Below are 53,813 nucleotides of genomic sequence, written 5' to 3'. Positions count from 1 at the left end.
ATCAACAGGACAGTCTCTTCAACATAGCACCACTGCAGAATAATATTCTGAAATGCTTTGGACTGACCACCCGAAATCAGCGGGCATTTTTGCAAATGCTAGCCATGGCTTTTTCGATCCCCCACTCCACGTGCGGAAACCACAAAGTACTAGGGAACAATAGCACCCCGGGATTACTGCTGACAGGGCGGAGGCCCTCAGCAAGGGGTCCAGACAAAGAGGTAGGTTGGGGAGAAGGGTGGATGAAAGAATTAAGTGAGGGCTGGAGACGAGGCATGATTATATTGTGCAATGTGGTGCTGCGTTGCCAGGGGGGCTGGCTCTGGAGCGAGAGGCACCAAGAGCAATGCTGTGTCCAGGATAAATAGGGAGGCCCTGCAGTGGTACAGTACTCCTGGGAAGAGGGTGTGGAACAAACGCGCTGGGAGCCATGGGCTTACAAGAGTGTTGCAGGGATATTGTTGATGTTTTTAAAGAGTTTGGGTGGTTAGCACTACAGGAAAAAAAACACAAGGAGATGAATGCATCTGTATGCAGTGCCGAGTTTGGATGCTGTACAGTAAATAGTGCTTGGAGGCATGTAACGGACAATAAGAATTACTGAGTAAAAACCCAAGGAAAGCGCGCACACCATCCAGCCTGCTCACTGAAAGGTCCTGCCAAGGAAGTATTTTGTGATGATATGTAAAGGCTGTTATCGGAGTGCAAGGGCTTGCCCATACTCATGCAAAGTCTCTCCTGCTTAAACGCGCAGGCAGATGTGTCTGTACGACGCAGCCTAGGTTTTGCTTATACGACCAGCCTTAGTTCCTACGTCTAAAACGGTTAGTAAGGGCAGCATTTGGTCACTTGTAGCTTCTCCCTGGCCCTTCCTTCCCAGCTCCGGCTGGCCGTGCCCCCAAAGAAGTCAGTGGCAGTGGCTACATGTGGTTTAGACCCTTCAGTGACCTCCCAGGTAACAAAACCAGAAGGGTCCCCGCTGCCACCTTCCCCGAAGTCCTCCTTTGACGGCAACTTTTCCAAAATGGCCACGCAGGCCCTCGGCGGGGCTGTGCTTCGCCAGCGAGGGGAGGCAGCCGCTGCCAGCCCCGTTTTCCTAGCACACGGGGGAGGATATCTCACACCTTTAACACCTGGGTGAACCGGAGCTCCCCACCGCTCCCCGCCACCCTAAGGCCTTTCTAGCCGCGGGGGGGGGCCGATGTGGCGCCGTTCGAGGGCGGGGACCACGCCCGCCGCCTCTCCGCAGCCCCTGTCGCTGTCGTGACCGCGCTTTACGGGGGACCGGGGGGGGGGGGGGAAGGGAACAGACTGACACGACACCGGGACCCCCGCACGCGGTACCCCCCGCCAGCCCCCGACGCGGCGCGGCCCCGCCGCACGGCGCGGGCGGGGCGGCCTCCGCGCGCCGGGCTCTCCCTTTGTGCCGTCGCCTGGTAACCGGGCGGGGGATGGGAGGCGGCGGGGGCGGGGGCGCCGGGAGGGGGGGAGAACGCGCGCGGCCCTGGCGCGCGCCCGCCCCGCACTGCATGCTGATGAGCGCCAGGCAGGCAGCCGCCGCCCCCGCCCCCCGGGGGGCCTCGCCGCAGGCCCCGTCCCCGCTCCCCGCCTCCCCCGCTGGCCGTAGGGCCTGCTGCCGGCCTCCCCGCCCGCCGGCCGAGTCACCTCCCGCAGCCGCGGGGAGCCCGGCCCGCGGTCCCGGGCGTCGTGGTGTTCCCCCGTCCCCGTTCCCCCCCGGCCCGTCCTGCCAAAAAGGCTTCTCCGGGCTTCCCTCCCCCCCCCCTCCCCTCCCCCGGGCCTTTGTGCCGGAGCGGGGAGGCGAAAGCCGGAGGAGCGGGGCCCGGTGGCGCGGCGTGGGGCGCGGCCGGGGCGGGGGCCGGGCTCGGGCTGGCTGTTCGTCCCGCGCCCGGGTCTCCTCCTGCGTCCCACGCTCCCCGCGGGCCTGCTCCCGCCCCTCGCGGGTGGGTTGTGGGGAGTGTGTGTGTGGGGCTGTTTCGCGGGGCCCCCGCGGGGAAGGGAGGCTGGGAGGGGCGGCGGCGGCGAGCGCGGCTGGGGGGGTGACAGAGCGGAGAGGCGGGGGAGGGGGGCTTGTTCTGGGCTCTTCGGAAATGGGAGGTGGCTAAGGCGGGCAGCGGTCGGAGCGATGGGAGGGCGGCGGGGCAGAGGCGGCGGCGGCTGAGCGCGGGGTGCGCGGCGGGAGAGGGGGCGAGAGAGCCGCGGGGCGGGGGGGGGGCAGCTCCCCGCCGCACCCCCCGAGCCGCTGCCCCCGGCACCAACCGGTTATTCCGGAGACGCGAGAGGAAACGAGGGAGCGCGGAAAAGGAGGAGGGAGGAAAGGGAAAAAAAAAAGGGGGGGGGGAAACAGCGTTTAAATCCCTTCCCCCCGCTCCTCGCCGCCTCCATTCCTCCCTTCATTCGACCTCCCCTCCGGAGCCGCCGGTGAGTCCCTCGCCCGCTCACAGCCGCTCCCGCCCCGCTTGTCATTTTCGCCCACTCGCTGCATTCTTCCGCGGGTGTTTTGGTTTTTTTTTTCCCCCCCCTCCGGTCCGTCTGTCGGGAGGGGGGCGAAGCGGCGGGGGGGGTGGGGGGATGGACACACACACGGGATGGCGGTTAACCCCCGCGGCGCTGGGGAAGGGCTGCCGGCGGTGCCTGCCCCGGCGTGGATGCGGCGAGGGGGCGGGAGGGTGCCGGGGCGCAGCGGGTCACGGAGGCTCGGTTCGGATCGGCGGGGCGGGGGCCCCATCGGTCCCATCCCGCTCCCCGCGGAGTCGGGTCCCAGCCGCGACTGGGAGCGCTCGTAAATCACCGGGGGGCGCTGCCCGCCTGCCCGCCCGCCCGGGGCTTGTTTGCCTTGGACGACGGCGGAGCGCCTTCCCTCCGGAAAGGGGTGTGTGTGTGTGGAGGGGGGCGGGCAGGGGGCTCCGCGGGGGTCCCGGGGCGGGGACACCCCCCGCCGCGCGACCGGCGTGACGTCACCGCCCGCGGAGCCCCCCTTCCCTGCAGCAGAAAGTTCGGCGGGGGCAGGGGGGTGAGCAGCGGGGGGCCGAGGCGAGGCGGGAGTTCCGAGTTTGAGGCCCGGTGGGGAGGGGCGCACAACAATGCCGCGGGGGGGCGGAACGGACGGACACGCAACCGGCCCATACGCTGCCTGCCGGGCTAGCTCCCGCCCTGCCGGGCCCCGAGGCTGCCTCCGGCCGGTCCCCTCCTACCGGGGTGCCGTGTATTGTCCGCGCTTTCCCAGGTGCGGCTGCGGAGCGAGCAGGAATATTTGGAGATGTTTCAGCCGGGCTCTGGCCGCTGAGAAGTGTGCTTGCTCGCCCCCACTCCATTTCTGTGGCGGGCACGGGTGGAATTCAGTCCCTCCCGGTGCCACCCTCAACCTGGGATCTGCTGCCCCCTCCCCTGAAACGCCAGGTTGCTACTGGGGGACTAGGGAGCGGGCGAGACCTGTACGGTTGGGCGGCATCAGGATGGTGTTGGTGCTCCCTTTGAAGCATCTGAGATGCCTCCGTGTGTTGGGCTGGTTGTCCATTTGCTCTTTAGGTTTTTTTGAGAAGTGGCATCTGTATTTCCCACGCTGTCCTTCTGGCTGTGCCGTCCAACCAGTGGCAGTCCTGCCCCACTGCCTTCTGCAGGCTGCTGGCCTGTGTCTGCCTCGGCTGTTGTTGCCCAGCGAACTGCCAGTTGTATTTTGCAGAGTGGCCGCTGTGCTGTTGAAGTGGCAGCCATTTGGTCACCGTGGCATTACTTTACACACTGCCTTTGCTTGCCGTTGAGTTCTGCCTTGATAGCTATTGTATGTTCCTGAAGTTGCTTACAAGATGGGCAGTGTCTTTCTTTGCATTTGGCTCAGAGCTGTGGCTGCCTTGACTTCTGCAGCCAGTTACTTAGTTGCCAGGATGGCTACTATAAGAATTTCTACGGCTTTTGTCTGCAGGGTCTATTCTGCAGTGCTGTGGATCTTGGGGAGCAGCATGTCCTTACCAAGCTCACCACTCAAATCTGTTTTCTTTAGCCCTCATTGTATTGGGTGGATTGCATGGGAGCCACTATGCTTTCCAGCATTGAAAAAGCGAGGAGAAAGTAGTGGGTCGTTATCCTAAGGTGTGCGGCAGGAGAGCAGAGGAGAAGGAGTTGCAAATGCCATTCATTTTGTGTCCAGCTGAATGGTGGAGCATGGTTACACACTCTGCAGGTATGCTTATGCCTAAAGCTTCAGAGTTCAGCCCTGACTTCCCACCAGAATCAAAGTGGTGGTGTCAGTGCATCAGCCAAATCCATGCCTGGTTACCTCAGTTTTGTAACCCAAATCCGACAGTTGTTTGAGTTGAAAGCTAGACCTGCCCTTCTTCTAGGCCTGAGGGTATTGTGCATCATTGTGCTGCACTGCACATGCATCCCTGAGGGGCTGGAGCTCCAAGATCATCACTCATGGATGGGACACTTGTAAATGTGAATGGTCAAATTGTTTGTTGGAATGAACTTCATGCTTTTTCCCTTTGTTTCTTGGCCAAGTTGTTATTATGTTATTGGTGACTATGCAACCAATCATTGTGAGTATTTCTCCACCTTCTTGGACATGATCTGGTCTTTCAAACCAAACTTTTCCAACTGGGATTCATGACGGAGCTTTTCAAGTATGGCCATTAAGAAGTGAACATAAAGCACCACGGTTCATGCTGGAAACAATAAAAAACTCTCTAAACAACTGAAAATTAAATGTGCAGTGAATCCTAATGAAGAAGATTAACAGGTTTAACCTGCTACGATGGCCTGCATTTACCTCCTCCCCCAGATTTTGTACCCCTTGGATACCTCTGAAAGGTTCTGGTGTTCTCACCTTTAGGTTTGTCTGCACAAAGAATTACAGTCAGGTTTCTTGTGGGCATACTTGTATTCCAAAATAATACTGGGCATGCAGTGAGCTATGATTCTATAGCATAGTGGGATCACTGCACTGAAAGCAACCTGATCTGTATTTTTCTTCAAGAGGGGGAGCCTTTGTTTGTAACTGGGAAGAGCAAAACCTGCCTGATTCATTCCAAGTTCAGCCTCTGTCACCCCTTATATACCTTCCTGATTCCTCCTGGAGCTCCCCCATGTTCATCAGTGTTTTTCTGGGGGGTGGAGGTGGAGTTGAGGGGAGCAGTTGCTGCAGAATACAGAGCTGTGTTGGGAAGGACACTCATTTGCCGCATCTGGGGTGTAATACCTTTGCAAATGCAGTCTCTGGAACTGGTCTGAGCATTTCTTCAGCTGTGTCCCTCCTCAAATATCTACATGAATGTTTACCCAATCTTATATTTTCCCTTGGGGTGCCTGCCTTTTCTTCTGAGAACCTGGCTTTCTCCTCTGTCAGGCTGTATCTTCCACAGTTCTGTTTTTTCTTTCTCTCATTCTCTTTTGGACAAAAAAAAAAAAAATATTCTTGCCTCTAGTGGATTTTTCTGATCTCTTTCTTCCTCCATTAGAGATGCTATGGAAGTATGAAGTATATTTCCTGCATTTATCACTTCCTCTTTTCCATCTGTACTTCTTGAGGACTGTTCCTAGTGAAGTACAAAATAGTAATGCTTTACGAATTTCTTAAAGGCCAAAGGAGAAGGCAACACAAGTTCTGAGTGTGTTTAAAAGTGGAGGCGTTTCTGAAAAAGTCGTGCTCTTAACCAAGTGAGCTACACTTAGGGTATGTGTTCTCTGCAGAACTAATTCATGTGATCACTGCCCAAGTCTGGTCACAGCGGATGGTTTAACATGAACATGAGATGCTGCATCTCAGTGCCTTGCCTGAGTTACCAAAGCTGCAGTGATGCCCAAGACCTGTGTTACCACGTTGGCCAGGTACCTGTCCCATTGCTCTTTGTGTCATGCTGAGCTGAACACCAGAGAATCTTTCTGTCCTTCCAGTCATGTGGTGGGCAATTGTGGGCCTGCAACCCATGCCCTCAGTGAGAGATGTGTATAGAGAATGATGAGACAGAAGGGGATCTTTCCTGTTCAGGTGATTTTAGCTTTAACTCTCTACCTTAGTCTGACTCGCCAATTTGGGCTTTGAGCATTTGGGGGTGAGGATTTGGCATGTGTTAAAAGTTTTAACACAAGTCAACTTTGTGAGGAAGTGATCCCTTCAGAATCATTGCCTTGCTTCCAGTTCTGATAATGCTCCTGCAGAAAACTCAGGCAGTCTGTTTTCTGTTTGTTGTGGCAGCAAACACTGTTTTGTTATTGTCTTCTATTAAAATATCAATAGTTGATTGATTGTTGTGGCAACATTTTCACCTGCAAACCAAAGGGTAACTGCAGTATCTTCTCCAAGCAATTTTAGCCAATGATGGTCTGTCTGAGCTTTGCTGAAGAACGGTAGCTGGTTGCTTTCAATCTTCCTTCATGTTTCCTGCCCTAGTGATGTTGTTCATCATAGATCAGTTTAGCTGGAAAATTTTAGTCTTGTACCTCCCAGCCTTACAAGGCACTTGGTGATACCCTGTTTCTTCCACAAGGTCTCTCTGTGTTATAGATCACTTAAGTGAAGGTTGCATTTGAGCAACCTTCATCTCTTTGGATGGTAGATTGGATATACTGTGTGCATATATATATTTATGTGTGTATATATATATCACAATATATATAATAGTCTGTATAACATATCTTACATAATACATAATGTTACATCTTATATTAAATTTTATATTGATACAGCTTAGTGTATTGGATATAAATTATCTCTATAGCATAGTATTTTGGATATACTACTGCTTTTCTTTCAGGCAGTGCAATAGGTGAAGTGATTTTCCTCAGAGTTTGCCAGACACGTGAAGAGGGTCCACCCTCTATGAAGAGTGGTTTATCCCATCATGATTATCCATTAAGCTTTCCTCATACATTGCTAGACCATTGCTTTCAAAGTATATTTTCATGCAGAGCTAGACTCAATCACCTGTTGGCCAACCTGTCTGATGACTTTAGTATTGAAAAACCTGTTCTGATCAACTGGCAGGTCCTCTCTCCTGCACAGTACATGGCAAAGAATTTCACCTGATGGTCTTTGCAGAAAATATTAGAGTATTTATTTTAGAATAGAAATAAAGAAACATCTGAAAGATTTCCAGTGATGTGCTAGATCCCTGTGCAAGTTTTTCAAGTGACTGATTTTTCCCACTTCTCAGATTTTGCACTATTTCTATGTGGAATTTGTCGAGCTTCAGCTAGATCCATTGGAGGTTAAAGAGCCCCCTGCTGTCAGAAATCTCCCTTTGTAGTACTCATAGGCCATGGTCAAGTTGCCTTTTAACCTTTTCTCTGGTTAACTGAATATATTGAGCTTCTTAAGGCTCTTACTGTAGGGGAAAGGAGTTACCAGACTTCATTCTTGTTCTTTTTATTTTTAAGTTTTCAATTTGTCAGCATCCTTTTTGGAGTACGCAGGTAAAAACTGCACATATTCCTCCCATAATGGTCCCACCAATCCTGTAAATGGTCAGGTAAAAATCATCTCTCTATTCCTATTTCCAAAGAGTATTCCTCTCTTTGTGCACTGGTAGTTTTCATTCATTCAGGAATAGCCCCCTTAAAAGTCTCATGCTGGGAACTTGTGTTCAGTTTGCTCTCAGCCATTAATTACAAGGCCTTTTCAGAGCTTCTGTTTATCCTTGGATCTTCATTCTTGGAAGCTTACTACATTCTTCTGTTCTTGATGTAAAAATCTTCCATAATTAAAATGCTTGGTTTTCTGTGCACCCCTGTTGCAGCAGTAATGCCCACTGGTCTGTGCCAGGTTTCCATTTAATCACTTACTGTCTCACCTGCCTCAGCACCACCTACAAACTTTACCCATGTTTCTGAAAACTTTGTTCAGTGGGTGCCTTTGCCAGCTACCAACAAATTCTGTGATGGGCCACTGTGGCCTCTCAACAGCGAGCTTTGGGGGACTTGCATTTTGACAGCGGATCCATGCATGAGGTCTTTTTGCTGTGACAGGTCACACTTGTGCCATAGCTGTGCACTGGGCTTCAGCCCACAGGCTCTCATGTGCTGCTTTACAGAGGTTACCCAAGGCATTAAAAATACCTCAGGCAGTGGTTTCACTTGCCATCATGCTTTTTCTCTTGGCAGTCCAGTCTCTGCCTAATTTGGGATCAGTCTCTGGGCTCAGGTGCCTGCTTGAGAGGTTGAGGGCTGTGTCTGTGGTCTATGAGGTAGATATGTACCTGTAGGTGGTAGCACTTTGGCATGAATTGCTTGCTTTGAATTCTCTTGGGATTGGGTAGAATTTTAGATGCTTGTGATTTCTATTCCTTTATTGTATTGTGACCAGGAAGATAATGATTTAGCCATAAACATGATGTTTTCTGGTATCATAAAATCATAACAACTAGAATCACATTTCACTGTGAACTTGGTGAAGTATGTAAGACACAACCTCTCCTTCCTCCCAAGGGTGGTTCAGAACTGGCACAAGTTCCCAGAGAGGCTGGGGAAACTGTTCTCTGAGGCGTTCGTGACAACTTAGTCTAGATTTGCAGTTTACTAGGAACCCCCCTCCAGCGACCTCTTCCCGTGTAAATTATCCTGTGATACACCATTGAGTTTCCCTTCCCTCAACCCTGCAGGTGAGGGCAAGATCATCCCACTGGCCAGTTCTGTAGAGCAAGGAAAAGCTGTGGGATCCCAAGCAAGAGAGTGACTCAAAGCTTATCAGTGTCTCAGGCCTGCTGTATGGATTGTTCCTGTGCCCAATTCCCTGCCTCCAAATCACTCCTTTCCTTCTTGATCTGGCTGTCAATCTTCCTGTTCAGATGCTTGCCCTTTGCACAAATGGCTCTTGCATTGGCTTCGCTGTCAGTCATGAATCCCTAGAAACAGAATCAAAAGGGTGTCCTTGGGTCCCTTTGGGCACCATGCCAGCTACTTTATTTTGCAGAGTTAATGAATTCTATCTTAATGATTTTTTTTTTCACCCTTGTTATGCTCTGTGTCTCTCAGCATTCTGGAAATTGCTTTCTGCACCTTCTCCAATCCACTTTCATCTTCCTTGATATTGGGTGACTGAAGCATTACATGGTCTACCAGAGGATGTCTGACAGGTGCAATGTCCAGTGGCATTAATACTTTTTCTCATTGCTTGATAATACTTTGCCTGATGCCTTCAAAATAACAATAGCTGTCCTGTGATTAATAAATCCCTCCCTTTCCTCAGTGCTCCCTGCTGATGAGCAGAGGTTCTTAGGGCAGGTGTGCCTGTCACTTCAGTATATCACTCCACACTTTGTACTATTAAACCTGTTAAAAGCATAGCAATGACCCTACTAGGTCCATCTAGTCCAGAGTCTGCCGCTCCAGCAGCGGTTGCTATGAGATCTAGGAAGGAGTGTGAATTAAGGCAAGCTTACATGAGGTTTTCCTCTGATATTCCTACAGCTTCCAGCTGTTTTCAGTGGAGGGACTGCCATAGCTGGATGTGGTTTCTTGCTAGTCAATAAGCACCAGATATTCTCTCTTGTGTGAAGCTCTCTAGTCTCCCCTCAAGTCCATGCAAACTTCTAGCCCTCATAGTGTCCTTTGATTGGAAATTCTGCAGCCACCCATTTCAAGAAGAACCATCTCTTTTTGTTTGTTTTTAACTTGTTTCTTTGTGGCATTATTTGATGGGCCTCAGTTCTTGTACTGGAAAAGACAGTAAAAAATTACTTCCAATGCAACCTCTACATTTCATATATGGTTTTACAGTCCTTGATCACATCCTCACTTAGTAACCCTTTTCTCTGGACAAAGATGTCTAACCCACTCACTCATGCCTCTTCATTGCTCTTTCTAGTTCCTGTGGAAGAAGCAGAACTGCACACGCATTTTAAGGTGTGGGAAAACCATGGGTTTGTGCAAGGGCATAATGACATTCTCTGTTTTGTTTTATGTTTCTTTCTCAGGAATTTCTAGCATGTGGCTTGCTGTCTTGATGGCTGCTGAATGCCAAGGTGATATTTTCATGGATCTGCCTCTCATAACACAAGCGTATCACTCTTGAGTGGCACTGGTCAGGTTAGAGTCCATGATTTTATATGTGGAGATGGATTTTTTTTTTTAGTCTGTGTGCATTGCTCAATGTTTATCTAGACTGAAGTTCATGTGCCATTTAATTGCCTAATCCCTTCGCTTGGAAAGTCCTTTTACAGTTCTCCTCAGTTAGTTCTCATCCTCATTATTACCCTCATTAATTTACTGTCATCAGCTGTATAGGCTTCTCTTCTTCTATATCCATCCTGGTGTTCCTTCTTCCGTGTTTTGTTCTCTTTAGTTCTCTCTTAAATCAGGATAATCTGGGATACTGACAGTCTCTCCTAACTTAATGCTTTTGGGAGGTAGGACATGGATCCTTGTGAGGATCCAGCAGGCTTTCTTCCACCTCGCACTTTCGGCGCTTCGTTAATTCATTCAAGTGCATTTGCACAGCTTGATCCTTCTAGATTCTTCTCTACACTCTGACTAGTTTGCATGGGACTGAGGGCTCTGAGCAGACTCCTATCCTTGCCTGGACCTCCCTCTGCCAGCTTCAGAATGATACAGGCCTTGGCAGAAGCGGTGAGCATGCTTTTCACTGGTCTGTTATTGAAGGGAGGGATGGATGCTGTGGCTGCCCTGACTTTGGATTCAGCTTCTGGTTTCCTGTATTCTTACATATGTCCTGCAGCTGCAAAGTTACCAGCAATTCTCCCCAGTAAAGACTTGCAGCAGAAGTCTGGAACTGCGATGGTTTGGCAGGTGGATAACTTCCATATATCAACAGTGAGGAGCTATGGTACATGGAGTCATGGTCACAAGTTGCAACAAGGAAATTATGACTGGTAATGGGTGTTTCAGCACTGGAATGGGTGTCCGAGGTCAGCTGGGGAAGCTTCGCTCCTGGAGATGTTCAGGACTTGCCCAGATGAGGCCCTTGAATGCCCGTCTACATTTGGGGTCAGCCCAGCTGTGAGCAGGAGTCTGGAGCAGAGACCTGCAGAGGTCCCTTTCCTTAAAATAGCAAGTATGGAGAGTGTGATGTGTCCTTCCTCTGCATCACGCATCCATAGGCCTCCATCCCACTCGCAGAGGGAAGAGCCCAGTGTGTTGTGTTTTGTGATCCTCCACTGGGCTCTGCCAGCCTGTGTCTCCATGAGAACCAGAGGCCTTCCTCTGGGGAGACTGAATTATTCTTCTGAGATTTTTAAGTAAATCTGTTACATACCTACAGTCATTTTAGTGTGCCCTCAGGAATCATTTTACGATTAATATAACCTTCTTTAGTACATCTAACCTTCATTTAGTGAATCAAACTTTATTTTCAGTTGCTCCTGCAAAAATGAATATCTTCTTCTATGCTGTAAATTAAGCTATTGTTAAATGCATGAATGTTTCTATTATTTATTACCTTGCTTTAGCTCTAATTGTTTTTATTTCACTCTGCTCATCAGAAAATCTTTCTTTTTATCAGATAGTTTTTTTCATTGAATGGAGGTTCCAGAATTACAGCTTTCATACTTAAAATAACATTCTTACTCCTCATGGTTGTGCAGAATTAAGAAAATGAAACATTAATATAGACTTAATAAAATGTAAACTGGATTTATCTCCTGAGAGTGCCAGTACTCTGCAAGTTTATTTTTAGTACTCTTATTTGGCATCCTTTCCTGAAATGTGAGCATTTTAATTTTTATTTATCATAAAGGAGAAGGGGAGGAGGAGTGCTTGGGTAGCATAAGTGAATTTGTGAACAAGTACTGTTGACAAAGAAGTCAACAGGTACATATAAGAAAAGGATTAAAGCTGTTCGCTCAGACTGAGTCTGGGAGGTATTATTTTAGGCATAGAATGGTTGGAGCTGGAAGGGAAATGGATAGGGGACGTGTCCATGGGCAGGGACAGCTTTCACTAGATCAGGTTGCTCAAAGCCCCATCCAACCTGACCATGAGCACTTAGAGGGATGGGACATCCCTAACTTCTCTGGGCAACCTGCTCCAGTGTCTCACCACCCTCATAGTAAAAAAATTTATTCCATATGTCCCATCTAAACCCACCCTCTTTCAGTTTAAAACCATTGCCCTTTGTCCTGTCACTACAGGCTATGGTAAAAAAGTCTGTCTGTGTCTTTCTTATAAACCCCCTTTATATATTGAAAGGCCGCAATAAGATCTCCCTGGAGCCTTCTTTTTTCCAGGCTGAACAACCCCAACTGTCTTAGTCTTTCTTTACAGGAGAGGTGTTCCAGCCCTCTGATCATTTTTGTGACCCTCCTCTGGACCTGCTCTAAGAGGTCCACTTCTGTCTTGTGCTGGGGACCACAGAGCTGGATGCAGTACTCCAGGTGGGGTCTCACCTCCCTCGACCTGTTGGCCACGCTTCTTTTGATGCAGTCCAGGATACGGTTGGCCTTCTGGGCTGCAAGCACGTGTTACCAGCTCATGTCCAGTTTTTCTTCCAGTATCCCCAAGTCCTTCTTCACAGGACTGCTCTCAATCCTTTCATCCCCCAGCCTGTACTAATCCTGGTGATTGCCCTGATGACTCAGGTGCAGGACCTTGCACTTGGCCTTGTTGAACTTCATGAGGTGAGGTTCTTATTGGCCCACTTCTCAAACCTCTTAAGGTCCCTCTGGATGGCATCCCTCCCTCAAGCATGTCAGTTGCACCACTCAACTTGGTGTCATCTGCAAGCTTGCTAAGTGCTCTCGGTCCCACTATCTATGTCATTGATGAAGGTATTAAACAGTATCGGTCCCAATATTGACCCACTTCTGGTTTCCATTTGGACATTGAGCTTGTTGACTGTAACTCATTGGATGTGGCCATCGAGCCAATTCCTTATCCATCAAACCCGTATTTCTCCAATTTAGTGGCAAGAATGTTGTGGGGGACCATGTCAAAGGCCTTACAGAAGTCCAGGTAGATGATATCTGTAGCCCTTCCCTTGTCCATTGATGTAGTCACTCCATCGTAGAAGGCCACTGGATTAGTCAGGCACGATTTGCCCTTGGTGAAGCTATGTTGGCTGTCTCTAATCATTTCCCTGTCTTCCATATGCTTCTACTTAACTTCCAGGAAGATCAGGCACTGAGGTGAGGCTGAGTGGTTGGTGGTTCCCAGGGTCCTCCTTTCTACCCTTTTTAAAAATTGGTGCAATTTTTCTTCAGTCTTTTCTTCAGTCACTTCAGACTTCATCTGACTGCCATGACATTTCAAATATGATGGAGAGTGGTTTGACAATTACATCAGCCTATCCCTCCAGACCCTGGGGGTGCATCTTGTTGAGTCCCCTGACTTGTGTATGTTCAGGTTCCTCAGGTGGTCTCAAACCTCATCTTCTCTTACATACATGGGTAGATGCAAATCAAGAGGGTTCATTCAGCTTGTCTATTAAAGTGTGTGTAATTTGCCCTTCAATACAGAATGAAGTTTCTGAAAGCATACATAAACATCTCATAGTGACTAATTTTACACAGTATTTTGAAGATAGAAGAATCCAATGAAATTCCAGTACATTGCCAACATAAAATCAATTTACTCATAGAAAATTACAAAAGTTGACAACTGTCACTGGTTTTATACCGAACTCCTATATTTTGCTTTCTGAGCAGTAACATAAGTTTTCGCTTCAGTTGCAGACGGTTGTTTTGTGTTATTTCTGTCTAAGTTTGCCATGTAACACTGTGCTGCCAAGCCTCCCTAGCAGGGCAGGTCTCAGCCCTGCCCGGCTGTGGCTGATGGCTGCTGGTGGTCAGATGTTCCTGTTGGGTGCACAGTGCTGCAGGGCGGCAGAGGACAGGGAGGTGTGCGCTCTGATTGCGGGCTGTATGGGTGCAGGAGTGGCCCACGGGAGCAGGGCGAGGAGGTGGAGAAAGCTTTAGCTAACGCTCACTGCCTTCAGCCTGGGCTCATGAGTGTTTCAGGATCCCCTGGGACCCTCTAGCTTCACATTATATTGGGGGAGGGATGTAGTTAAACTTTATCCACTGGGTAGGCAAGAGCTTTATCTGGAGTATGATTATTTGTCCAAGTCTACAGTCTTATTCCTTGATTAATCCACCTTCCAGCCTGAGTTCACAACCCCTGCATCCACCCAGTGTTGTAATTATTTTGTAGGAGACAGAAAACTGAGTTTCAAAACTATCTTTCATTTGGTGTCGCATAAATGAATTTCTTCTTGAGAGAATTTACTGAGTAAAAAAAATTTGGAAGTTATGGGAATAGTTGCACCCAAGGTAATATTAGCCGCAAGTGTTTGCCCACTGCCATCTTGGTATTCAACCATTTTGGCATCCTAATCCCTTTGCTCACTTCAATCATTTTCCCTTTTAACAGTAATGTCACACTCAATCAAAAGACTGACAATAAGACTATGACATGCAGCCTGAGCCCTGATACATTAATTTATCTAACACTAAACACAGCACCCTTCCCCTTCCTTCTCTCCCTGTCTCCAGTGGGCCCTATAGAAAGACACCAGGGTTCAGACATGAAGTCAGGTACTTAGCCACTGGGAGATCTTGCACTTCAGGTTGTCTGCTTGCAGTGTTTTGGATGAAACTTAGTGTTTTCAAGATACTACACAGTTGTTTACCCTGATTAAATTTCTGGGAATTTTCCTTTCATTTTATAAATGAGGGAAATGAAGACAGGAATTAAAAATTTATTGCCTGGGACCATTGTTCACTAGGCAGTATATATAAATACGCCAACTTCTGGCTTCCCACCCATGGTGCATGTCCCCTGGCTATACTGCTCCAGTGGGCACTCACATCTGAGTGATCTTCACCTGTCAAGAGGGATCCACTGGTTATCATCCCATCTTACTTTCAGGACACTTTCCAGCATCTGCAATGTGTTAGAAAGCAGCTGTGTTTGTTTTGCCACCCTGGTTCCTCCCTCTAGTGCTAACCTGTCCCTTTGCAGAAGGGGGAAGAGAAAAACCAGGATGGGAACACAGAGCTAATGAACTACAGAGAAACAGATTCAGTTTAATTCTCACATCTTCTGACTTCTAAATCCCTGCCTTTGCAATCCAAATGCCTTTGATTTCACGTAGGATTTTGGATGTAGTTCCTACATTTCAAAAAATGACTTAAGGAATAGTCACTGTGTACTTTCAACAGTTCTCAACTGCAGAAAACAAGAGGTTTGAACTTCAGAACATCTGTACTTAGACTAAAGGACAAACTGGCTGCTCACTCCAAACTTATTTTCCATGGACTGGCATCTAGTGGAAGATAACGCTGGCTACGTCTGTAGTAACAACACTGGTGCACAGCACTGGCTGTCCATTACCATGGCGTTCCTTTGTAGAGTCTTTGGTCTGTGCCAGCGAGTGCTCTCCCAGATGATGCCCTGAACGTGGTTTAGAAGTAATTGTATGACCATGTCGATTGCCAGTGGCCAGGTTAGGTGTGTCTGTCCCCTTTTGGAGGGTAGGAGGATTTTGCCATCCGTCTGCAAGCTGTGTAAAGCCAGTCACCTCCAGGAAGAGAGAACAGGCACTGTCCCATTTTATTTAAAAGTACAGATGCTGTCAAATTGCCCCTTCTTGCAGCATTTGTGGTCCTGATGGGTGGCAGAGTTTTTAATTAATTTCTTCTTTGAGACTGAATGATCCAGCCGTGCATCTTGACATCTTTGCACTCACTGCCTCCAACTAGGTATGTGGTCTACCAGGCAATGCCTAGGCAGAGCCTCCGTGGAGAGAGGAGGCTACATCAGTGCTGTTCCCCTCCACCCCCAAATCATCACTGGCTAGCTCAGGGGGAACTCCTGTGTCACGTACCATAGTCACATTCTGCTTGATGCACCTCCCTTCCTGCTTGGTCCAGGTCTGAATCTGCCTGAGGTTACTGGGGCATTACAGTTGGAGATCAGGAATAGTAGATAATAAAACCAAGTAGCTTGCTTGCTCTGCTGTTGAGGACCAGCAGAAGTGACAAAACCTTTCAGCCCTCTGTGGATTTGGAGGCACCTCCCAGACTTCCCTGTGTCACTGGAAACTGCCTCCCTGCTGTAGGTTCATGTGCTGGGTGTACCTGTGTGTGCAGCCCTGGCATGTGCAAGCCCATGGGGCGCATGACTCAGTTGTCATTTACAGTTCGGGTGAAGCCCACAAACACCATCCCAGACAACTTGGTGCTGTTCCTGCTTCCTCTGCTTCCATTGCTGTCTAGAAAAGTTTATTTCCTCAGACCCTCAATCTGATATGTAAATGCTATCCTGAGCCAAGGACAAACATTCAGCCAACTTTCTAAGAGACCAAGGGTATATACTTGAGTACATAAAACTCAAGTGTATCTCATTTGAGATGGACTTGATTCCAGTTTTGTCACCTGTGAAGAGTTGCTCCATACTACAGCCTGGGAAGGAGAGAGCTTATCTGCATCCTTTAACAGAAGAGGAAGTGGAGCCTGTGATCTCCTGGCTGCCTGTGCAGGACAGTCCACCTTTGGCAAGGAGAATTACTTGAAGCTGGGGAGGAGGAGGAGTGGGATCCATTTTGGATCCCATGTGGGGATGCCTGTTGTATGTGCATTGCTCAAAGGAGACTGTACCAGGGCTTATATGAGAATATGGAGGGGTTTGGGCAGTAAGCCAAACCAGGCTGGGCTGTATGAAATGCAAACAGAAAATAGCAATTTGCTGTGCCTCGTAACTCAAACCTGTAAGGGGCTTCACAGGGCCAGGAAAAGGTTATCCTTTCGACAGCAGCCCTGCCAAATGTCTCGTTTCCTTTCCAAAACCACAGAGCCCTGAGAACTCTTCAGAGGCATTTACAGGGGTCTTCAGTGATGGGAAGGGTTAGGTGTAACTTTGTTAATTGTTAAGGCTCACATTGCAAGCCTTTATTTCATAGAGGTTAAAATTGGAAGGTGGTGTTGTGATCCTCGTATCTGGCCTCTGACATTACAGTTGCTATATTGAGCCTAATAATGTGTACGTCGATTCTGTTACGTATTTTAGAAAGGTCTTTGCTCTCTAAGTGATAGAAACTTCTGCCCCAGTGATCAATTATGTCTACTGAAACATACCTATTTGTTTCTGGCTTTGTTTGGTACTGCATATTCAGTGGCTGACATAAGCACTGTGTTGGTATTTCTTTTAAAAAGGGAAGTTTCAGTATGTGGTTGGCTGCATGTTATTTCTCTGACTGACTTCTCTGGAAAGAAGACCATAATTGTCATTACAAGGTTACTGGAAAGCTGAAGTGAGACCTGTGTGCTTCATTATGATGTTCGGTTCTTTGGTGTGGGAGGTGTGGTGTGGGTGGCACCCCTGTTGAATGTAAAGTGCAGTGACCTATTGGTAATGTGCTGATGTTGCTTCTGTGCGTTCAGAGCTGACCTAATACTTGAAGGTTGCCAGCATGGCATGTATTGAATTTGAGTTAAATTAGGATTGCCTTACTTACAGTGTTTGTTTCATGTAAGAAATGTTAATTCTAGATGCTTTTCTAGAATAGCATCAGTGTAACTGACTGAATTAGCAACCAAAGGCCAAAGTATGACAGAAACGTAAGGCTGTAAAGCATGTCAGCTGGTAGGGATTAGGAGAGTGCTTTGCCTCCATTAGGTCAGTTATAAACCATAGTGAGCTTTTTTTCCTATTAAAGAAGAGGTCTCAGTTAATGAATTGTTGTGTGTGGGAATTAATGCTGGATGTGTCCCCTGTGGCTTTCATGATGAGGGTCGAATAAAATATTAATGAAATTAAAACAAACAGTCCCCTGCTTTTCCCAAGTACCTTCCGGATGGGTTTCTCTAAGCATTCATCAGGGAAGATGTGGAGCCCCACAAGAGACAGGCAAGTGTCATTACTCCCTTTTCACAGGTAGGGAGATGGACGCGGTGGAAAGCAGTGACCCAGGACCGCATACACACAGTTCAGCAGCAGGGCTGCACAGGAGGTCCAGGAGTTCCCCTGTCTGGTGCCTTTGCTCTGACCCCTTATATCAGCTCCCTTTTCAGAGAAATGAAAGTGCATCCAGACTGCTCCTGCACTGGCTGGCTGGAAGCTGATCTTTCCAGGTCTGGGATGGCCTTTAGGAGCCCCAGATCTCAAGTCCTCTTATTCACAAAACTTCCCCATGCTTCCAGATCACAGAATATAATGCAGGAGATGTGGATATTTTCTCCTGATGTCTGATCCTCAGGACAGATTTCCTTGTCTTGCAGATTGTCCATTCCAGGGACCGAGTATAGGAGCTCGAATGACAGGCTGGGAAGGACAGTCTCTTTTTGGTTACACCTGCTCAGTACAGTGCAGTGCAGAAGATCTTAAGCTGGATGGAGCCAAGCAAAGTAGCTTCAGTCCAGTTCCCAGTCTAACAGTCATGATGCTTTCATACCCTAAATTAGGAACTGTGTGGTGTAACAGGGTGTTAAATATCTCTGGTGCTTTTGGACGTAGCACAAAGCTGTAAATTTATTCAGAGGGAGCTCAGAAATCTTCCCGCTGCTGCAAAGTGTAAGGAAGTACTCTGCATCTCTGGGCATGACTCTTATGTGGAACAGTGAGAAGCAGTCTAGCGTATGGAGAAGATGGAGACCTAGGCAGGCACTCCAAGCTAAACAGAGTTGATTCTGTTTGTGTCATGCAAAAACAAAGCTAAATGCATTTTCTTGAACCTATTTGTGTATCTTGGACACCAAACAACATAAGCAAGACTTGTCACATTTTCTGCATTATGTGCTGGTGCGCGTATTCATGTGCATATGCTCTGGAGAGGGCAGGGCTGTATAATACCCCTTTAGCAAAGGCCACTGGGGGCTCATTATGCAGAGCTAGCTAATGACAGCACATGGCCAGTTAAGGATAGTGTAACTTCGCTGCACTGACAAGAAGTGCAAAGAGGAACTTATGAAGTCAGAAAAAATTGTCATTAGGAACACTTTAAAGCACTTTCCCATTATTTTTTTTCCCCGCTCTCTCTCTGAAGATCAAATAAACAAGGAAATGGAAATACTAAAATGATTTCAGAATACAATCAACATACTGATAACCATTCCTCCCTATTTCCTCCAAAAAACTGGAGGACTGCCTGCCTCGCATTATGTGGGTATCACTCCTGGAAACTGGAAATCAGATGTGACAGTGGCCAAATCTTTTCCCCTTTTGATGGGGAAGTTTATTGCATTTGTGGTAAAGAGTCTTGCATCTGTGAATAATAATTAAGGAAAAAGTAATAATTTTGTCATATTTCTGTAGCAGACCACAAAAAGATGTCCCGCAGTCCACTTACTCTTTCTCCCCTCTCATCTCCTTGTCTGCCTTTCAGGATTCACTGGGATCTTACCACATTGCTGGTATCCAGAAGAACTGTTCTTGCCCATCTCCACCTCCCCGGGAACAGCCGAAGGGGGGTGCAGAGTGATAAAAATTTATGTTTTCATCAAACCGGACCAAGGAGAATGGGGGTCCCACACCCAAAAGAATGAAGACACGACAGAACAAGGACTCAGTACGTGAGATGGGAGAGGGAGGGTGGGACACCGGAGCCAAGCTGGAGCTGTGGGTTGGGACTGAGGCTTACAGTAAAGCTCGTGGACATGAGTTTGAGTGCCAGAGGTTCCAGAGCTTTGGGAGGCTGGAGGCAGGGTAGGAGCAGAGGAAGATGCTGATCCAGTGATCCCTCTCTTAGATGTCAATGCGGAGTGGACGGAAGAAAGAGACTCCAGGGCCCAGAGAGGAGCTCAGGTCACGGGGTCGAGCTTCCCCTGGGGGCGTCAGCACCTCCAGCAGCGATGGCAAAGCTGAGAAATCCCGACAAGCGACAAAGGTAGTATAAGCTAGTATGCGAGTATGGGGTGCCCAAGGACAGCCCAGACCGGGTAGGATCTGTCTGGGGACCCAGCGATGCAGACCAGAAGGGATTCACTGAGGAATCCATGCTGGGTTAGCTCTCTGGAATGGGTGGGATCCTTCTTTCCTCTCATCCTCAGCATCTTGCGCTTCCCATCATCTCCCAAGAACCAGTCTTCAGACTCACCATCCCTTTTTAGTGCTAATTTTTGCTATATTCAGGCTCAGTGTTGCAATGCTGAGCTCTTCAACACACATGCCGTGGTGGCTGCATCTCAGCTGCTGCAGTCTGTGAAAGTCTGGCAGGGTGGGAAGCTTCCCCATGACCCTCCTACCTCCCTGTTCTCCTTCTCTTCCTTGCAGAAAGGCCGAGTGGAGGAATCCTGCACCCCCAAGGGCAGCAAGCAGGGACGAACGGAAGAGATCTCAGAGAGTGAAGGGGAGGACACCAATGCTTCCAAAAAAACCAAAACTGAGGTGAGATATCCCTGCTGTGATTGCTGGCATGTCCTGGGTCCAGAGCAAAGGAGTCTCCTATTCCCTACCTGTTCTGCTCACACCTGGCGAGCTTGAGATTCCCGCTGCTCAGGAGCCCTGGTGCCTTGGGTTTCATACGCAGCTCTTCCAACCTAAATGGCATCTGCCTGGCTACAAAAACACCACCAGGAGTGACGACTGAGCAGATGGAGGCTCTCTGTCTCTTTTGCCTTGTCTGCAGGCAACTGCTGCACTCTGAGCTGGGCACGTGCCCTGCCTTTCCTGGCTCAGTGGCAAGAGCCTGGCGTCTTGTGCGGATGCTGGTTAGGTTAGACTCAGCCTCTTTTGCTCCCCCAGAGCAGTGTGAAACAGAATCACAGATCACAGAATGGTAGGGGTTGGAAGGGACCTCTGGAGATCATCTTGTTCAACACCCCTCCTTGAAGCAGGCACACCCAGAGCAGGGTGCCCAGGACTGCATCCAGGCAGGTTTTGAATGTCTCCAGGGAAGGAGACTCCACAACCTCCCTGGGCAGCCTGTTCCACTGCTCTGTCACTCTCACAGTAAAGAAGTTTTTTCTCATATTGAGGTGGAACTTCCTGTGTTCCAGCTTGTGCCCATTGCCCCTTGTCCTGTCATTGGGCACCACTGAAAAGAGCCTAGTCCCATCATCCTGACACCCACCCTTTAGATATTTATAGGTATTGATGAAATCCCCCCTCAGTCTTCCCTTCTCCAGGCTAAACAAACCCAGGCCTCTCAGCCTTTCCTCATAAGAGAGCTGCTCCAGTCCCCTGATCATCTTTTTGTAGCTCTCTGCTGGACTCTCTCCAGTAGTTCCCTGTTTCTTGACCTGTGGAGCCCAAAACTGGATGCAGTACTCCAAATGTGGCCTCACTAGGGCAGAGTGGAGGGAGCGGATAAACCTCCCTCAACCTGCTGGCCACATTCCTTTTAATGCACCCCGGGATACCATCGTCCTTCTTGACCACAAGAGCACATTGCTGGCTCAGGGTCAGCTTGCTGTACACCAGCACTCCCAGGTCCTTCTCAACAGAGCTGCTTTCCAGTAGTTCAGTCCCCAACCTGTACTGGTGCATGGGGTTGTTCCTCCCCAGGTGCAGGACCTTGCACTTACTCTTGTTAAATTTCATGAGGTTCCCCTTGGCCCAGCTCTCCAGCCTGTCCAGGTCTCACTGAATGGCAGCACAGCCTTCTGGTGTAACAGCCACTCCTCCCAGCTTGGTATCATCAGCAAACTTGTTGAGGGTATGCTCTGTCCCTTCGTCCAGGTCATTGATGAGTATGTTGAACAGGACTGGACCCAGTACAGACTCCTGGGGTCTGTACACTAGTTACAGAGCTAGTTACAAGCCTCCAACCAGACTCAGCCCCATTGATCATGACCCTCTTAGTTCCGTTGTTGAGCCAGTTCTCAATCCACCTCACTGTCCACTCATCGAACCCACACTTCCTAAACTTACCTGTGAGGATGCTATGGGAGACAGTGTCGAATGCCTTAGTGAAGTCCAGATAGACAGCATCGGACCTCAAAATGGAGGTACTTAAGTCATGGTGGGGTCTGGGTGATGGTTGTGCAAAACCTGCTCACACACGCACTCTGCATAGTTGTGGCAGGGCTTTCTGAAATGCCAACAGCACCAGGCTGGATCAGTGGTCAGATGGTTGGAGGAGGGCTCAGCTTTTGTGTTTCTCAGTTCCCTGTTAGCCTGTTCAGGGAACCAACCTTAAAGGCCTGTAAACATGGAGATATTTGCTCATGTTACGAGGTCATTGTAATTAAACCACTGTGGTTACATCTATGTAATTTCTCCATGTGGATACTCCGTTCAGCTCAAGAGTGATCTTTTTTCCATTTAGCATCTCTTGTAAGCCCTGAGGCTGAAGTGGCCATTGTTAATTGTTCAATTTTTCATGCTAACTGTTGAATCACTGATGCTTCATTACCTGAGGCGAGAGGTGGTGGGGAGGATCAGGGATTGGGAAGCGCAGGGGGGACACCAGGAGGTAAGGAGTGGGGCAGCCAGAGGAGGAGACGCTTGGGCAGGGGGCTAGAGGGGAGCGGATTTCCTCATCGAGGGAGAGCCCTGCAGCGACAAGAAGAGGGATTCTGGGTCTGGGGGCTGTGCTGGGCACACTGTGGCGCACGCTGCTCCATGCCACCTGGTGGTAGCATTGAATCATGCCCTGGCCAACAGCCCATCACAGGTGGTGGTGGTGCTGGGACCTTTTCTATCTATTTGCCCTCAACCTTGTCTGTAGCTGTTCCCTGCCCTCCCTGCTGCCTGTGTTCACAGGGTGCCCATCATTACCTCCTCCCTGAGCATGTGGTGCTCATGAAGGACCTGAGAGCACGGAAGTTGCTCCAAGGGGAGGCAGGTGTTATTTATACCTTGCCAGATGATGTCTCCTAACCAATGTGGGGTTTTCTAGTGCTGGCAGAGAAATGTCAGAAAGCAAGTTCTCTGGGGACTTGAAAAGTATTGTGCATGGTCAGGGAGGCCACATAACATCTCTCCTTCTCCCTACTCAGGAGTTGCCCTGCCCTCCATCCCCATCTGATGTTGACAGCCTTGATGGCCACAGCTTCAACGATGAGATGAGCAGTGACCCACGGGACATTGACCAGGATAACAGGAGCACTTCACCCAGCGTCTACAGCCCTGGCAGCGTGGAAAATGACTCCGACTCCTCCTCTGTGCTGTCTCAGGGGCCGCCGCACTCCTACCACCACCCTCCACTCTTCCCCCAGAGCCCGCCAGTAGCTACCCCTACCGACAGCCTGGCCCGTCCACCTGAGCCCAGCTTTGGGCTCCCAGGCGAGGTGCACCCCCAGGGACCCCCAGCAGGCAGCTACCACTCCCAGCTGGAGGGCCAGGCCTCCCGCATTTTCCAGGCTCAAGCCCCGCAGACACCCGCCTCCTCCTCCTCTGCTGTTGCTGCCCCTTCTGCTCCCTCTTCCTCCTCTTCCTCCTCTTCCTCCTCCGCCCATGCTTCTCTTTACCCTACGGCAAATGTGGTCCAGGTTGGGGCCAAAATTGCCGGTGGAGTGGGGGGGCTCCCAGCACCAGGGGGTCGTGAGCAAACTCTCAGCGCCAAGCACAATCCGCCACCCACCACCCCCATCTCGCTGGCATCAGTGGTTGGTGGTCTCCCCCCTCAAAAGACACCCCCAGGCAACCCTCCGGCTGCCCCCCCGGCTTCGGCCCCTTCCTTCCCGCATGTCTCTGCCAACCTGCCTCCCCCCCCGGCCCTGCGCCCGCTCAACAATGCGGTGGCCGCCTCCAGCTCCCCGGGGATGGTGGGGCAGGCCCTGAGCGGCCACCTTCCCTCACCCCATGGGATGGGGCAGGACAAGGCAGCGGCCCTGGCCCCCTCCCGCTACCCCTATGCCCCACCACCACTGCCACCCTCCAGCTCCTCGGCCCAGTACAACCAGCCCTCCCCAGCCCAGCCCCTGCCCAGTTACAGTGCCTCCTACGGCCACTCCTTCCCCCCACCCAGCAGCCTCTCGGTGTCCAGCCAGCCCCCCAAGTACACCCAGCCCTCCCTGCCCTCCCAGCCTGTCTGGAGCCAGGGGCCACCCCCCTACAGCCGCCCCCTGGGCAATGCCAGCTCCCACCCGGCTGCCCCCTTCCCTAGCCAGCCCCCCCATCACCAGCAGCCACCCCAGCAGCACCACCACGGCCATGGGAGCGGTGGGGGGGTCTCCCCAGCTGCTGCAGCTCCCCCCCAGCCCCCTGGGGGTTACCCCCATGGCCTGGACTCAAACAGCCATCACCCCTCCCATGCCACCTACGGGCTGCGTCTCTACCCTCCCCACAGCCAGGCTGCTTACAGCCAGGCTCCTTCAGCTGCTGCTGCAGCCCCCTCTTCCTCCTCCTCATCCTCTTCTTCCTCCTCGTCCTCCTCTGCTGCCTCTTCCCAGGGAAGCTACCCTGGCATGTGCGCTCACCCCCCGGGGCAGAGTCCTGCCACTTACACCTTTCCCCCACCACCACCCCCTTCCCCTGCCCATGGGGCCGGCCCTCCTGTCACCTCTGCTGCCACCACCCTCTCCACTGTCATCGCCACCATGGCCTCCCCCTCTGCAGCCCCCTACAAGACCGTCTCACCCCCGGTACCCCCCTCAGCTGCGGCCCCCTACGGGAAGAGGGCAGCCTCCCCCATCCCCACCTTCCAGCCTCCAGCTCCCTACAAGCCAGGCTCGCCCCCTGCTTCCTCAGCAGCCCCCTTCCGGGCAGCCACCCCTCCTGGCTACCGGGTAGCCTCCTCCCCTGTGGCAGGGGGCTACAAAGCCCCCTCACCTGCCCCCTCTGCCCCACCACCACTGCCGGGGAGCATGGCTGCCCCGGCCCCACCGCCACCCCCGCTCCCCCTCAGTGCCACGCAGATCAAACAGGAGCCATCGGAGGACTACGAGCCCCCTGAGAGTCCTGTGCCACCTGCTCGCAGCCCCTCACCACCCCCCAAGGTGGTAGATGTGCCGAGCCATGCCAGCCAGTCAGCCAGGTGAGGGGTGGCTGCTGGGGAGGGGTCCAGGGGGTGTCCCTAGGCTGAGGTGGGACGTATGGGGCAGGCAAGGGGGGGTCACCCCAGGCATGGGGCGCAGCTGCGCCCTTTCATGTCTTCCATAATGCTCTTCCGTTTCCCACAGTGCTGGCCTTGGCTTTGCCTGCTGCGCTCCCTGTCCCTGTCCCCATCCCTGCTCTCCGTCCCCTTCTGTGCTGACAGGCTTTGCCTCTTGCCCCCAGATTCAACAAACACCTGGACCGCGGCTTCAACTCTTGCTCCCGCACGGACCTGTACTTCGTGCCCCTTGATGGCTCCAAGCTGGCCAAGAAAAGGGCAGACTTGGTGGAGAAAGTGCGTCGAGAGGCTGAGCAGAAGGCACGGGAAGAGAAGGAGCGGGAACGTGAGCGGGAGAGGGAGAAGGAGCGAGAGCGGGAGAAGGAGCGGGAGCTGGAGAGGAGCGTGGTAGGTCTGGGGTTCCCACTGCCGCAGCGTAGCTGGGATGGATGCTTGAGGACCCCCTCGGCCGCTCCCTGCTGGGACCCTGACACTGGTCTCTCTGCTCTCTTGCAGAAGATGGCCCAGGAGGGACGGCCGGTTGAGTGCTCGTCCCTTGGGCCGGTTCCCCACCGCCCCTCCTTCGAGCAGGGCAGTGCTGTAGCAACTGTTCCCCCATACCTGGGCCCTGACACCCCAGCTCTGCGCACTCTCAGTGAATATGCACGGCCCCACGTCATGTCACCCAGCAACCGCAATCACCCTTTCTACGTGCCGCTGGGTGCTGTTGACCCAGGCTTGCTGGGGTACAATGTGCCAGCCATCTACAGCAGTGATCCAGCGACACGGGAACGAGAGCTGAGAGAGCGGGAAGCCCGCGAACGAGACCTGAGGGACCGGGACCTGCGTGAACGTCTCAAGCCCGGCTTTGAAGTCAAGCCAGCTGAGTTGGAGCAGCTCCATGCCGTGCCAGCTGCTGCCATGGATCCGTTCCCACGCCATGGCGGGCTGAGTCTGCAGACGGCCCCTGGCCTTCACCCTGCTTTTCCCTTCCACCCAGGGCTGGGCCACTTGGAGCGGGAGAGGCTGGCGCTGGCAGCTGGCCCAACCCTTCGTCCTGATATGTCCTATGCTGAGCGCTTGGCAGCTGAGCGCCAGCATGCTGAGCGGGTGGCTGCTCTCAGCAATGATCCTCTGGCCCGCCTGCAGATGCTCAATGTGACCCCTCATCATCATCAGCATTCCCACATCCACTCCCACCTCCATCTCCACCAGCAGGATGCCATACATGCAGGTAAGGACCAGGTGGTGGTACCCTGCACAAAGCTCTGCTCTCCCTCCTACTGTGCCCTCCTTGCGCTCCCTCCCTCTGGCCCTGGGGAAGCCTGAAAGCTGCTGAGACTAGATTTTTGAGGCCCCAGATGCACCTCTTCAGCCAGAAGAGGTCAACATTGTGGTTGTTCAGCCTTGCCCTCGCTTCCACCCCACCAAAGATACTGACATCTGTTGCCAGTGTGGGAGTGTCTGTCAGTTTGCTGCTTAGTGGCAAGCAGAGTTGTTTGTATCATGTTAGTTCTGGATCTCTGGGATTGCAACATGAGTGCTGGGGTCCCACTGGCTACCAGGGTGGTGGTGCTGCAGACTCCATCCCCTCACACTGTGGTCTGCAGAGGGAGTGGGACCCCTGCTAGCAAGAGTTTCAACAGTATCCTTAGCACTAATGAAATGTTGGATCTCTAGTTTGCCCCTATGGCTCTTGCTGCAGATAATGGGATGGGGGAGAAGGTGGCTTAATTGAAAGGAACTGGAAGCTGCTCCTTCAGAACTGAGTGGTGGTTCCTTCCATTTCAACATCCTACAGGAAAGCAAAGTGAAAAGAAGTTTAGGGATAAAAATCTTGGGGAAGCAAAGCCCAGACTACAATACGTTAGGAAAAAGTGCTGTGCCTGCTCTGGTACTGTGAGCGGTCAGTGTAATCTGCTGGCAGAGTCACAGACACACCCATTCTGAGCAGCTGCAACTATTCAGGGATGGTATCAGGCACAAATGAATGTCCATTCCCCCGTGCTCTGTAGCTGGGCAGCTCCTGCCAGCATTCGGCAGTGAGTCCAGAACACTGGAAAGAACAGTTTTCATACAAATAGTACCTTGCATTTCAGCCTTAGATAGTACTTGCAAAGTTGAGTGCCTGGCACTGAGCATCTGTGCTGGATGAGACCTGGAAATGGAAGCACCCAATATGAGTATGTACATGAATGACAGCCTGGGTGACAGATAGGCAACGATACTGGGTACAGATGTGATTGTAGAGCAGGTCCTTGCAAAAATTGACTTTAAGGAGCAGTGCTCCCTGAGGAGTGTAGGGACAGAGCTATGTCAGACTGCTTCACGTGAAATTCAATGCAGGCAAGAAGAGTAACACTCAGAACGACACGGTACAGCATTGTCTAGCCTTGAAATCATTCCATCCCTAATGCACACCCACCCTCTCCATATCTGTTTTGTTGTGCCTTGCACCTTTCTCTGTGTTACCTCTTATAAAGCATGGGACAATTATCTTGTGATACCTCTTTCTTTCCAGCCTCAGCCTCTGTTCACCCTCTTATCGATCCACTTGCCTCAGGATCACACCTCACCCGGATACCATACCCAGCTGGAACCATTCCCAACCCCCTCCTGCCTCACCCTCTACATGAGAATGAAGTGCTGCGCCACCAGCTTTTTGGTAAGGGTGTTCATGGGGACTGCTAGTCTCCTCTAAAGAACATCAGCAGAGCTCCAAGGGGCAGGGTGGTCATGAGGGGTCACAGGACCAAGCTGTGGTCTATTAAACAGAGGTCTGGCATGGCGTAGGACAGGCCGGTGCTATCAGGGGATGAGCAAGTCCTGCACATAGGCAGGGCTGGGAAAAGAAGTGCAGGAGAGTCTTGACTGAGCTGTGGGGCTGTGGGAGAGGATGGAGCAGTTATGTTAACTTGTTTATTCTCTGTTTTGTCTTTGGCTGCAGCTGCACCCTACAGGGACCTGCCGGGCTCTCTCTCTGCGCCCATGTCAGCAGCACATCAGCTCCAGGCCATGCATGCACAGTCAGCTGAACTGCAGCGCCTGGCTCTGGAACAGCAGCAGTGGCTTCATGCTCATCACCCTCTGCACGGTGTGCCGCTCCCAACGCAGGAGGATTACTACAGGTGCATGGACCTGCTCTCTCTGTGGTGCAGGGCGAGCAGACTGTCTTCACAAATACACCTCCAGGCCCAGCCCTGGCCTGGGGGTGGCAGAGGTGATGGGGACAGGGAGGTGTTGCCCCTGAAGTGGGGGGCTCAGCCTGAGCACACACCTGGGAGCAGATATGCCTTGCCACTGCATCATGGCTGTGGGTTGGCCAACCAGGAAGGTCACTCTTGGCAAGGGGCTGTTCAGTGGCTGATCTCATGTGGGGTCTCAGCTCCTCTCCTCGGGGGGACAGGTGAACTTGCATGTTTCACGCATGCTAATACAGTTATGATACCCTGCCAAAATACCAAACATTCACAAGGGTTGAATGCTTTTGCTAAGATGAGGCTTTCAAAAGTGAATGGGCAACCACCCTGGGAAAGAGGTGCACTGTTGTACCTTTTCAACAGCATCTCAAGGATTTGCAAAACTTTCCAAGCCAGCAGCGTTGTGCAGATCTAGACTAACAAAAGGCAGTGGGAGATAAAAAATTGCTTTTTTCTCTCACACAATCACCTTGTTCCTCTTGTTTTTCCTAGCCACCTGAAGAAAGAAAGTGACAAGCCCCTTTAAATGGACTTCCACTGTCAACATGACATCATCATGTCTTTCTCTCAAGAGGAGCAATCAATCAACCAAATGCTGGGGGAGGGGAAGCTGCAGAGTGACACATCCTGATCCTACCATGCAGTAGAGTGCAAGAGAGGATGGGACAACAAGTACAGGATGGCATCCTGGGAGCAGAAGGTGGAGGAGAGGAAATTGGGAGGGACTGAAACACCACTAATGGACATGAAATGATCGGTACGTGATCTCAGCAGAGCTCTGAAGAAAACAGAATCAGCATTGCACAGAGCTCAAAAAGACAAAGACTGATGTGAATTCAGGATGGAAGCAGCTCCATCCTTTATTTTGGGGGAACAGTTGCATTAAACAAAAAGTGCAGAGCATTACAGGACTTCATGTATGTGATGCTGCTGCCACCTTTTCTGCTTCTGCAAGGAGGAGGTGTGGCAAAGAAGTAACTCAAAACCCAACAGAGCCTTTTTTCAAGATGCCTCCTCACTGCTCCACCCCCCTTTAGGTGTAAGATACTGCTTAGATACAGAAAAGCAATGTGGAACTTTTTCAGATTAGTCAGAGTGGTTTCCCATTCTCCAGCATCCCTTCAAATGCAAACAAAGCATTTACAGGAGCCCTTCAAAAGCAGCTGCTCCTGCCTGCAGAGGGCCCTGTCCCAGCCATCGGGGTGCAAAGCACCGCAAGACTCTTTGCAAGATGGTGGTTGTGCTTTCCCACGGCTGACGGGAATGGGCACGGCCACGAGGTGCAAAGCACCAGGAGTCTGTTTTCAAGACTGCAGTCACCATCCTGAGCCCTTTGAGCCCCATGGGGAAAGCTGATGTGGCCAAGCATACTGCGTCCTGGGACTCTCTTTAAGATGGCGGCTGCCCCTTTCCCCTCACCCATTCTAATTGATGTACTTTTAACTCATGCACATACTATTAGACGTGGCAGTTTTATGTAGCAACTTGTGACTCCCTTGCCCCTGCGTGCGTGTCTGATTTCACAGTTGTATCTCTCGATTGGTCCCCATATATATATTTACTTAACCATTAAAAGGAAAAGAAAACCAACCAACAACCCAGCTATGGAAAAACACCCAAACAAAGTTCCCCACGCACTCCCAAGCCCCAAGACACATTCTAATAACTTATATATATAAATATATATATAAAGCTCTTAAGAAAAAAAAAACCCAAACAAAAAAACCCTTCCAGAAACAGACTTCGTTGTGTTCATTTCTTTTCACCCGGGCCAGGAGGAGGAGGAGGAGACCCGGCCGCGCAGGGCTGCGCCAGCTGCTCGCCTTGGGAGTGGGTACAGACGCGCACTCCCCAGCCCCGGGCAGGGGGATGAAAACCGGCAACGCTAAGAAGGGCCGGGGAGCCGGTGCCCGGCCGCTGGGAGCGGGCAGCGCCTCAGCGAACGCCGCGGAGGCGGCGGTGGGCAGGCCCGCAAGGCCGGCGAGGGAAGCGGCCAAGGAGGGGCCTGCCCGGGGCTGGGGGGCGGCGGCGACGAGATGGGGTCCCGATCCCGGCAGCCGCAGCGCTGGCGGCTCGCGCCCCAGTGCCGGCGGCAGCGGAGAGCCCGCCCCCCGCGGGGCGGGGCGCGCGCGCCGCGGCACCAATGGGAAGCTTTATATCTGCATACCACGCGAACGGCGCGGCATGGCCAGGCTTTGCGGCGGCTGCTGTCGCCGCGGCCAGCTCGAGATGGGCCACCGGCGGCGCGGAGCTGGGAACCCACGCGGGAGGCGGGCTGAGGCGGGCTGGGGCGGGAGCAGCCCCCCGGCCGCCCTCGCCCTCACCTCAGGGCGGGGCGGCCCGGGCGGCGCGCGGCGCGGGCTATTTGTTCTGCAGTGATTTCAGCTCTTTTAGTATTTGTCCAGTAGGTTTCCCGCCGCGCGGGAAGCCTCACCCAACGGTCCAATGGCAGGGAAGGGCGGCGCGGCGCGTGCGCGGTGGCTGAGGTCGCAGAGCGGTGGCGGTATCGCCGGGCCCGATGGCGGCCTCAGGGCACGCGGCGGCGCTGAGCGCGGAGCAGGCTAAGGGTGAGGTCGTGGGGCAGGTGAGCTGCCTGGCGCCCCGGCGGGCGGCGTGGCAACTGTGCGCCCCTCTCCCGCAGCCGTGCTGGCCGAGGTAATCAAGGCATTCGGCGCGCCCGAGAACGCGCAGCGCATGGAGGAGGCCCGGGATAACGCCTGCAACGACATGGGGAAGATGCTGCAGTTTCTCCTGCCCGTGGCCACCCAGATCCAGCAGGACGTGATCAAAGCCTACGGCTTCAGCAACGACGGCGAAGGTGGGTTGTCCCCCGCCGGGCGGGGAGCCCCGGGCCCCCCGGGGGGATGGCGGCGGCGGGCGTGTGCCTCCTCCCGCCCCTTTTTTTGCAGGGGTCCTGAAGTTCGCCCGGCTGATCAAGTCCTACGAGTCGCAGGATCCGGAGATCGCCAGCATGTCGGGCAAGCTCAAGGCCATGTTCCTGCCGCCCATGACGCTGCCGCCGCACGGAGCCGGGACCGGCGGAGTAGCAGCCTCCTGAGACGGCGGAGCTCCCCCAGGGCTGCCCTCTCGAGGCGCGGGTCCTGCCAGCCCCGGGAGTGGGGTGCTTGAACAAGGGAAACGCTGACCTGAAAGGAACTGGGTGCTTTGTGCATGCGTATGGGTCTGCTTGTGAATAAAAAAAAGTCTTGAACGTGCCCGTGTTTTATGGACGAAGCTGAGCCCGGTGGTGCTCCTCAGGCACCCTCACTTCTCCCAGGCAGAGGATGGTACAGCAGTGCCCATCTCATTGTTGATGAAACCTGTGCTTGTGTTTTGAGGGGCCCAGTACCTACCAAGTTTTGCAAAAAGGGAATTGGTTATACAAGCCTTGGTGTGGAGCCCTAGGGCTTGATACTAAAGCAGCCTTTTTTTTTAACGTTTCAGAGGTGTTAAGCCCCGCCTAAGAGCGAGCGTTTACAAACGTGATGTGAAACATGGTAGGTGATGTTTCCCTAAACGTAACCCTAGTGGCAAGAGCCATAAACGCCTCTGAGACCCCTGTCCCCATCAGGGTCACTCGCCTGTGGCTGCTGTGCCTTCCAGCTGAACGTGCCATTAGACATGTCGGCCCCAATGAAAACAGCCCCAGAGAGATGCAACAGGGAGGGGTGCAGTGACGGAGGGCTGGGCTCACCCCATTTGGCTGCAGCCTGGATTAGAACAACATATCTTGTGCCTTCTGGGACCAAAGGGAGACAAACCTTGTGGAGCACCCTCGCTCCAGTGTGACTTTTTGTGTTTCTGGCTTGCTCCAGGCCAAGGGGTGGCAGGTATGTCTGTAGCGGCCCAGCTGGCATGCCCACTGCTCTTGGGAGTGCTGAGGTCTTTGGGGAGGGCGATGAGTGGTGGGGCCCGGGGGTGAAGAAGCCAGGCTGGGGAGAGCCGGGATCCAGGTGGGAGAATGTCATGTCTGGTTTTGCCTTCGGTGCTGTTCGCTTACAAATCAGGCAGGAATGCAGCCAGCAAGGGCGTGAGCTTAGCGGATAGGAGGCAGGAAGAGCAGTCAGTCCCTTCCGTCTTCACCCACCTCTTCCAGCTTGGCCTTGGCCTTACCCCACCCCTCTAATTATTCATTAACTACAGCCCAGGAAGTGCTTTGCAAATGGTGAAAGTTAAGCCCTGTGCTTGAGGCCTGCGGTTCCTGACCTGGAGCTACCTTCTGCTTAGTCCGCCTAGGAGCAGGCGGAGTTCGGGACTGCCTGTGTGAATCAGACACAGGTGAGTCACGGGAGGTGCCGCAATCCTCTGAAGCCCTGGCACTTGCTGCTGTGAGTGCCCAGCCCTATCGGGAGGGTGCGAGCCCACCCCTCCTCTGTCGAGATTTGTGATCGCTCCCCCAAGTCTGTCACAAGATACTGCCTTGATAATTCCAATATTGCTTTATTTTCTTTAGTAGGACCCCCCTGGTTAAGGGCTGTGGTGCTTCCTCCACCAGCTGCTGTCAGTCCCCCATCAGTGGGGATCTGAGAGTCAAGATCCTGATGCCATCCTGTGGGTGAGTGCTGTGAATGCTAGTTAGGGGAAGAAAACAAGAACTGGTGGTGAAGAAAATAATATTGGCAGTAGGAATCGGACACAGAAGGGGAAAAAACCCGCCTTCTAATAGGAGCTATAGGGCAGCTGTAGGGCTGGAGCTCACAGTGTTTTGCATTATTACTGCTCTTCCTGCTGCTCCTTCTCCCTTTCATAACAAGCAAGCAGGGTTTGTGATGCCCAGTCTGCTACAGTCACTCTGCCAGTGCCGCAGCTGCAGCATCTCCAGATGGTTGTGTACAAAGAGAGGTCACGTGGCTGACCTTTTAAATCCTGGATATTTCTTGATTTGCTACAGTCTTTCTAGCCCTTTATGGAACAGCAGGACATAAAACCCTTGCGGTCAGTCCAAATGGGTGCTCTGCTCTGGGAGCAGCAGTGGCGTGGTGTAAGGAAGCTCTATGGTGAGTATCTGGGCCACTGTGATGGCCCAGCGCTGTCTGGGGACCCTGTGGCCTGACAAAGAACATCTGGCTTGGGCGAGTCACAAGAAGACAGTCCTATCCCCCAAGTGCAGGTGGCCTTCAGTCCGCACTAACAGCGGAGCTATGGTGCAGTTCTGTGCAAAACGGCAAAGCCTCCCGCCTAAAGTCATCTCAGTGCTGAGAATTAGAAGTAACAAGTGCAAATGCTGATTCTCAGAAAAGGCTCCAAATGTGATCCACAAATGTGATGAGGAGGGAAGCACAGAACAATGAAGCTGATATCTGGCAAGAGGGTAGAAAGCAATGAGCGTGATGTTAAAGAAAGAGTCAGCATTTGCTTTTGTAAAGGCAAATCCTGTCCGGTAAAATGAGTTTTTTTGAGGGTTTCAGCAAGCTTGTGTAGAAGGCAGGTCTGGCTGATACAGTTTCTTTGGACTTCTAAAAAATTATTTTACATTATTTTCTCATCAAAGTCTTTAAATAAAGCTAAAGTCATAAGAAAGAAGATGGTGTTTTTCTTGGGTAAAGAATTAGTAGCAAATAGGAAATGGAAGGTGGGAATGAACATCCAGCTTTTGCAGCAAAGGGAAGTTATCAGTGATGAGATCATGAGGACCTAACCTGAAATAAACGCTGTTTAGTATATTTCCAAATGACCTGGAAATACAGCTGGTACAGTGAGGTGAGAAAATTGACTGATGGTGGAAAGTTATTCAGGATAACAGGGTGGGAGCTGACTGCGAACAATTGCAGAAGGACTTTACGATAGTGAGTGGGCAACAGAACAGCAGATGAAACATAAATATAGGCCTATATAGAACAATGTTCATGGAGAAAAAGAATTTAAAATTTACATATGAAACAATGAACTGTGAATGAATCGTAACCTCTCTGGAGTAGGACAGTGATCATATGTAAGTCCATGCAATTTTTAGCTTAATGCTGGGCTGTGGTGAACAAATAGCAGAAATAATCTCTGTGTGTGTGTATACATATATGTCCATGTCTCACCAGCATCTTGAACACTGCAGTTCTGTGCCACCCTTCACCCTTATCTCCAAAACAATATACCAGTGTTGGAAGCATCTCAGAGAAGGACAGTGAATGCAATCAGAGGTGTAGAAAATCTCTGTATGAAGAACACCTAAATAGGGTTGGAGACTTCAGCCTGGCAAAGAGCTGAGGAAGGATATGGATGTTATGGGTCTGAAGCAGCAGCAGCTTGAGTGGGGCGTGAACAGGAATCAGTCACTGATTTTTCTTTTTTTACAACAATCAGATGTTATTAAAAACAAGGCAGGGAGCAGGTTATAAGCAAGCCAAAGGACAGAGTATTTCTGTAGCTGAGCAGTGGAACTCCTTGCCAAAGGATGCTAAATTTGTTATGTATTTGGCGGTTCACTCTGGAAGTAGCTGCACATAGAGGCTTAGGGAGTACAGGGGGAAAAGAGGCTCCACACATAACCTCTTCCTCTACCCTTCCCTTCAACTACCATTTTGATCTCTGGATCACCTAGTCCAACACCCTGCTCACAGTAGAGCTACCCCCAAAGTTAGATCAGGTGAGTCCTGAACATCTCCAAGAGCAGAGACTCCCCAACCTCTCTGGGGACCTGTGGCAATTGCTGAACCGCCCTTGGGGGGGAGTGTGTGTGCATTTTTTCCTCATACCTCATCAGAATTTCCCTCGTTGCAAGTTATGCCTGCTGCCTCTGTCCTTTGTTGTGTCCCACAAAAAAGAATGTGGCTCTAAAACCCCCAGTATCCTTCCAGGTAGTCTCAGACAGCTGTGAAATCCCTAAAGCATCTTCAAACTGAACAAACCCAGCTTCCTCCGCCTCTGCTGTGTTCCAGGCTCTTCACCCCCACTTTGTGGCCTTATGCTGGATTCTGTCCAGTTTCTCAGTGTCTTTTTTTACAGCAGCCCAGCTCTGGGTGTCTTTTAATTAGTTATTTCATTTATCTTTACATTTTTTCCTGTGCTAGCTGTGGCTTGGCTCACAAAGCATTTACAAGGTGAGGTTCTACCATCTGTGTTATGCTGAAAGCCAAACAACAGCATAAGAATAGTCTCTTTGCTGAAATCTCTTGACCTGTTAATTATATTAAGAAAGAGTTTTAGCACCTCAGTTGTAGTCTGCTGCCTCATGCTGCAGCCATTGAAGAGAGCAATCTCAAACATACCAATGAATTGCTTCTGTACTGTGATATTTCCCTCCCTTACCAGCAGGAGCCCTCGTTGGTACTTCTTAATTAGATGGCCCAGATCAAAGTCACCAAGGCAGCTGTGTGCATCCAGTCCCTTCCTGAGCTGAAAGCAACCAGAAGTATAAATTCATTGCATAAATTATGTGATCTGGGATTTGTATGCACACAAATACTGACATGTGGGTTACACTGTACCCCGTTGTTTGTCCTACTGGAGGATACTGAGTTATGTGGGTTTAGTGCTAACTCATCCTTTGTGTAACTGGTCTGGACTCTTTGCTACCTTGTTTTTTCCCTGTTCCCCTGTGTCCCACTAATGTTCTCTTCCTCAGACAGATTTTCTGGTTCAACCAGTTCATAAGGTGTAAGGATGCCTAGGTTTTATTTTTGTCTGCTATGGGTTCATATCAGCCCTACCAAATCTAATATTCATTTGATATGAGGAATTCTTCTTTGGGACTTCTTCCCAGAAGTTCCTGTAATTTCTGTCCTACCACTAAACGGTATTTCTTTCCTGTGCAAGTGCTAGACTGGCTCATATTTAAGTGCAGTCTTTTAGGTGGGTGCACCTAAAATTGCACATCTCTCTGTGTAGAAATTGTTCCCTTGAGCCACAGGTCTCTGTGCCTTTAAAGTCCCCCTTTTTTTAAGATCAGTTTTAAGTCAGTACAGCTGGATCTCTGCAGACCACATCCCAGCTCATCATGTGTGTGAAACTAGAAGTATTTCAAAGGAAGCTGTTATAAGTGCCTGTGCTGCCTTTCTAGCAATGAAGTTTAGCTTCCCACTCATCTCTCCTGTACTTCCCTTTGCTGTTAGTTTCTGTCCTGGACATGAGTTTTGTTTCGGTCATGGCTAGCAGCCTGTTCAGCTTTTTGCATGATTTCCCAGTTTGGTGGTGTGTAAGGAAGTCTGCAGCTGCTGATACTTGAAATGGGCAAGTCTCTTGCTATTCCTCCTGTCCACACCACCATACATGGTACCTGAGATGGCCCCAAGGAAGAGTCAGGCTCCTTTGCTAGCTGGAGTGCCCTTTTTGGCCACTACTTATATCCCATTCTTTTGTGAGACCTGCAGACCTTAAAACCAGTGCTATGGAAGAGGGCACTCATGGGCCATAGCTGCAAATGTTCAGGACACTGGTTGGGAAAGTTCCTTGGCAGCTGGTCCTGAAGGGCAAAGGGGTCCAGGAAGGCTGGGCATTCTTCAAGAAGGAAGTGTTAATGGCACAGGAGCAGGCTGTCCCCATGTGCTATAAGAAGAACTGGCATGGAAGATGACCGGCCTGGCTGAATAGGGAGCTTTTTCTGGCACTCAGGAAAAAAAGGAGAGTTTATCACTTTTGGAAGAAGGGGCAGGCAAGTCAAGAAGAGTACAGGGATGTCATTAGGTCTTGCAGAGAGAAAATGGGAAAGGCAAAAGCCAGACTAGAACTTAATCTAGCCACTGCTGTAAGGGATAACAAAAAATGTTTTTACAAATACATTAACAACAAAAGAGAGCCAAGGAGAATCTCCATCCTCTATTGGATGGGGGGGAACATTGCTACTGAGGATGAGGAGGAGGCTGAGGTACTTAATGCCTTCTTTGCCTCAGCCTTTAATACTCAGACCAGTTATCCCCAGGGTATCCCCTGAGCTAGAAGGCAGGGATGGATCACAGAATAAATCCTACATAATCCAGGAGGAAGCAGTTTATGACCTGCTGAGCCACCTGGACACTCACAGTCTATGGGGCCAGATGGGATCCACCCAAGAGTACTGAGAGACCTGACAGAGGAATTTGCCAAGCCACTCTCCATCATTTATCAGCAGTCCTGGTTAACAGGGGAGGACCCAGATCACTGGAGGCTTGCCGATGTGACACCCATATACAAGAAGGGTGGAAGGAGGATCTGGGGAACTACAGGCCTGTCAGCCTGACCTTGGTTCCAGGGAAGATTATGGAGCGAGACATCTTGAGTGAGCTCACCATGCAAGTGCAGGACAACCAGGGGATCAGGCCCAGCCAGCATGGGTTCACAAAAGGCAGGTCCTGCCTTACCAACCTGATCTCTTTCTGTGACCAGGTGACCCACCTAGTGGATGTTGGCTGTGGATATTATCTACCTGGACTTTAGTAAAGCCTTTGACACTGTCTCCCACAGCATTCTCCTAGAGAAGCTGGAGGCTCATGGCTTGGATGGGTGGATTCTTCACTGGGTAAAAAACTGGCTGGATGGCCAAGCCCAGAGAGTTGTGGTGAATGGAGCTAAATCCAGTTGGCAGCCGGTCACGAGCAGGGTTCCCCAGGGCTCAGTTTTGGGTCCAGTCTTGTTTAATATCTTTATCAATGATCTGGATGAGGGGACTGAGTGCACCCTCAGTAAGTTTGCAGATGACACCAAATTGGTTGGAAGTGTCAATCTGCTTGAGGGTAGGAAGGCTTTGCAGAGGAACCTGGACAGGCTGGACTGATGGGCTGAGGCCAATTGTATGAGGTTTAACAAGGCCAAGTGCCAGGCCCTGCGCTTGATTTACAAGAACCCCATGCAACACTACAGGCTTGGGGAAGAGTGGCTGGAAAGCTGCCTGGCAGAGAAGGACCTGGGGGTGCTAGCTGGCAGCTGGCTGAACATGAGCCAGCAGTGTGCTCAGGCAGGCACGAAGGCCAACAGCATCCTGGCTTGTATCAGGAATAGCGTGGACAGCAGGAGTAGGGAAGTGATTGTGCCCCTGTACTTGGCACTGGTGAGGCCGTGCCTTGAATACTGTGTTCAGTTTTGAGCCCCTCATTACAAGAAGGACGTTGAGTTGCTGGAGCATGTCCAGAGAAGGACAGCAAAGCTGGTGAATGTTCTGAAGAACAAGTCTGATGAGGAGTGGCTGAGGGAGCTGGGGTGGTTTAGTGTGGCGAAGAGGAGGCTGAGGGGAGGCCTTATTGCTCTCTACACCTACCTGAAAGGGGGTTGTAGTGAGGTGGGTGTTGTTCTCTTCTTCCAAGTTACTAGTGATAGGTCAAGAAGAAAAGGCCTCAAGCTGTATCAGGGGAGGTTTAGATTGGATATTAGGAAAAATGTCTTTACTGCAAGAGTTGTCAGGCATTGGAATAGGCTGCCTAGAGAGGTGGTTGAGTCACCATGCCTAGAGGTGTTCAAAAACTGTGTAGATGTGCCGCTTCGGGACATGGTTTAGGAGGCATGGTGGTGTTGGGTTGACGGTTGGACTTGATGATCTTAGATGTCTTTTCCAGCCTTAAGGATTCTATGGCTAGGGAACTGGAAATGGTTAGTTTTACTTCTTTGTGTCTAGTTGTCCAGGTTCACAGCTTTGGCCTCAGTATGCTGTACTGGGATCTTGAAGGAAATAGTTAAGGCCTTATGGTGCTGGGTGGGCCCACTGCAGGTAGCAGCTGTCTGCCCTGCTCTCTGTCTGCTTTTCTGGGCAGCTTCAACACCACCTCCTACCCCATCCCTTTTGAGCTACTGGTACTCATGTCAGCTGCATTCCCTAGCAGGCTGTTTTCAGGAAGGCTGTGCTGCGCTTAGAGTGCTAGCCTGGACCACAAAGTCTGCAGCTCTGCGTTTGCACAGATTCCCCCTGTGGCTGTACAGAGTACATTTACCTGCCCAGAGGATTCATCAGCAAGCAGCGTATGGAGGTTTCAGCTGGGTACCTGAGGGCAGACCAGTACAGCCAAACTGTGTGGCTGGGTGGTTATATCCTGTAGTAGGGTGATTCATTGCTCAATGTACGCTCACACGTGCTGCCTGCTTCAGCCTTGCAGGTGTGTGGGTGACCCCAGGCAGCTGTGGACCCCTTGGCACCATGGCAAGGGTTTGGGAGTGGGGAACACCTATGTCTTTCACTGGCCTTTGGAGAAGAAGGGGAAGAGAAGACATGCAGAACTGAATTTTACGAGCACAGCAAGGACCCAAGGTGTGGTCATAGAGTCAACCCTGGTGTGAAAGAAGACGGGGACCCAAGAATAACGGGGGGATGGGGAGAAAAGACACAAAAGGAGAAGCAGAAGTGTGTGTGCAAAGCAGCTTGGGGCTGGGGAGTTGATGGCTCAGAGCGCTTCCTGTTCCTGGAGCCGTGCGTGCCCAGCTGCGCACGGGCTTGCGCCTGCCTGTGCCCAAAAGCACTGTGCAGAGGGCTAGAGAACAAGGCACGCATCCCGAAACGGGTGGATGGAGAGGGTCTGAATGGACTGATGGTAGATGCCAGAAGAGATAATACATGGCCAGCTCCCAAGAGGCACAGAAAGAGCTTGGCATTGGGTGCTCCAGCACAGATCTCCGGCTTCCCTTTTCTCGCCAGCACAAACTGATTTTTCCTCTGTGTTTTTTGAGTTGTTTTGGTGGTAGCCACTTGGTCCCCTCTTCTTTCACCCTCCACGATGGTGAGGTAAGAGGGGCTAAGAAATGTGTGTGTGTGTGTGTGTGTGTGTAGGGCGGGGGACCAGGAAAGTAGGACAGATCAGAGGTGGGATCATTCTGGAAGCTGTATCTCAATGGAAACCTTTCATAGGCTGGGGGAGGTATCAGGTAGGAAGGCATGCTGCTGCTGGCTGTCACCTCTATGCGTATATCTAGGGGTACTGACTGGGGTCCATTTTTCATTGTACAAGTTTCCACAAGAGTGCCTGGCCTTTTTTTATTCACCTGGTCTTGTTTTTATCTGCTCTGCTAGGTGGTTTCACCGTGACTTGAGTGGGCTCGAAGCTGAAGCCTTACTGAAGGGGCGAGGTGTCCATGGGAGCTTTCTGGCCAGACCCAGTCGGAAGAATCAGGGGGATTTTTCTCTTTCAGTTCGGTAAGTAACTTGGACCCCAACATCTGTCTTTCCAGGGTTACATACGCAGAATGCTTAGATCCTCACATGTCCTGGGGCATCTTCTTCATCCTGTCCTTATTCCTTTTGAGTTCTTTCCAAGCTGTAAAAGGACCTGAGCTTCCCAGCATCTTCTAGACCCTCCCTCACGTTGCCCCAGGAGCTTCCCTTTGCAGTCATCTCCTTTCAATGGGATGGTTTGCTCTGGTTCCATGGCAGAAGATAATGCAGAACATTTTATGCCTCTTTTCCAACCACCTCACTGGACTGCTCTGTGCATCATCCCACAGGGTTGGTGACCAGGTAACCCACATCCGCATCCAGAATACTGGGGATTTCTATGACCTGTATGGAGGAGAGAAGTTTGCTACCTTGTCAGAACTGGTGGAGTACTACACGCAACAACAGGGCTCACTACAGGACAAAGATGGAACCATCATCGACTTGCGATACCCACTCAACTGTTCCGACCCCACTACAGAGAGGTACAGAGAAAGCAAAGCAGCTGGTGTGTCTGTGATGAGATCTCCTCTGTGTGTCATGGTCTTCTTTCTGCCCTGCCTGCACCCCCAGGGCAAACCCTGCAAAAAGTGTCTTTTGCTTCCCATACCTTCTATGGTGGCAGCATCCCCAAGCTGGACATAGCTTGACCCATCACAGCAGACCTAATAGGGCTCTATTTTTACTTCTGGTTTCCTGTTGCTTTTGCTATTTATATACTGTCCCTAAAAGCAAAGGTTGTGATGTTAGTTATGGTTCTGCAGTGGTCTATAGAGTGACATGTTAGGTGGAAGCCCTCAGCCTTGCCTCAAACCTCCTTGTTTTTTCCGGGCCTGGGTGACTCACGTAGCCGAGAGCAGGACCATGTTCCCCTGCTATTCCTAGCCTGCTTAGTCTCCTTCCTGTCCCCGCTTTGCATATGTCTCTGACACCAAGTTCCTAAATCAAATCAGGTGGTTTTGCCCTTGCGTTGTGCTTTCAGGCTCTTTGATGCAGCTCGGAGAGCAGTTGTGTCATGCTCTGGGGCGGACAGGTCCTCCTTGCGCTCATGGAGACAGGGAGCAAAGATGCCCTGGGTGAAGAGCCTGGGTCCCCCCGCCCTGCTTACTCTGGGGTCCAGCTGCAGAGGGGCCAGTGCTTGCATGTCGGCTGTCCTCTCCACTCAAGGCCGCTGGGTTGCAGCCCTGCAGTTTCCTCCCTTCCTCCCTGCGGTTGGAAACTTCTCCCCCCTCCCCCTCCAGGCTCTTACGAAAGCTCCTCTCACTCTCTCCCCAAGTGATTTTCCATCACGTGGCTTTGAAGAGCTGGGCTCTACTGGGGGAAGGGAGGGGGGAACGGGACCCATTAACCCCTTCCTACCTGTGGAGGGGAGGCCTGGAGACCTCTTTGATGAGCAGGAGGTGTCAACCATTCCCTGGGGGGCATCTGAGCACTGGCACATGGTGGCTGAATCCTTCTTTGGGAGGATGACCAGAAATTAATGACTGCGGTGCGGTGGAAGTCACCAGCTATTTCTTGCAGTGCATGAGGTGAGGATCAACAGAAATTACTTGCCGAGGCAAAACAGCTGCCTGCCATGTTTTGCTGTCAAAATGGTTCTTAGATGTTGTGTAGAGGAATGCGTTGGTCTGGCTGGATACAGGGGTGAATGAATGTCCTGGCCGCTTCTGTGACTGGGGCACATCCTCCCAAACTCCATTTCAATTCTTGGGAACAGCCCTAACAATGTGAAGTTCACCGTAGTCACCAGTACCACTCCCGCCTCCACTGTTAGATGCCCTGTGGGCAGCAAACCTGCTCCCAGAGATCTACCCACCCTGGCTCGTCTACTAAGCATCAGCCTGGCCTTGCTGGCAGTGTGCACAGTGATGTATGGAGCGAGTCTGGTGCTTGTTATGGTACCTGCAACAAGCAGGAGCTGGAGACAGGGATGTCCCAGGACCAGAGGGGCCTGCTTGAACCAGGCCCATCCCTACTGGAGGAGGAGAAGGGCCCAAATCCCCTCCCTGACACCAAGCTGGGAAGGAAGAAAGGGCCGGGGCAGGAGCACCAGGGCTGTGGGGGCCCCTGGGCTGAGATGGGTTCAGACCCAGTAGAGGCTCCACCAGAAAATGGCTACTGGGAGGAGTAGGATGATTTGGCTAATTTTCCAGATCAAGTGCCCAGACTACTTCACAGCTTTCAACTTTCTATGATTTGGATCTCTAGCTCCAGCTTCCAAGCGAGTTTTGTGGAAGCAGGACAGAGCTGCAGTGAACGTGGCCTTCTGCATCTCTACTGGCAGCTCAGCAGTGCCCCCCAAGACCTTCTGCTGTGGTCCAAAGAAACTGTGGAGCTTGGGACAGGCAATAGAAACTACAGGATCTGCACAGAGACAACCTGAGTTGCATCTGGAGTTTCTGCAGGGCCAAGAGCTCTGCAGTAGGAGGAGAGGCCATGGTTGTCCCATCTCCCAGCCTGCTTCTGGTGTCTGTCACTTGCACCCACACCAAACAGTGCAGTGAGATCCGACCAGGCAGACACACACCTACCCCAGAGACCTTTGTAGGTGGGAAGGTGCTTGGCAGCAGCTGTGCCACTTGTACCAACTTGTGCCCCTCTGCACCCTGGGTCCAGTCCTGCAAGACAGAGAGCACCTTGGTCAAATGGGGATGCTCCTCACCCTGTGCTGAGAGGAGAGAAGGAGCTGCTGACTGGGTGTTTGCATTGAGGACAGGACTATGCACGTGGATCAATAACAGTGATAGGTACCAGGAGCAGCATATGGGCTCCAGGTGGCTCTCAGTGTTCACTCCCATGGCTAGGCTGGTTGCTACAGTGTGATGTGCACAGAGAATGGGAATTATCCTTTGATTGAAGAGGTGACTGTGTTTCAGGAAGGGGTTACTGAGCTGGTTCTTTAATGGGTCTGATCTCAACACAGCCATCTGGGTGCTGCTAAATCCAATGGGAGAGTTTCTGACTCACTGGGGGTTTATTTTTGTTTCCCTGGTGTTTGAGTCTCCAAAGCATGCTGCAGCAGTAAGGCTAGAATCCCAATAATACTGGGAGGTGCTGAAACCCATGGACTTAACCTCCCCCAACTGGTCTTCAAGGCAGCAAGCATTGCCTACTTGTGCGTGTGTGTATCACTCAACTGGATCACACTTGGTGCTTTCCTACTGTGTCCTCTGCTACCAGCATTCTGGTCCCCGCATTCTGCTCCCCAGGTCCCTTCTACCTCCACCTCATCCCTTGCCCTTTCCTTTTCTTGCTAACTCTCTACTTCTTTCTGTATCCTCTGTTTTTCACAAGATCCTACTCCTCTCTTGATTTCCTTCCCTCTCTCTTTCCCTCCCCTCTGTCTTCTCCTTCCTTTCTTCCTTCCTCATGCTTCCCACTGTTACTGTCCTTCACTCATCAGCTCAAAGGCATCCACTTACCTGCATCTCCACCTCTCTTCTGACCCTCTCTTGTTTTTTCCTAGGTGGTACCATGGGCATCTGCCAGGCTCTGAAGCTGAGTCACTTCTCCAGGCCAAAGCCACCCCTTGGACCTTCTTGGTGCGGGAGAGCCTCAGCAAGCCTGGGGATTTTGTCTTGTCTGTCCTCACTGACCAGCTTAAACCTGGGTCTGATGCTTCACCGGCAGGGGCAACCAGTGCCTCTGGGGCCCGGCTCAAAGTCACGCACATCAAGATCATGTGCGAGGTGAGCATTTGGGAGAGCAAAGGGAAAGGGAGAGGAAAAAGTCTCTGCCCATCTCTACTGATCATGTCCTCAAAAGCATGGGCCCTGGCAGCTTGATTATTACCAGCAGTGTTTCTGAATTTGGATCAAAGTGCCATCACCTTGCAGGTTCCTTATGTCCTCGCCCCAGCCTGGGTGACAATTGGCAGTGCTGGGTGCTCAGACATGGGAAGAAGTAGGGCTCAGTGTGACCAAGAGCTCCAGTACAGGCAGCTTGTGGTGAAAGACCGAGGAGGATTCACAATCTAATTACAAGTTCATCTGAAGAGTTAAAAGCTCTTGGAGGAGGAGGGCGAAGGTTATCCGCAAGACCTCCACACTTAGTCTGAAGAATGTTACCAACCTTGCTGTCACAAGTTCTCCTATTTCTTTCATGTGGGATGATGCAAAGAGTGAGGGAAATTTCAAGGACTGAAAGCAACTGACCTTAAATGAGAGCTGAGGGCAATATACCTTCTCTGGGCTTCCATCCACTGAGACCAGGAGTCCGTTCACCATGCTGTGAACTTAGCATTCTCAGGGGAAAATACCATTTGACCTCGCTGCCAGAGGAAATGCTTTTCTAGATGGCACGGGGTGGTGCCTAGTGCCTATAGCTGTACAGCCCAGTGTTACCTTTTCTCTGAGCATTATCAGCTTTGTCTATAGGAATATTATAAGTGGGATGTTTCATATTCTTCCTCCATTTAGAATGGACGCTACACAGTTGGAGGTGCTGAAAAGTTTGACAGCTTGGCCGATCTGGTGGAACACTTCAAGAAGACTGGAATTGAGGAGGTGTCTGGCTCCTTTGTGTACCTGAAGCAGGTAAATCCTGTTTCCTGTTTCTTAGGGATCCTTTGGAGAGGGACACACCTGCTGTTTGTTTCTGTTTTGTATCCCTCTCTTTTTCTCCACAGCACAAGAGGAGACTTTGCTCTCCAGCAGCGTGTGTCTCTCTCTCTTTTATACCAATCAACTGTGTTTTCCCATCCCCAGCCCTACTATGCTACGAGGGTGAATGCTGCTGACATTGAGAATAGAGTGCAGGAGCTGAACAAGAAGAGTCTATCTGAGGAGACGTCCAAAGCTGGATTCTGGGAGGAATTTGATGTAAGAAACTGCTGGGGGTCATTATTCTGTCTTTTTGGGAAGTCCCTGTGCGCCAACTCATTCTCCATCCCTGATGTCTTCCTGGACACGAACTTCTCAGGTCTCTTGTAAATTCTTGTTGGTTTAGCTCTGAAAGATCTCTGTTTGGAACCTGTTCCTCTGGGGAGTGAGTGTCATCTTTAAGTGAACCTAGTGAGGTAGAAATGTGCTTTTTCATGGTTGGGAGAATGAATCATCAATATGGTAGAGGCATGGACCTTGGATTTTTTTTTTTTTTTAAATGGTAGGGATTGGAAGGGACCTCTGGAGATCATCTCTTGTTCAACCCCACTCCTTGAGCAGGTACACCTAGAGCAGGGTGCCCAGGACTGCATCCAGGCAGGTTTTGAATGTCTCCAGGGAAGGAGACTCCACAACCTCCCTGGGCAGCCTGTTCCACTGCTCTGTCACTCTCACAGTAAAGAAGTTTTTTCTCATATTGAGGTGGAACTTCCTGTGTTCCAGCTTGTGCCCATTGCCCCTTGTCCTGTCATTGGGCACCACTGAAAAGAGCCTAGTCCCATCATCCTGACACCCACCCTTTAGATATTTATAGGTATTGATGAAATCCCCCCTCAGTCTTCCCTTCTCCAGGCTAAACAAACCCAGGCCTCTCAGCCTTTCCTCATAAGAGAGCTGCTCCAGTCCCCTGATCATCTTTTTGTAGCTCTCTGCTGGACCCTCTCCAGTAGTTCCCTGTTTCTTGACCTGTGGAGCCCAAAACTGGATGCAGTACTCCAAATGTGGCCTCACTAGGGCAGAGTGGAGGGAGCGGATAAACCTCCCTCAACCTGCTGGCCACATTCCTTTTAATGCACCCCGGGATACCATCGTCCTTCTTGACCACAAGAGCACATTGCTGGCTCAGGGTCAGCTTGCTGTACACCAGCACTCCCAGGTCCTTCTCAACAGAGCTGCTTTCCAGTAGTTCAGTCCCCAACCTGTACTGGTGCATGGGGTTGTTCCTCCCCAGGTGCAGGACCTTGCACTTACTCTTGTTAAATTTCATGAGGTTCCCCTTGGCCCAGCTCTCCAGCCTGTCCAGGTCTCACTGAATGGCAGCACAGCCTTCTGGTGTAACAGCCACTCCTCCCAGCTTGGTATCATCAGCAAACTTGTTGAGGGTATGCTCTGTCCCTTCGTCCAGGTCATTGATGAGTATGTTGAACAGGACTGGACCCAGTACAGACTCCTGGGGTCTGTACACTAGTTACAGAGCTAGTTACAAGCCTCCAACCAGACTCAGCCCCATTGATCATGACCCTCTTAGTTCCGTTGTTGAGCCAGTTCTCAATCCACCTCACTGTCCACTCATCGAACCCACACTTCCTAAACTTACCTGTGAGGATGTTATGGGAAACAGTGTCAAAAACCTTGCTGAAGTTGAGGTAAACAACATCCACTGCTCTCCCATCATCTACCCAGCTAGTCATGCCATCATAGAAGGCTATCGGGATGGTCAAGCATGATCTCACCCCTGGTGAATCCATGGTGACTACTTCTGATGACCTTTCAAAGATGATGGAGAGAGGCTTAGCAACAGCATCTGCCAGCTCCCTCAGCACTTGTGGGTGCATCCCATTGGGGCTCATGGATTTGTGAGGATCCAGTTTGCCTCAGTGATCTCTAATCCAATCCACCTCAGCCAAGGGGAAGTCTCTCTCACCTCTGGGGGCCAGGATGCCTGAGGGCCAGCCTTAGCAGTAAAGACTCAAGCAAAGAAGGCATTCAATAATTCTGCCTTGTCTGCAACCTGTGTCACCAGGGCACCCACCTCGTTCAGCAGGGGGCCCACAGTTTCCCCAGTCTTTCTTTTACTACTGATGTATTTGAAGAAGCTCCTCTTGTTATCCTTGCCATCCTTTGTCAAATTTAGTTCCAAGTGGGCCTTGACCTTCCTCGTTGCATCTCTGCATACCCTGACAACGTTCCTACATTCCTCCCAAGTGGCCAGTCCCTTTTTCCACATACTGTAAACCTCCTTCTTCCACTTGAGTTTTTCTAGAAGCTCTTTGCTCATCCATGCAGGTCTCCTGGCTCTTTTGCTTGACTTATTCCTCAGAGGGATGCACCAATCTTGAGCTTGGAGGAAGTGGTACTTAAATACTGACCAGCTCTCTTGGAGTCCCCCTACCCTCTAGAGCCCTAACCCATGGGATTCCTCCAAGCAGGTCTTTGAAGAGGCCAAAGTTAGCTCTCCTGAAGTCCAGGGCTGTAATCCTATTTTTTGCTCTGCTTCTACCACGCAGGATCCTGAACTCTACCATCTCATGGTCACTGCAGCCAAGGCTACCCCCCCAACCAACACATCCTCAACCAGACCATCTTTGTTTGTGTGCACCTTGCCGTGTTGCTTTTCCAGCAATTATCAGGGTGGTTGACGTCCCCCATGAGAATCAGGGCTTGTGATTGTGAGGTTACTTCCAGCTGTCTGTAAAATTCTCATCTTGCCTGCTTCCTCTTCCTCATCAGGTGGCCTGTAGCAAATGCCCACAATGGTGTCACCAATATTTGCCTGCCCCTCAATTTTTACCCATAAGCTCTCGACTTGGTTCTGCCTCTACCCCTATGCAGAGCTCGATAGATTCCAGTTGATCCTTCACATAAAGAGCAACTCCACCACCTCACCCTGCTGGCTTGTCTTTCCTAAAAAGTATGTAGCCATGCATGACAGCATTCCAGTCACCTGAGCTAGCCCACCACATCTCTGTAATTGCAATGATATCATGGCCCTGCGACTGCACGCAGATCTCTAGTTCCTCCTGTTTAATCCCTATGCTGTGTGTGTTTGGTGTTCAGGCATTTCAGAGAGGTAACTGAGCAGGCAGGTTTCCCTGGATGGGTGAACGAGGACCCGCTATAGCCATGCACACCCTTGAGGTGGTTGGTCTTCTGATTGTTATCTCATGAGGCAGCTAAGGCATCTTTGTTGCTGCTCTGGTTGGCCTGGCTTATTCCCCCGTCGGATACGATGGCATTAGCATTGCCACCTTGGACACTGCGCCCCGAATCCTTCAGTTTAAAGTCTGCCTCACCAAGTTGGCCAGCCTGCTGCCAAAGATTCCTTTGCCCCTTCTAGACAGGTAGATTCCCTAACAGGCTATGGTTGCTGGGGAAAGTCCCATTGTCATAAAACTGGAAAGGTTTGCTTTTCACTTCTCTGTTCCCCCACAAGCATGCCCATGTGTCCCCAGAGTCACTGTTCTGAGTGCCCATGTCCCATGTCATACATTGTGACCTTGCCATGATTATTCTCTCTTCTGCTCTCAGAGCCTGCAAAAACAGGAAGCCAAGCACCTGTTTGACCGTCATGAGGGTCAGAGACCTGAAAACAAGAGCAAGAACCGATACAAGAACATCTTGCCCTGTGAGTCTTGCTTCTCCACTATAAAAACAAAACAAAACAAAAACCAACACCCCCCCAAAAAAAAACCAAACCAGCCAGCCAACCAACAAATAGGCAGGCAGTGAAGAGCTGTCCAAGTCATCCCTGGCTCTGTCTCAGCCCACTATATCCTCCAGAATGGGTTACAAGGTGTGTGGCATTGAGGATTTAAGAGCTGATGAGAGAGGTCACAGCCTTCTCATGTTCTTGAAGAAAAGAGTGAGGGTTGCATCAGACTCATTAGTTTCTGATGGTCCATCATAGGTGTAGAGAGATGGGAGGACAGGGTGAGATTGGTCTGACCCCAGAGAAGGAGAGGTGAAAACATGGGGCATGTTGCATGTACAGGGTAACCTGAATGAGGTGGTATGGGGCAGCAAAAAGCTTCATGTGCCAGGGTACAAAGTATCTCATTGTTCTGTTTATTCTTTCACTGCATCCCCAGTTGATCACTCCAGAGTCATCCTCCAGGGAAGGGACCCAAATATCCCTGGATCTGACTATATCAATGCCAACTATGTCAAGGTGAGAGTCTTGAAAGATGGCTCTATGCCCAAAATGGGGGAGGGCTTGCTTACTCCTGCAGCCCTCCTGATCTTCCCCTGTCCACACTCAGAACAAACTGATCAGCCCAGATGAGTGCACCAAGACCTACATCGCTAGCCAGGGTTGCCTGGATGCCACAGTCAATGATTTCTGGCAAATGGTGTGGCAGGAGAACACACGCATTATTGTGATGACCACAAGGGAGGTAGAGAAAGGGCGGGTAAGTAGCAGTTTGTATGTGTCTCGGAGCTGCCTCCTATTCCCCTTCAACCACTGTGCTGCTCTTTCTCTCTTTCCTGCCTTCTGCCCGTCCTCACCCTGTCTTCTCTGCCCACACAGAACAAATGTGTGCCTTACTGGCCAGAGGTGGGCAGCACGAAGGAATACGGTCCCTACCTTGTGGAGAATGCTGGGGAGCATGATGCATTGGAGTACAAACTCCGGCACCTCTGTGTGTGTCCGATGGATAACGTGAGTGTGCCTGGTTGAGGGCTGTCATGGAGCCCATGGATCTAACAGTCACTGTATGTCTAAGGCTGGGAACTGCTGGGTGCTGTGGTGATACCGCTATTGTATTGTTCTTGGGGTTGCTGTTCCCACCTGTTTTGGGCTGGAATTGCACTGTTGGAATCACCAAGAAGTGCGCAGGAGACAGAGATTCCCTTTGGCTTCAGACCCACCTATCCCTGGGACAGAGGTCAGGGATAGGACTGGGTTCCAGTTTTACCAGTAGGGTGTTTTGTTATTATCAGGGTAAGGCTGTGCGTGAGATCTGGCACTACCAGTACCTGAGCTGGCCTGACCATGGTGTACCCAGCGAGCCAGGAGGAGTGCTCAGCTTCCTTGACCAAATAAACCAGAAGCAGGAGAGCATCCCACATGCAGGGCCTATTCTGGTGCATTGCAGGTTGGTACAGAGGTTGGGGTTTGAAGCATTCTCCATCCTTTATATAGGGTGATGTGTAGAAAGTCTGTCCTGCTGCACCAGCTCCTCTCCAGGACTTGCAAGTGAAGCTTATGCCAGCCCCACTATTTGCTTTTTCCTCTGATGCCCCCAAACCAAACTCTGCTGCCTGTTGAATCCTCAACTCTTTTGTGGCATTGCTGAACAGCTGCTACGTGTGCCACATCCTTCCCCAGAAGCATCTGCATTTTGTTTCAGGAGCTGTACTGCTTTGACCTCTGCTTGTCTTCTCCTTGCAGTGCTGGGATTGGCCGCACTGGGACTATCATCGTCATTGATATGATAGTGGAAACAATCTCCACCAAGGGTAAGAGGACCCCAAAGTGTCTTGACGTGAATTGGCTTACCCAGTAGGGCTGTGCCCTTAAGTCCAGCTGCAATGAGATGAAAACTATCAGGTATCAGTGGGAGACATTCTGCCACAGAAGGTTGTGCTGTCCTTGCTGTGTGGCAGCTGCTGGATCTCTGCACCGTGTCCGCTTACCCTGAGCTTGGGCTCTTCCTCCAGGGCCAGACTTGGAAGATGCTGAGCAGGAAAGGGGGATAGGAGGTCCATACAGGAGTAAAGAATATGGAGGGAGGCAGAAACTTCTTGACTGACCTCCACTGTGACTGCTTTTGGTGGAGAATTGGGAAGGGGGTGGTCCATAAGCTTTTCTGGTGCCCCTTGCTAGGGCTGGACTGTGACATTGACATCCAGAAGACCATCCAGATGGTGAGGGCCCAACGCTCAGGGATGGTGCAGACGGAGGCCCAGTACAAGTTCATCTACATGGCCATCTGCCAGTTCATAGAGACGACCAAGAGAAAGCTGGAAGTTATCCAGGTGAGAAAGGGGACTCTCCTGTCCTGTCGGTCTAGGCCCTGCATGATGCTGGCTCTGAGCCCAAGCACTGTGTTTCCCAAGCTTTAAGCTAGCATTGGAACCTACATAGACTACAATGGTGTGCCAAGATTTGAGTCCCTCTCTTTAAAATTCAGGGACAACATTGGCAGCTCAAGTACCAACCCCTTCTGAATTTCTAAACCTGAATTCCTAAGTCTTAAGGCAGATATTTCAACTACATTCCATACAATGTCTCCACCAAGTGCTGTTTTGTTACAAGTTGAATCTAAGACAGGCAAAGATTTTTCCTTCTCCTTTCCTCTTTGTCTTTCCCATCCTGGTTCTGCAGTTGCCTCCCAAGCCCTTGTGGAAAGGATTTTCTCCTACTAGCTGAGAAGTGGCATCTTTTATGTATCTTTGTAGCCTCTGGCAGCATCCACTAGCTGCTGCTATCTGTTTAATATTCTTTAGCTGACACATGGCACTCTCAGGCATTCTAGTGCCTCCAGAAATTTGTTGCCACACTGTTCACTGCTGTACAAGGATGCATTTGCATCCCTGCTGCTCACCTCTGTGACAGCAGCAGGCAGAGTGCACTGAGCCTGAGAACTTCAGCAATCCACCAACCTCTACTGAGATCCTATCACAAAGCATGGTCAAACAGCCAGAACTCTTCCATGATGCCTTGCATGCTTTTCCCAGGCCACACTCTTCTCAGCTTGGCTTTTCTCTCCTGTAGTCACAGAAAGGCAAGCCAAACGAGTCTGAGTATGGGAACATCTCCTACCCCCCTGCAGTGAGGAATGTGCACGCCAAGGCTTCACGAAAATCCTCCAAGTAAGAGCTCATCTAAACCAGAGGCCCATCTATGCCTGTCTCTGGCAACAGTCTCCCTGCTGGCTTGGCTGGCTTTTTCCTCTTGCTCACTTTTCACTTTGTTTTTCCCTGGTCTTACAGGCAGAAAGAGGAGACAACAGTTTATGAGAACTTAGGGAAAAAGGAGGAGAAGGTGCGGAAACAGCGGTCCTCAGAGAAGAAGCTGAAAGGCTCACTGAAGAAAAAATAAGCACACATTGCAGGTAGCCCCATGAGGGGTTTGAACCTGGGATGTAGGACTGGACCTCACATCCAGGCTGGCCTGTGTCACATTCCTCGCTCCTGGATTGCAACTAGGCCTTCCCCTTCTTTTCCATGCCATGTTTCAGTGCCCTGAACCAGACTGCTTTCCAGCTCAGCTGACCAAGTTCATTGTCCCTTGCCTGTGCTGCCCCTTTATCATTCATTAACAGGAAAAAAAATCACACCCCTTCTTTCCCTTGCTCTCTGAGCACTGGGAGCCCAAACTCACTTCTGCTGTGTCAGCTTCAGCAGACTTCCTGAAGGAGAACCAAGGAAGCTCTTTACAGGAGCTACACCTCTGCTCACTGCTGTGAGTTAGAGTTTAGCTTCTTAGTGTTCCCTGAAGCCTCCTCTTCTAAAGTCTGGAGTTTTTGGCCTGTTTCAGCTTAGTTCCTCTGTGATTCAACAGGAAACTTCCTTCTGCCTTAATACCAACCCTCTGCCCTGTGATCCCTTTTCTACTTGACCCTTTGATTGGATGCTGTAAATATGCCAGAATTTGATCTGATGGCCACCTTTTCTCCTATTTTTGTAAATAAACATGTATTTGCTTGAATGCTGAGTCAGTGTTGAAAGGTCTGGATAAGCTCTGTGGATGCTGTAGCGATTTCAGCCATGATCATACAGAGAATAGCATGCCCCAAGCCAATGCCGAAAGGCACAGGTACAGCAATAACACACTTCCAAGGTGGAAGCATTCATCCTGTTAGATAAAACAACTTCACTCTATGTCTAGGCAACAGGCAACATTATGAGGGATAAATTGCAGCACCAAGGATGAGTGCCATATGCCATCCTGTGCATAGTAGGGGGTATGCTGCCCCTTCTTAGCTGCAAACTGCCTCAAGCAAGCAAAGGCAGAAACAATCCCATCCTTTTTGAGTTCAGCAGCTGGTTCTGGAGCACATGGCCAGGAAAGCTGCCTTGGATAAAGACACGTACCTGAGACACAATATACTGGGAGGAAGGACATCGCTTGCTGTCATTTGACATGGCAAGAAACTTGGTCAGAAGCGATTGGAAGGTACTTCGTGAGCAGCCCCTCTTCCCCATACGCTGGACTTCAGCTTCCCTTAGCTTGTGAGCCAACAGGCTCATGCATTTACTGGCTGGTTTTGCAACTCTGCTGCCGCTAGAGGAAAAGGCAGGAAAGGGACAGAGAAGTAAAGCTGAAAGGTGAGTGGAGGTATACTGTGTTTCACTGCTGAATGATGCCAGATACCCTCTTCTAACCCATGGACCAAAAGACCTACTCTCAGGAAACACCTGCTTTTGCTTTAGACCTCAATCCACTGCCTTCTTTAAAAGCTGCCACAGCCTAAAGCAAGGCATACCAATGGTTAGCTTAAACTCTACCCAAAGTACAAAAATGAAGACATGGTGTGGAGCAAACTTAGGTTACACGGAGAACTGCATTTGTGTTTAAATTCCGCAGCTTAATGTGGCCATAATATCCACCCTCTCCAAAGACCATAGCCTGAACAAGAACTTTCATGGATATATGTCAGGAAATGTAGCCCTGAAATAAGCACTCTAGTCTGCTTTATGCTTAGGCACTGTTACATACAGATTGCTTTTGGGTGGCTAGTTGAGAATGTATTTTCAAAGCAAAATCGGTGCTTCCTTGATGCTGCAAGTCAAGATGTATGGGTATTAGTTATGGCTCCAATTTCCAGTAAGAGTTGTAAAACCAGGAATCCATAGACTGTATCTGTTCTTTTAAACTTCTTGTACTCTGATTCACCTGCCTAAGAGTCCCTAAAGGCCTCTCTTCTTCATTGGAGAGCTTAAGTTGGAGATGTTTGTACATAGAGATGGTTGGTTGTAAATACAGATGGTCTCATGGAGGGCTGTCTTGGCTATTGTGGTCATGAAATAGTTGAATTTAAAATCTTTGGTGATATGAGAAAAACTGTCAGTAAAGCTACTACCCTGGATTTTGGGAGAGCAGACTTTAGGCTGTTCAAGGAACTAGTTAGGTCCCCTGAAAATCTGCT

General features: G+C 50.8%; 3 protein-coding genes and 1 non-coding gene across 6 annotated transcripts; all 4 read left to right on the top strand.

The window, feature by feature from the left end:
- Window positions 1-2,172: 2,172 nt before the first annotated feature.
- Window positions 2,173-29,833, top strand: ATN1 (atrophin 1). Of its 2 annotated transcripts, XM_064464199.1 has the most exons (10): window positions 2,173-2,439; window positions 19,286-19,468; window positions 19,649-19,786; window positions 20,173-20,286; window positions 22,842-24,820; window positions 25,063-25,285; window positions 25,394-26,111; window positions 27,399-27,542; window positions 27,825-28,005; window positions 28,570-29,833. In XM_064464199.1, the coding sequence occupies exons 2-10, from the start codon at window positions 19,391-19,393 to the stop codon at window positions 28,601-28,603; spliced, it is 3,609 nt and encodes a 1,202-aa protein (XP_064320269.1). In that variant the 5' UTR covers window positions 2,173-2,439; window positions 19,286-19,390; the 3' UTR covers window positions 28,604-29,833. The 2 variants fall into 2 exon arrangements, with proteins under 2 accessions (XP_064320269.1, XP_064320262.1); XM_064464192.1 differs by lacking the exon at window positions 2,173-2,439 and having other exon boundaries at window positions 19,426-19,468.
- A 609-nt stretch (window positions 29,834-30,442) lies between these two features.
- C1H12orf57 (chromosome 1 C12orf57 homolog) lies at window positions 30,443-31,292 on the top strand. Of its 2 annotated transcripts, none has more exons than XM_064464470.1 (3): window positions 30,443-30,644; window positions 30,719-30,895; window positions 30,998-31,292. In XM_064464470.1, exons 1-3 carry the CDS (start codon window positions 30,596-30,598, stop codon window positions 31,204-31,206), a joined length of 435 nt encoding a protein of 144 aa, XP_064320540.1. In that variant the 5' UTR covers window positions 30,443-30,595; the 3' UTR covers window positions 31,207-31,292. The 2 variants fall into 2 exon arrangements, with proteins under 2 accessions (XP_064320540.1, XP_064320541.1); XM_064464471.1 differs by having other exon boundaries at window positions 30,448-30,644; window positions 30,987-31,292.
- LOC135311656 (U7 small nuclear RNA) lies at window positions 30,451-30,510 on the top strand. Its single transcript, XR_010371270.1, has one exon. It is a non-coding gene; the product is annotated as a U7 small nuclear RNA (small nuclear RNA).
- A 694-nt stretch (window positions 31,293-31,986) lies between the features above and the next one.
- Window positions 31,987-52,372, top strand: PTPN6 (protein tyrosine phosphatase non-receptor type 6). The gene is made up of 16 exons (XM_064464374.1): window positions 31,987-32,355; window positions 32,531-32,632; window positions 39,977-40,099; window positions 40,408-40,602; window positions 43,584-43,806; window positions 44,536-44,652; window positions 44,824-44,937; window positions 48,247-48,343; window positions 48,807-48,886; window positions 48,978-49,127; window positions 49,247-49,378; window positions 49,660-49,814; window positions 50,111-50,178; window positions 50,546-50,697; window positions 51,437-51,534; window positions 51,655-52,372. The coding sequence occupies exons 2-16, from the start codon at window positions 32,619-32,621 to the stop codon at window positions 51,761-51,763; spliced, it is 1,827 nt and encodes a 608-aa protein (XP_064320444.1). The 5' UTR covers window positions 31,987-32,355; window positions 32,531-32,618; the 3' UTR covers window positions 51,764-52,372.
- The last annotated feature ends 1,441 nt before the right edge of the window (window positions 52,373-53,813 follow it).

This window comes from Phalacrocorax carbo, chromosome 1, assembly GCF_963921805.1.
Source record: "Phalacrocorax carbo chromosome 1, bPhaCar2.1, whole genome shotgun sequence".
NCBI lineage: Eukaryota > Metazoa > Chordata > Aves > Suliformes > Phalacrocoracidae > Phalacrocorax > Phalacrocorax carbo.
The sequence above is the reverse complement of the archived record's forward strand: the minus strand, read 5'-3'. Positions and strand labels throughout refer to the sequence as shown.

Bases quoted from the DNA above. Each gene is read 5' to 3' on its own strand.
- C1H12orf57 (XM_064464470.1), top strand. From the start codon at position 30,596: ATGGCGGCCTCAGGGCACGCGGCGGCGCTGAGCGCGGAGCAGGCTAAG. The intron at 30,645-30,718 runs GTGAGGTCGTGG...CCTCTCCCGCAG, and splicing joins GAGCGCGGAGCAGGCTAAGG to CCGTGCTGGCCGAGGTAATC. The intron at 30,896-30,997 runs GTGGGTTGTCCC...GGGGTCCTGAAG, and splicing joins CTTCAGCAACGACGGCGAAG to TTCGCCCGGCTGATCAAGTC.
- ATN1 (XM_064464199.1), top strand. From the start codon at position 19,391: ATGTTTTCATCAAACCGGACCAAGGAGAATGGGGGTCCCACACCCAAA. The intron at 19,787-20,172 runs GTAGTATAAGCT...TCTTCCTTGCAG, and splicing joins AATCCCGACAAGCGACAAAG to AAAGGCCGAGTGGAGGAATC. The intron at 25,286-25,393 runs GTAGGTCTGGGG...GCTCTCTTGCAG, and splicing joins GGGAGCTGGAGAGGAGCGTG to AAGATGGCCCAGGAGGGACG.
- PTPN6 (XM_064464374.1), top strand. The intron at 40,603-43,583 runs GTACAGAGAAAG...GTTTTTTCCTAG, and splicing joins TCCGACCCCACTACAGAGAG to GTGGTACCATGGGCATCTGC. The intron at 49,815-50,110 runs GTTGGTACAGAG...TTCTCCTTGCAG, and splicing joins CCTATTCTGGTGCATTGCAG to TGCTGGGATTGGCCGCACTG.